Raw genomic sequence first — 72,089 nt, 5'->3', positions numbered from 1 at the left:
TAAGCAGTGTGTAGGGGTAGCAATAGGGTTCAGACGGAGATTGGAGGAAAAGAGCTGACTTTTCAGATGTTTCTTAAGAGCATGGTGTCAAATCCAGATGTTTGTGCTGAACAGATATACATTTCAGTTCAGTGACCCGGGTTGGTAGCATTGCCAGCTTCTATATCAACATCATTTAGACCTTGCCTGGAAGTTGTAATTCCCAGTCTGGTCAATAATTTGATTTTCAAATAATTGTTGAAACAGGTAGCGGCCAGGACCACTGCGGTAAATAAGAACAGGAAGATGATGACAGCAATGCAGATGATGACAGTGCATTGGAAACGCTGTTCTTTCATTTCTTCTTTCAGATCCTCAAATTTTTCCCTCAGGCTGGCTTTAGACATGGGCTCTTTCTCCTGAGGTTCCCAGTCTGATGGAGCTGGATCTAACTCGCTCCTGTATGTTTCAGGCTCCTCAGTAAATGCCATGTGCCTTTCACGCATGATATTTTTCTCCTGAGTGTCCCAGTCTGATGGAGCTGGATCTAACTCGCTCCTGTATGTTTCAGGTTCCTCAGTAAATGCCATGTGCTCTTCAGGCATGATATTTTTCTCCTGAGTGTCCCAGTCTGATGGAGCTGGATCTAACTCGCTCCTGTATGTTTCAGGTTCCTCAGTAAATGCCATGTGCTTTTCAGGCATGATATTATTCTCCTGAGTGTCCCAGTCTGAAGGAACTGCATCTGACTCAATCATATCTGTGTTGGACTCCGAAGTACCAGCCATGCCCACCCTAGGCAAAAGATCTGACTTCCAATTTTCCAATTGTGAAGTAGCTGAATCTGACTTTACCACGTCTATGTCGGGCTCCTCAGTGTCAGGCATGCGGCTTTCAGGCATTACCTCTTTCTCCAGTATGTTTCTGTGAGTTTGCGCTGGAAATAATTCTCTCATCTCCATGTTAGTCTTCTTGGTAGCTTTCCCCTTGTCGGTCAGGTTCAAGATGTCTTCTATACGCCTTTCAGCCTCGTCACTCAGTGGACTAACTGATGTTTCCCGTCCATCTGAGATTTTCATAAGTGTTCCTGCTAAAACTAGCAGGAGGAAAATAAATCCGATCATCATTATCGCTCTCTATGCAGAGAAATGAAAGAATCCTTGCTGTTGGGCCCTTTTATGACATTCCTGCTTGCTGTTAGGCCTATTTTGACATCACTGCTTTATGATGTCATAAGGTCACATAGTACTGGGTAGGGGGGCACCAAGACATAACCTTGCTCCAGGCACCATGGAGCCTAGCTACACCTCTGTGTCTAACTAACGTATTCGCTATTTGTCATTAATTAAACTTCAAAAACCTCTAGAGTACAGCAGACATAACTGCCTGTATCCCATACACCAAACAAATAAATTAAATTGTTTAGAACACAAAAGCACCATCAGTGACAGTGGGGTATTCACACACAGCTAATCACAAGCGGCACGCTATTACCAGCGACCATTATCATCTGTTGTTATTATTATTATTATTATCATTATTATTATTATATATTTATAAGGTGCTGCAAGGTTTCTTTATTGCCGTTATCTGCACCTGCCCCTGACCACCCATAAATAATGCTCTCTTTTCAACTGTAGGTGTATATGTTTCTATGTCTCCATCTGCACAAATACAACATAGCATATAATGGTTACTGCCTACAGTCCCTAATACTGACACATTGGGTGAGATTCAAATGTCATATCACGCCCAATTTCCTTTTTAAAATGATCTCCGTTATTGCGCATATTGCACCCATAGTGATCAGGTTTAGCTGTGTAAAGGGCTGGGTGCCTCCCTACTCCGGGGGTAGCAAGCTGAAATAATGATAACACGCCCCTGAGGGCAGAAACAGAACGGGTGTGGAAAGGGGTGAAAAGAATTGAATACCGCCCATTATATACATTTACTAGCTGAAGTACCTGGCGTTGCTCAGGTTTAAATTTTCAAGTTATTAAGTTATCAATGCGTTGGATGTAACTGTTAACATTTTAAAAATACTTACCAGCTTAGCAGCTCTTCCAACACACCCGTGAGGTGGCTGCCCAGTGTCGTTTTTTTTTTTACATGGGGTGTCGCCAGTAAACCTAATCCCCAGATTTTTGAGGCTGATGGTTAAGCACTGACCGTAAGCAGTGTGTATGGGTAGCAATAGGGTTCAGACGGAGATTGGAGGAAAAGAGCTGACTTTTCAGATGTTTCTTAAGAGCATGGTGTCAAATCCAGATGTTTGTGCTGAACAGATATACATTTCAGTTCAGTGACCCGGGTTGGTAGCATTGCCAGCTTCTATATCAACATCATTTAGACCTTGCCTGGAAGTTGTAATTCCCAGTCTGGTCAATAATTTGATTTTCAAATAATTGTTGAAACAGGTAGCGGCCAGGACCACTGCGGTAAATAATAAGAATTTACTTACCAATAATTCTACTTCTCATAGTCCGTAGTGGATGCTGGGGATTCCGAAAGGACCATGGGGAATAGCGGCTCCGCAGGAGACTGGGCACAAAAGTAAAAAGCTTTAGGACTACCTGGTGTGCACTGGCTCCTCCCCCTATGACCCTCCTCCAAGCCTCAGTTAGGATACTGTGCCCGGACGAGCGTACACAATAAGGAAGGATTTTGAATCCCGGGTAAGACTCATACCAGCCACACCAATCACACCGTACAACTTGTGATCTGAACCCAGTTAACAGCATGATAACAGAAGGAGCCTCTGAAAAGATGGCTCACAACAACAATAACCCGATTTTTGTAACAATAACTATGTACAAGTAATGCAGACAATCCGCACTTGTGATGGGCGCCCAGCATCCACTACGGACTATGAGAAATAGAATTATCGGTAAGTAAATTCTTATTTTCTCTAACGTCCTAGTGGATGCTGGGGACTCCGAAAGGACCATGGGGATTATACCAAAGCTCCCAAACGGGCGGGAGAGTGCGGATGACTCTGCAGCACCGAATGAGAGAACTCCAGGTCCTCCTCAGCCAGGGTATCAAATTTGTAGAATTTAGCAAACGTGTTTGCCCCTGACCAAGTAGCTGCTCGGCAAAGTTGTAAAGCCGAGACCCCTCGGGCAGCCGCCCAAGATGAGCCCACTTTCCGTGTGGAATGGGCTTTTACAGATTTTGGCTGTGGCAGGCCTGCCACAGAATGTGCAAGCTGAATTGTACTACAAATCCAACGAGCAATCGTCTGCTTAGAAGCAAGAGCACCCAGCTTGTTGGGTGCATACAGGATAAACAGCGAGTCAGATTTTCTGACTCCAGCCGTCCTGGAAACATATATTTTCAGGGCCCTGACTACGTCCAGCAACTTGGAATCCTCCAAGTCCCTAGTAGCCGCAGGCACCACAATAGGCTGGTTTAAGTGAAATGCTGAAACCACCTTAGGGAGAAATTGAGGACGAGTCCTCAATTCTGCCCTGTCTGTATGAAAAATTAGGTAAGGGCTTTTATAGGATAAAGCCGCCAATTCTGAGACACGCCTGGCTGAAGCCAGGGCTAACAGCATTACCACTTTCCATGTGAGATATTTTAAGTCCACAGTGGTGAGTGGTTCAAACCAATGTGATTTTAGGAAACCCAAAACTACATTGAGATCCCAAGGTGCCACTGGAGGCACAAAAGGAGGCTGTATATGCAGTACTCCCTTGACAAACGTCTGAACTTCAGGAACAGAAGCTAGTTCTTTTTGGAAGAATATTGACAGGGCCGAAATTTGAACCTTAATGGACCCTAATTTGAGGCCCATAGACAGTCCTGTTTGCAGGAAATGCAGGAATCGACCCAGTTGAAATTCCTCCGTAGGGGCCTTCCTGGCCTCGCACCACGCAACATATTTACGCCAAATACAGTGATAATGTTGCACGGTTACATCCTTCCTGGCTTTGATCAGGGTAGGGATGACTTCATCCGGAATGCCTTTTTCCTTCAGGATCCGGCGTTCAACCGCCATGCCGTCAAACGCAGCCGCGGTAAGTCTTGGAACAGACATGGTCCCTGCAGGAGCAGGTCCTTTCTTAGAGGTAGAGGCCACTGGTCTTCCGTGAGCATCTCTTGAATTTCCGGGTACCAAGTCCTTCTTGGCCAATCCGGAGCCACGAGTATAGTCTTTACTCCTCTCCTTCTTATGATTCTCAGTACTTTTGGTATGAGAGGAAGAGGAGGGAACACCTACACTGACTGGTACACCCACGGTGTTACCAGAGCGTCCACAGCTATTGCCTGAGGGTCCCTTGACCTGGCGCAATATCTGTCCAGTTTTTTGTTGAGGCGGGACGCCATCATGTCCACCTTTGGTTTTTCCCAACGGTTCACAATCATGTGGAAGACTTCTGGGTGAAGTCCCCACTCCCCCGGGTGAAGATCGTGTCTGCTGAGGAAGTCTGCTTCCCAGTTGTCCACTCCCGGAATGAACACTGCTGACAGTGCTATCACATGATTTTCCGCCCAGCGAAGAATCTTTGCAACTTCCGTCATTGCCCTCCTGCTTCTTGTGCCGCCCTGTCTGTTTACGTGGGCGACTGCCGTGATGTTGTCCGACTGGATCAACACCGGCTGACCCTGAAGCAGAGGTCTTGCCTGACTTAGGGCATTGTAAATGGCCCTTAGTTCCAGGATATTTATGTGAAGTGACGTTTCCATGCTTGACCGCAAGCCCTGGAAATTTTTTCCCTGTGTGACTGCTCCCCAGCCTCTCAGGCTGGCATCCGTGGTCACCAGGACCCAATCCTGAATGCCGAATCTGCGGCCCTCTAGGAGATGAGCACTCTGTAACCACCACAGGAGAGACACCCTTGTCCTTGGAGACAGGGTTATCCGCTGATGCATTTGAAGATGCGATCCGGACCATTTGTCCAGCAGATCCCACTGAAAAGTTCTTGCATGGAATCTGCCGAATGGAATCGCTTCGTAAGAAGCCACCATCTTTCCCAGGACCCTTGTGCATTGATGTACTGACACTTGGCCTGGTCTTAGGAGGTTCCTGACTAGGTCGGATAACTCCCTGGCTTTCTCTTCCGGGAGAAACACCTTTTTCTGTACTGTGTCCAGAATCATTCCTAGGAACAGCAGACGTGTCGTCGGAATCAGCTGCGATTTTGGAATATTTAGAATCCATCCGTGCTGTCGTAGTACTACTTGAGATAGTGCTACTCCGACCTCTAACTGTTCTCTGGACCTTGCCCTTATCAGGAGATCGTCCAAGTAAGGGATAATTAAGACGCCTTTTCTTCGAAGAAGAATCATCACTTCGGCCATTACCTTGGTAAAGACCCGGGGTGCCGTGGACAATCCAAACGGCAGCGTCTGAAACTGATAGTGACAGTTCTGTACCACAAACCTGAGGTACCCTTGGTGAGAAGGGCAAATTGGGACATGGAGGTAAGCATCCTTGATGTCCAGAGACACCATATAGTCCCCTTCTTCCAGGTTCGCTATCACTGCTCTGAGTGACTCCATCTTGAACTTGAACCTTTTTATGTAAGTGTTCAAGGATTTCAGATTTAAAATGGGTCTCACCGAGCCGTCCGGCTTCGGTACCACAAACAGCGTGGAATAATACCCCTTTCCCTGTTGTAGGAGGGGTACCTTGATTATCACTTGCTGGGAATACAGCTTGTGAATGGCTTCCAATACAGCCTCCCTGTCGGGGGGAGACGTTGGTAAAGCAGACTTCAGGAACCGGCGAGGGGGAGACATCTCGAATTCCAATTTGTACCCCTGAGATACTACCTGCAGGATCCAGGGGTCCACTTGCGAGTGAGCCCACTGCGCGCTGAAATTCTTGAGACGGGCCCCCACCGTGCCTGAGTCCGCTTGTAAGGCCCCAGCGTCATGCTGAGGACTTGGCAGAAGCGGGGGAGGGCTTCTGTTCGTGGGAAGAGGCTGTCTGCTGCAGTCTTTTTCCCCTTCCTCTGCCCCGGGGCAGATATGAGTGGCCTTTTGCCCGCTTGCCCTTATGGGGACGAAAGGACTGAGCCTGAAAAGACGGTATCTTTTTCTGCTGCGAGGTGACTTGGGGTAAAAAGGTGGATTTCCCAGCCGTTGCCGTGGCCACCAGGTCCGATAGACCGACCCCAAATAACTCCTCCCCTTTATACGGCAATACTTCCATATGTCGTTTGGAATCCGCATCCCCTGACCACTGTCGCGTCCATAATCCTCTTCTGGCAGAAATGGACATCGCACTTACTCTTGATGCCAGAGTGCAAATATCCCTCTGTGCATCTCGCATATATAGAAATGCATCCTTTAAATGCTCTATAGTCAATAATATATTGTCCCTGTCCAGGGTATCAATATTTTCAGTCAGGGAATCCGACCAAGCCACCCCAGCACTGCACATCCAGGCTGAGGCGATTGCTGGTCGCAGTATAATACCAGTATGTGTGTATATACTTTTTAGGATATTTTCCAGCTTCCTATCAGCTGGTTCCTTGAGGGCGGCCGTATCAGGAGACGGTAACGCCACTTGTTTTGATAAGCGTGTGAGCGCCTTATCTACCCTAGGGGGTGTTTCCCAACGTGCCCTAACCTCTGGCGGGAAAGGGTATAATGCCAATAATTTTTTAGAAATTAGCAGTTTTTTATCGGGGGAAACCCACGCTTCATCACACACCTCATTTAATTCATCTGATTCGGGAAAAACTACGGGTAGTTTTTTCACACCCCACATAATACCCTTTTTTGTGGTACTTGTAGTATCAGAAATGTTCAAAACCTCCTTCATTGCCGTGATCATGTAACGTGTGGCCCTACTGGAAAATACGTTTGTTTCCTCACCGTCGACACTGGAGTCAGTGTCCGTGTCTGTATCGACCTGAGGTAACGGGCGCTTTAGAGCCCCTGACGGTGTTTGAGACGCCTGTACAGGTATTAACTGATTTGCCGGCTGTCTCATGTCGTCAACAGTCTTTTGTAAAGTGCTGACACTATCACGTAATTCTTTCCATAAGACCATCCAGTCAGGTGTCGACTCCCTAGGGGGTGACATCACTAACACAGGCAATTGCTCCGCCTCCACACCATTTTCCTCCTCATACATGTCGACACAACGTACCGACACACAGCACACACACAGGGAATGCTCTGATAGAGGACAGGACCCCACTAGCCCTTTGGGGAGACAGAGGGAGAGTTTGCCAGCACACACCAGAGCGCTATATATATACAGGGATAACCTTATATAAGTGTTTTTCCCTAATATAGCTGCTGTATATATTTATATGCCAATTTAGTGCCCCCCCTCTCTTGTTTTACCCTGTTTCTGTAGTGCAGGACTGCAGGGGAGAGTCAGGGAGCCTTCCTCCAACGGAGCTGTGAGGAAAAAATGGCGCCAGTGTGCTGAGGAGATAGGCTCCGCCCCCTTCTCGGCGGCCTTTCTCCCGCTTTCTTATGGAAAAATTGGCAGGGGTTAAATGCATCCATATAGCCCAGGAGCTATATGTGATGTATTTTTTGCCAAAAAGGTGTTTTATTGCGTCTCAGGGCGCCCCTCCCAGCGCCCTGCACCCTCAGTGACCGGAGTGTGAAGTGTGCTGAGAGCAATGGCGCACAGCTGCGGTGCTGTGCGCTACCTTATTGAAGACAGGAACGTCTTCTGCCGCCGATTTTTCTGGACCTCTTCACTCTTCTGGCTCTGTAAGGGGGCCGGCGGCGCGGCTCTGGGACCCATCCATGGCTGGGCCTGTGATCGTCCCTCTGGAGCTAATGTCCAGTAGCCTAAGAAGCCCAATCCACTCTGCACGCAGGTGAGTTCGCTTCTTCTCCCCTTAGTCCCTCGGTGCAGTGAGCCTGTTGCCGGCAGGTCTCACTGAAAATAAAAAACCTACTTTAAACTTTTACACTAAGCAGCTCAGGAGAGCCCCTTAGCCTGCACCCGTCTCGTTCGGGCACAAAAATCTAACTGAGGCTTGGAGGAGGGTCATAGGGGGAGGAGCCAGTGCACACCATGTAGTCCTAAAGCTTTTTACTTTTGTGCCCAGTCTCCTGCGGAGCCGCTATTCCCCATGGTCCTTTCGGAGTCCCCAGCATCCACTGGGACGTTAGAGAAAAGAACAGGAAGATGATGACAGCAATGCAGATGATGACAGTGCATTGGAAACGCTGTTCTTTCATTTCTTCTTTCAGATCCTCAAATTTTTCCCTCAGGCTGCCTTTAGACATGGGCTCTTTCTCCTGAGGTTCCCAGTCTGATGGAGCTGGATCTAACTCGCTCCTGTATGTTTCAGGCTCCTCAGTAAATGCCATGTACCTTTCACGCATGATATTTTTCTCCTGAGTGTCCCAGTCTGATGGAGCTGGATCTAATATTATTATTATCATTATTATTATATATTTATAAGGTGCTGCAAGGTTTCTTTATTGCCGTTATCTGCACCTGCCCCTGACCACCCATAAATAATGCTCTCTTTTCAACTGTAGGTGTATATGTTTCTATGTCTCCATCTGCACAAATACAACATAGCATATAATGGTTACTGCCTACAGTCCCTAATACTGACACATTGGGTGAGATTCAAATGTCATATCACGCCCAATTTCCTTTTTAAAATGATCTCCGTTATTGCGCATATTGCACCCATAGTGATCAGGTTTAGCTGTGTAAAGGGCTGGGTGCCTCCCTACTCCGGGGGTAGCAAGCTGAAATAATGATAACACGCCCCTGAGGGCAGAAACAGAACGGGTGTGGAAAGGGGTGAAAAGAATTGAATACCGCCCATTATATACATTTACTAGCTGAAGTACCTGGCGTTGCTCAGGTTTAAATATTCAAGTTATTAAAATATCAATGCGTTGGATGTAACTGTTAACATTTTAAAAATACTTACCAGCTTAGCAGCTCTTCCAACACACCCGTGAAGTGGCTGCCCAGTGTCGTTTTTTTTTTACATGGGGTGTCGCCAGTAAACCTAATCCCCAGATTTTTGAGGCTGATGGTTAAGCACTGACCGTAAGCAGTGTGTAGGGGTAGCAATAGGGTTCAGACGGAGATTGGAGGAAAAGAGCCGACTTTTCAGATGTTTCTTAAGAGCATGGTGTCAAATCCAGATGTTTGTGCTGAACAGCTATACATTTCAGTTCAGTGACCCGGGTTGGTAGCATTGCCAGCTTCTATATCAACATCATTTAGACCTTGCCTGGAAGTTGTAATTCCCAGTCTGGTCAATAATTTGATTTTCAAATAATTGTTGAAACAGGTAGCGGCCAGGACCACTGCGGTAAATAAGAACAGGAAGATGATGACAGCAATGCAGATGATGACAGTGCATTGGAAACGCTGTTCTTTCATTTCTTCTTTCAGATCCTCAAATTTTTCCCTCAGGCTGGCTTTAGACATGGGCACTTTCTCCTGAGGTTCCCAGTCTGATGGAGCTGGATCTAACTCGCTCCTGTATGTTTCAGGCTCCTCAGTAAATGCCATGTGCCTTTCACGCATGATATTTTTCTCCTGATGTCCCAGTCTGATGGAGCTGGATCTAACTCGCTCCTGTATGTTTCAGGTTCCTCAGTAAATGCCATGTGCTCTTCAGGCATGATATTTTTCTCCTGAGTGTCCCAGTCTGATGGAGCTGGATCTAACTCGCTCCTGTATGTTTCAGGTTCCTCAGTAAATGCCATGTGCTCTTCAGGCATGATATTATTCTCCTGAGTGTCCCAGTCTGAAGGAACTGCATCTGACTCAATCATATCTGTGTTGGACTCCGAAGTACCAGCCATGCCCATCCTAGGCAAAAGATCTGACTTCCAATTTTCCAATTGTGAAGTAGCTGAATCTGACTTTACCACGTCTATGTCGGGCTCCTCAGTGTCAGGCATGCGGCTTTCAGGCATTACCTCTTTCTCCAGTATGTTTCTGTGAGTTTGCGCTGGAAATAATTCTCTCATCTCCATGTTAGTCTTCTTGGTAGCTTTCCCCTTGTCGGTCAGGTTCAAGATGTCTTCTATACGCCTTTCAGCCTCGTCACTCAGTGGACTAACTGATGTTTCCCGTCCATCTGAGATTTTCATAAGTGTTCCTGCTAAAACTAGCAGGAGGAAAATAAATCCGATCATCATTATCGCTCTCTATGCAGAGAAATGAAAGAATCCTTGCTGTTGGGCCCTTTTATGACATTCCTGCTTGCTGTTAGGCCTATTTTGACATCACTGCTTTATGGTGTCATAAGGTCACATAGTACTGGGTAGGGGGGCACCAAGACATAACCTTGCTCCAGGCACCATGGAGCCTAGCTACACCTCTGTGTCTAACTAACGTATTCGCTATTTGTCATTAATTAAACTTCAAAAACCTCTAGAGTACAGCAGACATAACTGCCTGTATCCCATACACCAAACAAATAAATTAAATTGTTTAGAACACAAAAGCACCATCAGTGACAGTGGGGTATTCACACACAGCTAATCACAAGCGGCACGCTATTACCAGCGACCATTATCATCTGTTATTATTATTATTATCATTATTATTATATATTTATAAGGTGCTGCAAGGTTTCTTTATTGCCGTTATCTGCACCTGCCCCTGACCACCCATAAATAATGCTCTCTTTTCAACTGTAGGTGTATATGTTTCTATGTCTCCATCTGCACAAATACAACATAGCATATAATGGTTACTGCCTACAGTCCCTAATACTGACACATTGGGTGAGATTCAAATGTCATATCACGCCCAATTTCCTTTTTAAAATGATCTCCGCTATTGCGCATATTGCACTTATAGTGATCAGGTTGAGCTGTGTAAAGGGCTGGGTGCCTCCCTACTCCGGGGGTAGCAAGCTGAAATAATGATAACACGCCCCTGAGGGCAGAAACAGAACGGGTGTGGAAAGGGGTGAAAAGAATTGAATACCGCCCATTATATACATTTACTAGCTGAAGTACCTGGCGTTGCTCAGGTTTAAATTTTCAAGTTATTAAGTTATCAATGCGTTGGATGTAACTGTTAACATTTTAAAAATACTTACCAGCTTAGCAGCTCTTCCAACACACCCGTGAGGTGGCTGCCCAGTGTCGTTTTTTTTTTACATGGGGTGTCGCCAGTAAACCTAATCCCCAGATTTTTGAGGCTGATGGTTAAGCACTGACCGTAAGCAGTGTGTAGGGGTAGCAATAGGGTTCAGACGGAGATTGGAGGAAAAGAGCCGACTTTTCAGATGTTTCTTAAGAGCATGGTGTCAAATCCAGATGTTTGTGCTGAACAGATATACATTTCAGTTCAGTGACCCGGGTTGGTAGCATTGCCAGCTTCTATATCAACATCATTTAGACCTTGCCTGGAAGTTGTAATTCCCAGTCTGGTCAATAATTTGATTTTCAAATAATTGTTGAAACAGGTAGCGGCCAGGACCACTGCGGTAAATAAGAACAGGAAGATGATGACAGCAATGCAGATGATGACAGTGCATTGGAAACGCTGTTCTTTCATTTCTTCTTTCAGATCCTCAAATTTTTCCCTCAGGCTGGCTTTAGACATGGGCTCTTTCTCCTGAGGTTCCCAGTCTGATGGAGCTGGATCTAACTCGCTCCTGTATGTTTCAGGCTCCTCAGTAAATGCCATGTGCCTTTCACGCATGATATTTTTCTCCTGAGTGTCCCAGTCTGATGGAGCTGGATCTAACTCGCTCCTGTATGTTTCAGGTTCCTCAGTAAATGCCATGTGCTCTTCAGGCATGATATTTTTCTCCTGAGTGTCCCAGTCTGAAGGAACTGCATCTGACTCAATCATATCTGTGTTGGACTCCGAAGTACCAGCCATGCCCATCCTAGGCAAAAGATCTGACTTCCAATTGTCCAATTGTGAAGTAGCTGAATCTGACTTTACCACGTCTATGTCGGGCTCCTCAGTGTCAGGCATGCGGCTTTCAGGCATTACCTCTTTCTCCAGTATGTTTCTGTGAGTTTGCGCTGGAAATAATTCTCTCATCTCCATGTTAGTCTTCTTGGTAACTTTCCCCTTGTCGGTCAGGTTCAAGATGTCTTCTATACGCCTTTCAGCCTCGTCACTCAGTGGACTAACTGACGTTTCCCGTCCATCTGAGATTTTCATAAGTGTTCCTGCTAAAACTAGCAGGAGGAAAATAAATCCGATCATCATTATCGCTCTCTATGCAGAGAAATGAAAGAATCCTTGCTGTTGGGCCCTTTTATGACATTCCTGCTTGCTGTTAGGCCTATTTTGACATCACTGCTTTATGATGTCATAAGGTCACATAGTACTGGGTAGGGGGGCACCAAGACATAACCTTGCTCCAGGCACCATGGAGCCTAGCTACACCTCTGTGTCTAACTAACGTATTCGCTATTTGTCATTAATTAAACTTCAAAAACCTCTAGAGTACAGCAGACATAACTGCCTGTATCCCATACACCAAACAAATAAATTAAATTGTTTAGAACACAAAAGCACCATCAGTGACAGTGGGGTATTCACACACAGCTAATCACAAGCGGCACGCTATTACCAGCGACCATTATCATCTGTTATTATTATTATTATCATTATTATTATATATTTATAAGGTGCTGCAAGGTTTCTTTATTGCCGTTATCTGCACCTGCCCCTGACCACCCATAAATAATGCTCTCTTTTCAACTGTAGGTGTATATGTTTCTATGTCTCCATCTGCACAAATACAACATAGCATATAATGGTTACTGCCTACAGTCCCTAATACTGACACATTGGGTGAGATTCAAATGTCATATCACGCCCAATTTCCTTTTTAAAATGATCTCCGTTATTGCGCATATTGTACCCATAGTGATCAGGTTTAGCTGTGTAAAGGGCTGGGTGCCTCCCTACTCCGGGGGTAGCAAGCTGAAATAATGATAACACGCCCCTGAGGGCAGAAACAGAACGGGTGTGGAAAAGGGTGAAAAGAATTGAATACCGCCCATTATATACATTTACTAGCTGAAGTACCTGGCGTTGCTCAGGTTTAAATTTTCAAGTTATTAAGTTATCAATGCGTTGGATGTAACTGTTAACATTTTAAAAATACTTACCAGCTTAGCAGCTCTTCCAACACACCCGTGAGGTGGCTGCCCAGTGTCGTTTTTTTTTTTACATGGGGTGTCGCCAGTAAACCTAATCCCCAGATTTTTGAGGCTGATGGTTAAGCACTGACCGTAAGCAGTGTGTAGGGGTAGCAATAGGGTTCAGACGGAGATTGGAGGAAAAGAGCTGACTTTTCAGATGTTTCTTAAGAGCATGGTGTCAAATCCAGATGTTTGTGCTGAACAGATATACATTTCAGTTCAGTGACCCGGGTTGGTAGCATTGCCAGCTTCTATATCAACATCATTTAGACCTTGCCTGGAAGTTGTAATTCCCAGTCTAGTCAATAATTTGATTTTCAAATAATTGTTGAAACAGGTAGCGGCCAGGACCATTGCGGTAAATAAGAACAGGAAGATGATGACAGCAATGCAGATGATGACAGTGCATTGGAAACGCTGTTCTTTCATTTCTTCTTTCAGATCCTCAAATTTTTCCCTCAGGCTGCCTTTAGACATGGGCTCTTTCTCCTGAGGTTCCCAGTCTGATGGAGCTGGATCTAACTCGCTCCTGTATGTTTCAGGCTCCTCAGTAAATGCCATGTGCCTTTCACGCATGATATTTTTCTCCTGAGTTTCCCAGTCTGATGGAGCTGGATCTAACTCGCTCCAGTATGTTTCAGGTTCCTCAGTAAAAGCCATGTGCTCTTCAGGCATGATATTTTTCTCCTGAGTGTCCCAGTCTGATGGAGCTGGATCTAACTTGCTCCTGTATGTTTCAGGTTCCTCAGTAAATGCCATGTGCTCTTCAGGCATGATATTTTTCTCCTGAGTGTCCCAGTCTGAAGGAACTGCATCTGACTCAATCATATCTGTGTTGGACTCCGAAGTACCAGCCATGCTCATCCTAGGCAAAAGATCTGACTTCCAATTGTCCAATTGTGAAGTAGCTGAATCTGACTTTACCACGTCTATGCCGGGCTCCTCAGTGTCAGGCATGCGGCTTTCAGGCATTACCTCTTTCTCCAGTATGTTTCTGTGAGTTTGCGCTGGAAATAATTCTCTCATCTCCATGTTAGTCTTCTTGGTAACTTTCCCCTTGTCGGTCAGGTTCAAGATGTCTTCTATACGCCTTTCAGCCTCGTCACTCAGTGGACTAACTGATGTTTCCCGTCCATCTGAGATTTTCATAAGTGTTCCTGCTAAAACTAGCAGGAGGAAAATAAATCCGATCATCATTATCGCTATCTATGCAGAGAAATGAAAGAATCCTTGCTGTTGGGCCCTTTTATGACATTCCTGCTTGCTGTTAGGCCTATTTTGACATCACTGCTTTATGATGTCATAAGGTCACATAGTACTGGGTAGGGGGGCACCAAGACATAACCTTGCTCCAGGCACCATGGAGCCTAGCTACACCTCTGTGTCTAACTAACGTATTCGCTATTTGTCATTAATTAAACTTCAAAAACCTCTAGAGTACAGCTGACATAACTGCCTGTATCCCATACACCAAACAAATAAATAAAATTGTTTAGAACACAAAAGCACCATCAGTGACAGTGGGGAATTCACACACAGCTAATCACAAGCGGCACGCTATTACCAGCGACCATTATCATCTGTTATTATTATTATTATCATTATTATTATATATTTATAAGGTGCTGCAAGGTTTCTTTATTGCCGTTATCTGCACCTGCCCCTGACCACCCATAAATAATGCTCTCTTTTCAACTGTAGGTGTATATGTTTCTATGTCTCCATCTGCACAAATACAACATAGCATATAATGGTTACTGCCTACAGTCCCTAATACTGACACATTGGGTGAGATTCAAATGTCATATCACGCCCAATTTCCTTTTTAAAATGATCTCCGTTATTGCGCATATTGCACCCATAGTGATCAGGTTTAGCTGTGTAAAGGGCTGGGTGCCTCCCTACTCCGGGGGTAGCAAGCTGAAATAATGATAACACGCCCCTGAGGGCAGAAACAGAACGGGTGTGGAAAGGGGTGAAAAGAATTGAATACCGCCCATTATATACATTTACTAGCTGAAGTACCTGGCGTTGCTCAGGTTTAAATTTTCAAGTTATTAAGTTATCAATGCGTTGGATGTAACTGTTAACATTTTAAAAATACTTACCAGCTTAGCAGCTCTTCCAACACACCCGTGAAGTGGTGAAGTGGCTGCCCAGTGTCGTTTTTTTTTTTACATGGGGTGTCGCCAGTAAACCTAATCCCCAGATTTTTGAGGCTGATGGTTAAGCACTGACCGTAAGCAGTGTGTAGGGGTAGCAATAGGGTTCAGACGGAGATTGGAGGAAAAGAGCTGACTTTTCAGATGTTTCTTAAGAGCATGGTGTCAAATCCAGATGTTTGTGCTGAACAGATATACATTTCAGTTCAGTGACCCGGGTTGGTAGCATTGCCAGCTTCTATATCAACATCATTTAGACCTTGCCTGGAAGTTGTAATTCCCAGTCTGGTCAATAATTTGATTTTCAAATAATTGTTGAAACAGGTAGCGGCCAGGACCACTGCGGAAAATAAGAACAGGAAGATGATGACAGCAATGCAGATGATGACAGTGCATTGGAAACGCTGTTCTTTCATTTCTTCTTTCAGATCCTCAAATTTTTCCCTCAGGCTGGCTTTAGACATGGGCTCTTTCTCCTGAGGTTCCCAGTCTGATGGAGCTGGATCTAACTCGCTCCTGTATGTTTCAGGCTCCTCAGTAAATGCCATGTGCCTTTCACGCATGATATTTTTCTCCTGAGTGTCCCAGTCTGATGGAGCTGGATCTAACTCGCTCCTGTATGTTTCAGGTTCCTCAGTAAATGCCATGTGCTCTTCAGGCATGATATTTTTCTCCTGAGTGTCCCAGTCTGATGGAGCTGGATCTAACTCGCTCCTGTATGTTTCAGGTTCCTCAGTAAATGCCATGTGCTCTTCAGGCATGATATTTTTCTCCTGAGTGTCCCAGTCTGAAGGAACTGCATCTGACTCAATCATATCTGTGTTGGACTCCGAAGTACCAGCCATGCCCATCCTAGGCAAAAGATCTGACTTCCAATTTTCCAATTGTGAAGTAGCTGAATCTGACTTTACCACGTCTATGTCGGGCTCCTCAGTGTCAGGCATGCGGCTTTCAGGCATTACCTCTTTCTCCAGTATGTTTCTGTGAGTTTGCGCTGGAAATAATTCTCTCATCTCCATGTTAGTCTTCTTGGTAGCTTTCCCCCTGTCGGTCAGGTTCAAGATGTCTTCTATACGCCTTTCAGCCTCGTCACTCAGTGGACTAACTGATGTTTCCCGTCCATCTGAGATTTTCATAAGTGTTCCTGCTAAAACTAGCAGGAGGAAAATAAATCCGATCATCATTATCGCTCTCTATGCAGAGAAATGAAAGAATCCTTGCTGTTGGGCCCTTTTATGACATTCCTGCTTGCTGTTAGGCCTATTTTGACATCACTGCTTTATGATGTCATAAGGTCACATAGTACTGGGTAGGGGGGCACCAAGACATAACCTTGCTCCAGGCACCATGGAGCCTAGCTACACCTCTGTGTCTAACTAACGTATTCGCTATTTGTCATTAATTAAACTTCAAAAACCTCTAGAGTACAGCAGACATAACTGCCTGTATCCCATACACCAAACAAATAAATTAAATTGTTTAGAACACAAAAGCACCATCAGTGACAGTGGGGTATTCACACACAGCTAATCACAAGCGGCACGCTATTACCAGCGACCATTATCATCTGTTGTTATTATTATTATTATTATCATTATTATTATATATTTATAAGGTGCTGCAAGGTTTCTTTATTGCCGTTATCTGCACCTGCCCCTGACCACCCATAAATAATGCTCTCTTTTCAACTGTAGGTGTATATGTTTCTATGTCTCCATCTGCACAAATACAACATAGCATATAATGGTTACTGCCTACAGTCCCTAATACTGACACATTGGGTGAGATTCAAATGTCATATCACGCCCAATTTCCTTTTTAAAATGATCTCCGTTATTGCGCATATTGTACCCATAGTGATCAGGTTTAGCTGTGTAAAGGGCTGGGTGCCTCCCTACTCCGGGGGTAGCAAGCTGAAATAATGATAACACGCCCCTGAGGGCAGAAACAGAACGGGTGTGGAAAGGGGTGAAAAGAATTGAATACCGCCCATTATATACATTTACTAGCTGAAGTACCTGGCGTTGCTCAGGTTTAAATTTTCAAGTTATTAAGTTATCAATGCGTTGGATGTAACTGTTAACATTTTAAAAATACTTACCAGCTTAGCAGCTCTTCCAACACACCCGTGAGGTGGCTGCCCAGTGTCGGTTTTTTTTTTACATGGGGTGTCGCCAGTAAACCTAATCCCCAGATTTTTGAGGCTGATGGTTAAGCACTGACCGTAAGCAGTGTGTAGGGGTAGCAATAGGGTTCAGACGGAGATTGGAGGAAAAGAGCTGACTTTTCAGATGTTTCTTAAGAGCATGGTGTCAAATCCAGATGTTTGTGCTGAACAGATATACATTTCAGTTCAGTGACCCGGGTTGGTAGCATTGCCAGCTTCTATATCAACATCATTTAGACCTTGCCTGGAAGTTGTAATTCCCAGTCTAGTCAATAATTTGATTTTCAAATAATTGTTGAAACAGGTAGCGGCCAGGACCATTGCGGTAAATAAGAACAGGAAGATGATGACAGCAATGCAGATGATGACAGTGCATTGGAAACGCTGTTCTTTCATTTCTTCTTTCAGATCCTCAAATTTTTCCCTCAGGCTGCCTTTAGACATGGGCTCTTTCTCCTGAGGTTCCCAGTCTGATGGAGCTGGATCTAACTCGCTCCTGTATGTTTCAGGCTCCTCAGTAAATGCCATGTGCCTTTCACGCATGATATTTTTCTCCTGAGTGTCCCAGTCTGATGGAGCTGGATCTAACTCGCTCCTGTATGTTTCAGGTTCCTCAGTAAAAGCCATGTGCTCTTCAGGCATGATATTTTTCTCCTGAGTGTCCCAGTCTGATGGAGCTGGATCTAACTTGCTCCTGTATGTTTCAGGTTCCTCAGTAAATGCCATGTGCTCTTCAGGCATGATATTTTTCTCCTGAGTGTCCCAGTCTGAAGGAACTGCATCTGACTCAATCATATCTGTGTTGGACTCCGAAGTACCAGCCATGCTCATCCTAGGCAAAAGATCTGACTTCCAATTGTCCAATTGTGAAGTAGCTGAATCTGACTTTACCACGTCTATGCCGGGCTCCTCAGTGTCAGGCATGCGGCTTTCAGGCATTACCTCTTTCTCCAGTATGTTTCTGTGAGTTTGCGCTGGAAATAATTCTCTCATCTCCATGTTAGTCTTCTTGGTAGCTTTCCCCTTGTCGGTCAGGTTCAAGATGTCTTCTATACGCCTTTCAGCCTCGTCACTCAGTGGACTAACTGATGTTTCCCGTCCATCTGAGATTTTCATAAGTGTTCCTGCTAAAACTAGCAGGAGGAAATTAAATCCGATCATCATTATCGCTCTCTATGCAGAGAAATGAAAGAATCCTTGCTGTTGGGCCCTTTTATGACATTCCTGCTTGCTGTTAGGCCTATTTTGACATCACTGCTTTATGATGTCATAAGGTCACATAGTACTGGGTAGGGGGGCACCAAGACATAACCTTGCTCCAGGCACCATGGAGCCTAGCTACACCTCTGTGTCTAACTAACGTATTCGCTATTTGTCATTAATTAAACTTCAAAAACCTCTAGAGTACAGCAGACATAACTGCCTGTATCCCATACACCAAACAAATAAATTAAATTGTTTAGAACACAAAAGCACCATCAGTGACAGTGGGGTATTCACACACAGCTAATCACAAGCGACACGCTATTACCAGCGACCATTATCATCTGTTGTTATTATTATTATTATTATTATTATCATTATTATTATATATTTATAAGGTGCTGCAAGGTTTCTTTATTGCCGTTATCTGCACCTGCCCCTGACCACCCATAAATAATGCTCTCTTTTCAACTGTAGGTGTATATGTTTCTATGTCTCCATCTGCACAAATACAACATAGCATATAATGGTTACTGCCTACAGTCCCTAATACTGACACATTGGGTGAGATTCAAATGTCATATCACGCCCAATTTCCTTTTTAAAATGATCTCCGTTATTGCGCATATTGTACCCATAGTGATCAGGTTTAGCTGTGTAAAGGGCTGGGTGCCTCCCTACTCCGGGGGTAGCAAGCTGAAATAATGATAACACGCCCCTGAGGGCAGAAACAGAACGGGTGTGGAAAGGGGTGAAAAGAATTGAATACCGCCCATTATATACATTTACTAGCTGAAGTACCTGGCGTTGCTCAGGTTTAAATTTTCAAGTTATTAAGTTATCAATGCGTTGGATGTAACTGTTAACATTTTAAAAATACTTACCAGCTTAGCAGCTCTTCCAACACACCCGTGAGGTGGCTGCCCAGTGTCGTTTTTTTTTTTACATGGGGTGTCGCCAGTAAACCTAATCCCCAGATTTTTGAGGCTGATGGTTAAGCACTGACCGTAAGCAGTGTGTAGGGGTAGCAATAGGGTTCAGACGGAGATTGGAGGAAAAGAGCTGACTTTTCAGATGTTTCTTAAGAGCATGGTGTCAAATCCAGATGTTTGTGCTGAACAGATATACATTTCAGTTCAGTGACCCGGGTTGGTAGCATTGCCAGGTTCTATATCAACATCATTTAGACCTTGCCTGGAAGTTGTAATTCCCAGTCTAGTCAATAATTTGATTTTCAAATAATTGTTGAAACAGGTAGCGGCCAGGACCATTGCGGTAAATAAGAACAGGAAGATGATGACAGCAATGCAGATGATGACAGTGCATTGGAAACGCTGTTCTTTCATTTCTTCTTTCAGATCCTCAAATTTTTCCCTCAGGCTGCCTTTAGACATGGGCTCTTTCTCCTGAGGTTCCCAGTCTGATGGAGCTGGATCTAACTCGCTCCTGTATGTTTCAGGCTCCTCAGTAAATGCCATGTGCCTTTCACGCATGATATTTTTCTCCTGAGTGTCCCAGTCTGATGGAGCTGGATCTAACTCGCTCCTGTATGTTTCAGGTTCCTCAGTAAAAGCCATGTGCTCTTCAGGCATGATATTTTTCTCCTGAGTGTCCCAGTCTGATGGAGCTGGATCTAACTTGCTCCTGTATGTTTCAGGTTCCTCAGTAAATGCCATGTGCTCTTCAGGCATGATATTTTTCTCCTGAGTGTCCCAGTCTGAAGGAACTGCATCTGACTCAATCATATCTGTGTTGGACTCCGAAGTACCAGCCATGCTCATCCTAGGCAAAAGATCTGACTTCCAATTGTCCAATTGTGAAGTAGCTGAATCTGACTTTACCACGTCTATGCCGGGCTCCTCAGTGTCAGGCATGCGGCTTTCAGGCATTACCTCTTTCTCCAGTATGTTTCTGTGAGTTTGCGCTGGAAATAATTCTCTCATCTCCATGTTAGTCTTCTTGGTAGCTTTCCCCTTGTCGGTCAGGTTCAAGATGTCTTCTATACGCCTTTCAGCCTCGTCACTCAGTGGACTAACTGATGTTTCCCGTCCATCTGAGATTTTCATAAGTGTTCCTGCTAAAACTAGCAGGAGGAAAATAAATCCGATCATCATTATCGCTCTCTATGCAGAGAAATGAAAGAATCCTTGCTGTTGGGCCCTTTTATGACATTCCTGCTTGCTGTTAGGCCTATTTTGACATCACTGCTTTATGATGTCATAAGGTCACATAGTACTGGGTAGGGGGGCACCAAGACATAACCTTGCTCCAGGCACCATGGAGCCTAGCTACACCTCTGTGTCTAACTAACGTATTCGCTATTTGTCATTAATTAAACTTCAAAAACCTCTAGAGTACAGCAGACATAACTGCCTGTATCCCATACACCAAACAAATAAATTAAATTGTTTAGAACACAAAAGCACCATCAGTGACAGTGGGGAATTCACACACAGCTAATCACAAGCGGCACGCTATTACCAGCGACCATTATCATCTGTTATTATTATTATTATCATTATTATTATATATTTATAAGGTGCTGCAAGGTTTCTTTATTGCCGTTATCTGCACCTGCCCCTGACCACCCATAAATAATGCTCTCTTTTCAACTGTAGGTGTATATGTTTCTATGTCTCCATCTGCACAAATACAACATAGCATATAATGGTTACTGCCTACAGTCCCTAATACTGACACATTGGGTGAGATTCAAATGTCATATCACGCCCAATTTCCTTTTTAAAATGATCTCCGTTATTGCGCATATTGCACCCATAGTGATCAGGTTTAGCTGTGTAAAGGGCTGGGTGCCTCCCTACTCCGGGGGTAGCAAGCTGAAATAATGATAACACGCCGCTGAGGGCAGAAACAGAACGGGTGTGGAAAGGGGTGAAAAGAATTGAATACCGCCCATTATATACATTTACTAGCTGAAGTACCTGGCGTTGCTCAGGTTTAAATTTTCAAGTTATTAAGTTATCAATGCGTTGGATGTAACTGTTAACATTTTAAAAATACTTACCAGCTTAGCAGCTCTTCCAACACACCCGTGAAGTGGCTGCCCAGTGTCGTTTTTTTTTTTACATGGGGTGTCGCCAGTAAACCTAATCCCCAGATTTTTGAGGCTGATGGTTAAGCACTGACCGTAAGCAGTGTGTAGGGGTAGCAATAGGGTTCAGACGGAGATTGGAGGAAAAGAGCTGACTTTTCAGATGTTTCTTAAGAGCATGGTGTCAAATCCAGATGTTTGTGCTGAACAGATATACATTTCAGTTCAGTGACCCGGGTTGGTAGCATTGCCAGCTTCTATATCAACATCATTTAGACCTTGCCTGGAAGTTGTAATTCCCAGTCTGGTCAATAATTTGATTTTCAAATAATTGTTGAAACAGGTAGCGGCCAGGACCACTGCGGTAAATAAGAACAGGAAGATGATGACAGCAATGCAGATGATGACAGTGCATTGGAAACGCTGTTCTTTCATTTCTTCTTTCAGATCCTCAAATTTTTCCCTCAGGCTGGCTTTAGACATGGGCTCTTTCTCCTGAGGTTCCCAGTCTGATGGAGCTGGATCTAACTCGCTCCTGTATGTTTCAGGCTCCTCAGTAAATGCCATGTGCCTTTCACGCATGATATTTTTCTCCTGAGTGTCCCAGTCTGATGGAGCTGGATCTAACTCGCTCCTGTATGTTTCAGGTTCCTCAGTAAATGCCATGTGCTCTTCAGGCATGATATTTTTCTCCTGAGTGTCCCAGTCTGATGGAGCTGGATCTAACTCGCTCCTGTATGTTTCAGGTTCCTCAGTAAATGCCATGTGCTCTTCAGGCATGATATTATTCTCCTGAGTGTCCCAGTCTGAAGGAACTGCATCTGACTCAATCATATCTGTGTTGGACTCCGAAGTACCAGCCATACCCACCCTAGGCAAAAGATCTGACTTCCAATTTTCCAATTGTGAAGTAGCTGAATCTGACTTTACCACGTCTATGTCGGGCTCCTCAGTGTCAGGCATGCGGCTTTCAGGCATTACCTCTTTCTCCAGTATGTTTCTGTGAGTTTGCGCTGGAAATAATTCTCTCATCTCCATGTTAGTCTTCTTGGTAGCTTTCCCCTTGTCGGTCAGGTTCAAGATGTCTTCTATACGCCTTTCAGCCTCGTCACTCAGTGGACTAACTGATGTTTCCCGTCCATCTGAGATTTTCATAAGTGTTCCTGCTAAAACTAGCAGGAGGAAAATAAATCCGATCATCATTATCGCTCTCTATGCAGAGAAATGAAAGAATCCTTGCTGTTGGGCCCTTTTATGACATTCCTGCTTGCTGTTAGGCCTATTTTGACATCACTGCTTTATGATGTCATAAGGTCACATAGTACTGGGTAGGGGGGCACCAAGACATAACCTTGCTCCAGGCACCATGGAGCCTAGCTACACCTCTGTGTCTAACTAACGTATTCGCTATTTGTCATTAATTAAACTTCAAAAACCTCTAGAGTACAGCAGACATAACTGCCTGTATCCCATACACCAAACAAATAAATTAAATTGTTTAGAACACAAAAGCACCATCAGTGACAGTGGGGTATTCACACACAGCTAATCACAAGCGGCACGCTATTACCAGCGACCATTATCATCTGTTGTTATTATTATTATTATTATTATCATTATTATTATATATTTATAAGGTGCTGCAAGGTTTCTTTATTGCCGTTATCTGCACCTGCCCCTGACCACCCATAAATAATGCTCTCTTTTCAACTGTAGGTGTATATGTTTCTATGTCTCCATCTGCACAAATACAACATAGCATATAATGGTTACTGCCTACAGTCCCTAATACTGACACATTGGGTGAGATTCAAATGTCATATCACGCCCAATTTCCTTTTTAAAATGATCTCCGTTATTGCGCATATTGCACCCATAGTGATCAGGTTTAGCTGTGTAAAGGGCTGGGTGCCTCCCTACTCCGGGGGTAGCAAGCTGAAATAATGATAACACGCCCCTGAGGGCAGAAACAGAACGGGTGTGGAAAGGGGTGAAAAGAATTGAATACCGCCCATTATATACATTTACTAGCTGAAGTACCTGGCGTTGCTCAGGTTTAAATTTTCAAGTTATTAAGTTATCAATGCGTTGGATGTAACTGTTAACATTTTACAAATACTTACCAGCTTAGCAGCTCTTCCAACACACCCGTGAGGTGGCTGCCCAGTGTCGTTTTTTTTTTTACAAGGGGTGTCGCCAGTAAACCTAATCCCCAGATTTTTGAGGCTGATGGTTAAGCACTGACCGTAAGCAGTGTGTATGGGTAGCAATAGGGTTCAGACGGAGATTGGAGGAAAAGAGCTGACTTTTCAGATGTTTCTTAAGAGCATGGTGTCAAATCCAGATGTTTGTGCTGAACAGATATACATTTCAGTTCAGTGACCCGGGTTGGTAGCATTGCCAGCTTCTATATCAACATCATTTAGACCTTGCCTGGAAGTTGTAATTCCCAGTCTGGTCAATAATTTGATTTTCAAATAATTGTTGAAACAGGTAGCGGCCAGGACCACTGCGGTAAATAATAAGAATTTACTTACCGATAATTCTATTTCTCATAGTCCGTAGTGGATGCTGGGGACTCCGAAAGGACCATGGGGAATAGCGGCTCCGCAGGAGACTGGGCACAAAAGTAAAAAGCTTTAGGACTACCTGGTGTGCACTGGCTCCTCCCCCTATGACCATCCTCCAAGCCTCAGTTAGGATACTGTGCCCGGACGAGCGTACACAATAAGGAAGGATTTTGAATCCCGGGTAAGACTCATACCAGCCACACCAATCACACCGTACAACTTGTGATCTGAACCCAGTTAACAGCATGATAACAGAAGGAGAAAAAAGGTGTGTACCTGCGCTGGCTGAATGTATTAAATTAATACATTAAATGAAAACAATAATAATAATAAATAAGAATGACAATAATAATAATGAAAATGGATGGTTTGTTCTATATCAAAAAGTAACAATTTAATAATAACATATCACATAAAGCAATTATTAAAAATAAGGGAATTCCTCTTGCCACTAGGTGGCAGTAAAAACTTGGATTAGCTTATCTGGACAATAATGAGTAAATTTTATGGTCTCCAATGTTAGAATTGTCCATTCCTATAGGCTAGGACAGCCTCCCTCTAATCTTTAATCTTGAGGAACTGACCTTCCTCCTACCTGCTGCTGTTGGCCGCGCACCTGTATACTCCTTATTGCACTTTATGATAACAGAAGGAGCCTCTGAAAAGATGGCTCACAACAACAATAACCCGATTTTTGTAACAATAACTATGTACAAGTAATGCAGACAATCCGCACTTGGGATGGGCGCCCAGCATCCACTACGGACTATGAGAAATAGAATTATCGGTAAGTAAATTCTTATTTTCTCTAACGTCCTAGTGGATGCTGGGGACTCCGAAAGGACCATGGGGATTATACCAAAGCTCCCAAACGGGCGGGAGAGTGCGGATGACTCTGCAGCACCGAATGAGAGAACTCCAGGTCCTCCTCAGCCAGGGTATCAAATTTGTAGAATTTAGCAAACGTGTTTGCCCCTGACCAAGTAGCTGCTCGGCAAAGTTGTAAAGCCGAGACCCCTCGAGCAGCCGCCCAAGATGAGCCCACTTTCCGTGTGGAATGGGCTTTTACAGATTTTGGCTGTGGCAGGCCTGCCACAGAATGTGCAAGCTGAATTGTACTACAAATCCAACGAGCAATCGTCTGCTTAGAAGCAGGAGCACCCAGCTTGTTGGGTGCATACAGGATAAACAGCGAGTCAGATTTTCTGACTCCAGCCGTCCTGGAAACATATATTTTCAGGGCCCTGACTACGTCCAGCAACTTGGAATCCTCCAAGTCCCTAGTAGCCGCAGGCACCACAATAGGCTGGTTTAAGTGAAATGCTGAAACCACCTTAGGGAGAAATTGAGGACGAGTCCTCAATTCTGCCCTGTCCGTATGAAAAATTAGGTAAGGGCTTTTATAGGATAAAGCCGCCAATTCTGAGACACGCCTGGCTGAAGCCAGGGCTAACAGCATTACCACTTTCCATGTGAGATATTTTAAGTCCACAGTGGTGAGTGGTTCAAACCAATGTGATTTTAGGAAACCCAAAACTACATTGAGATCCCAAGGTGCCACTGGAGGCACAAAAGGAGGCTGTATATGCAGTACTCCCTTGACAAACGTCTGTACTTCAGGAACAGAAGCTAGTTCTTTTTGGAAGAATATTGACAGGGCCGAAATTTGAACCTTAATGGACCCTAATTTGAGGCCCATAGACAGTCCTGTTTGCAGGAAATGCAGGAATCGACCCAGTTGAAATTCCTCCGTCGGGGCCTTCCTGGCCTCGCACCACGCAACATATTTACGCCAAATACGGTGATAATGTTGCACGGTTACATCCTTCCTGGCTTTGATCAGGGTAGGGATGACTTCATCCGGAATGCCTTTTTCCTTCAGGATCCGGCGTTCAACCGCCATGCCGTCAAACGCAGCCGCGGTAAGTCTTGGAACAGACATGGTCCCTGCAGGAGCAGGTCCTTTCTTAGAGGTAGAGGCCACGGGTCTTCCGTGAGCATCTCTTGAATTTCCGGGTACCAAGTCCTTCTTGGCCAATCCGGAGCCACGAGTATAGTCTTTACTCCTCTCCTTCTTATGATTCTCAGTACTTTTGGTATGAGAGGAAGAGGAGGGAACACCTACACTGACTGGTACACCCACGGTGTTACCAGAGCGTCCACAGCTATTGCCTGAGGGTCCCTTGACCTGGCGCAATATCTGTCCAGTTTTTTGTTGAGGCGGGACGCCATCATGTCCACCTTTGGTTTTTCCCAACGGTTCACAATCATGTGGAAGACTTCTGGGTGAAGTCCCCACTCCCCCGGGTGAAGATCGTGTCTGCCGAGGAAGTCTGCTTCCCAGTTGTCCACTCCCGGAATGAACACTGCTGACAGTGCTATCACATGATTTTCCGCCCAGCGAAGAATCTTTGCAACTTCCGTCATTGCCCTCCTGCTTCTTGTGCCGCCCTGTCTGTTTACGTGGGCGACTGCCGTGATGTTGTCCGACTGGATCAACACCGGCTGACCCTGAAGCAGAGGTCTTGCCTGACTTAGGGCATTGTAAATGGCCCTTAGTTCCAGGATATTTATGTGAAGTGACGTTTTCATGCTTGACCACAAGCCCTGGAAATTTTTTCCCTGTGTGACTGCTCCCCAGCCTCTCAGGCTGGCATCCGTGGTCACCAGGACCCAATCCTGAATGCCGAATCTGCGGCCCTCTAGGAGATGAGCACTCTGTAACCACCACAGGAGAGACACCCTTGTCCTTGGAGACAGGGTTATCCGCTGATGCATTTGAAGATGCGATCCGGACCATTTGTCCAGCAGATCCCACTGAAAAGTTCTTGCATGGAATCTGCCGAATGGAATCGCTTCGTAAGAAGCCACCATCTTTCCCAGGACCCTTGTGCATTGATGTACTGACACTTGGCCTGGTCTTAGGAGGTTCCTGACTAGGTCGGATAACTCCCTGGCTTTCTCTTCCGGGAGAAACACCTTTTTCTGTACTGTGTCCAGAATCATTCCTAGGAACAGCAGACGTGTCGTCGGAATCAGCTGCGATTTTGGAATATTTAGAATCCATCCGTGCTGTCGTAGTACTACTTGAGATAGTGCTACTCCGACCTCTAACTGTTCTCTGGACCTTGCCCTTATCAGGAGATCGTCCAAGTAAGGGATAATTAAGACGCCTTTTCTTCGAAGAAGAATCATCACTTCGGCCATTACCTTGGTAAAGACCCGGGGTGCCGTGGACAATCCAAACGGCAGCGTCTGAAACTGATAGTGACAGTTCTGTACCACAAACCTGAGGTACCCTTGGTGAGAAGGGCAAATTGGGACATGGAGGTAAGCATCCTTGATGTCCAGAGACACCATATAGTCCCCTTCTTCCAGGTTCGCTATCACTGCTCTGAGTGACTCCATCTTGAACTTGAACCTTTTTATGTAAGTGTTCAAGGATTTCAGATTTAAAATGGGTCTCACCGAGCCGTCCGGCTTCGGTACCACAAACAGCGTGGAATAATACCCCTTTCCCTGTTGTAGGAGGGGTACCTTGATTATCACTTGCTGGGAATACAGCTTGTGAATGGCTTCCAATACAGCCTCCCTGTCGGGGGGAGACGTTGGTAAAGCAGACTTCAGGAACCGGCGAGGGGGAGACGTCTCGAATTCCAATTTGTACCCCTGAGATACTACCTGCAGGATCCAGGGGTCCACTTGAGAGTGAGCCCACTGCGCGCTGAAATTCTTGAGACGGGCCCCCACCGTGCCTGAGTCCGCTTGTAAGGCCCCAGCGTCATGCTGAGGACTTGGCAGAAGCGGGGGAGGGCTTCTGTTCGTGGGAAGAGGCTGTCTGCTGCAGTCTTTTTCCCCTTCCTCTGCCCCGGGGCAGATATGAGTGGCCTTTTGCCCGCTTGCCCTTATGGGGACGAAAGGACTGAGCCTGAAAAGACGGTATCTTTTTCTGCTGCGAGGTGACTTGGGGTAAAAAGGTGGATTTCCCAGCCGTTGCCGTGGCCACCAGGTCCGATAGACCGACCCCAAATAACTCCTCCCCTTTATACGGCAATACTTCCATATGTCGTTTGGAATCCGCATCCCCTGACCACTGTCGCGTCCATAATCCTCTTCTGGCAGAAATGGACATCGCACTTACTCTTGATGCCAGAGTGCAAATATCCCTCTGTGCATCTCGCATATATAGAAATGCATCCTTTAAATGCTCTATAGTCAATAATATATTGTCCCTGTCCAGGGTATCAATATTTTCAGTCAGGGAATCCGACCAAGCCACCCCAGCACTGCACATCCAGGCTGAGGCGATTGCTGGTCGCAGTATAATACCAGTATGTGTGTATATACTTTTTAGGATATTTTCCAGCTTCCTATCAGCTGGTTCCTTGAGGGCGGCCGTATCAGGAGACGGTAACGCCACTTGTTTTGATAAGCGTGTGAGCGCCTTATCTACCCTAGGGGGTGTTTCCCAACGTGCCCTAACCTCTGGCGGGAAAGGGTATAATGCCAATAATTTTTTAGAAATTAGCAGTTTTTTATCGGGGGAAACCCACGCTTCATCACACACCTCATTTAATTCATCTGATTCGGGAAAAACTACGGGTAGTTTTTTCACACCCCACATAATACCCTTTTTTGTGGTACTTGTAGTATCAGAAATGTTCAAAACCTCCTTCATTGCCGTGATCATGTAACGTGTGGCCCTACTGGAAAATACGTTTGTTTCCTCACCGTCGACACTGGAGTCAGTGTCCGTGTCTGTATCGACCTGAGGTAACGGGCGCTTTAGAGCCCCTGACGGTGTTTGAGACGCCTGTACAGGTATTAACTGATTTGCCGGCTGTCTCATGTCGTCAACAGTCTTTTGTAAAGTGCTGACACTATCACGTAATTCTTTCCATAAGACCATCCAGTCAGGTGTCGACTCCGTAGGGGGTGACATCACTAACACAGGCAATTGCTCCGCCTCCACACCATTTTCCTCCTCATACATGTCGACACAACGTACCGACACACAGCACACACACAGGGAATGCTCTGATAGAGGACAGGACCCCATTAGCCCTTTGGGGAGACAGAGGGAGAGTTTGCCAGCACACACCAGAGCGCTATATATATACAGGGATAACCTTATATAAGTGTTTTTCCCTAATATAGCTGCTGTATATATTTATATGCCAATTTAGTGCCCCCCCTCTCTTGTTTTACCCTGTTTCTGTAGTGCAGGACTGCAGGGGAGAGTCAGGGAGCCTTCCTCCAACGGAGCTGTGAGGAAAAAATGGCGCCAGTGTGCTGAGGAGATAGGCTCCGCCCCCTTCTCGGCGGCCTTTCTCCCGCTTTCTTATGGAAAAATTGGCAGGGGTTAAATGCATCCATATAGCCCAGGAGCTATATGTGATGTATTTTTTGCCAAAAAGGTGTTTTATTGCGTCTCAGGGCGCCCCCCCCAGCGCCCTGCACCCTCAGTGACCGGAGTGTGAAGTGTGCTGAGAGCAATGGCGCACAGCTGCGGTGCTGTGCGCTACCTTATTGAAGACAGGAACGTCTTCTGCCGCCGATTTTTCTGGACCTCTTCACTCTTCTGGCTCTGTAAGGGGGCCGGCGGCGCGGCTCTGGGACCCATCCATGGCTGGGCCTGTGATCGTCCCTCTGGAGCTAATGTCCAGTAGCCTAAGAAGCCCAATCCACTCTGCACGCAGGTGAGTTCGCTTCTTCTCCCCTTAGTCCCTCGGTGCAGTGAGCCTGTTGCCGGCAGGTCTCACTGAAAATAAAAAACCTACTTTAAACTTTTACACTAAGCAGCTCAGGAGAGCCCCTTAGCCTGCACCCGTCTCGTTCGGGCACAAAAATCTAACTGAGGCTTGGAGGAGGGTCATAGGGGGAGGAGCCAGTGCACACCAGGTAGTCCTAAAGCTTTTTACTTTTGTGCCCAGTCTCCTGCGGAGCCGCTATTCCCCATGGTCCTTTCGGAGTCCCCAGCATCCACTAGGACGTTAGAGAAAAGAACAGGAAGATGATGACAGCAATGCAGATGATGACAGTGCATTGGAAACGCTGTTCTTTCATTTCTTCTTTCAGATCCTCAAATTTTTCCCTCAGGCTGCCTTTAGACATGGGCTCTTTCTCCTGAGGTTCCCAGTCTGATGGAGCTGGATCTAACTCGCTCCTGTATGTTTCAGGCTCCTCAGTAAATGCCATGTGCCTTTCACGCATGATATTTTTCTCCTGAGTGTCCCAGTCTGATGGAGCTGGATCTAACTCGCTCCAGTATGTTTCAGGTTCCTCAGTAAAAGCCATGTGCTCTTCAGGCATGATATTTTTCTCCTGAGTGTCCCAGTCTGATGGAGCTGGATCTAACTTGCTCCTGTATGTTTCAGGTTCCTCAGTAAATGCCATGTGCTCTTCAGGCATGATATTTTTCTCCTGAGTGTCCCAGTCTGAAGGAACTGCATCTGACTCAATCATATCTGTGTTGGACTCCGAAGTACCAGCCATGCCCATCCTAGGCAAAAGATCTGACTTCCAATTGTCCAATTGTGAAGTAGCTGAATCTGACTTTACCACATCTATGTCGGGCTCCTCAGTGTCAGGCATGCGGCTTTCAGGCATTACCTCTTTCTCCAGTATGTTTCTGTGAGTTTGCGCTGGAAATAATTCTCTCATCTCCATGTTAGTCTTCTTGGTAGCTTTCCCCTTGTCGGTCAGGTTCAAGATGTCTTCTATACGCCTTTCAGCCTCGTCACTCAGTGGACTAACTGATGTTTCCCGTCCATCTGAGATTTTCATAAGTGTTCCTGCTAAAACTAGCAGGAGGAAAATAAATCCGATCATCATTATCGCTCTCTATGCAGAGAAATGAAAGAATCCTTGCTGTTGGGCCCTTTTATGACATTCCTGCTTGCTGTTAGGCCTATTTTGACATCACTGCTTTATGATGTCATAAGGTCACATAGTACTGGGTAGGGGGGCACCAAGACATAACCTTGCTCCAGGCACCATGGAGCCTAGCTACACCTCTGTGTCTAACTAACGTATTCGCTATTTGTCATTAATTAAACTTCAAAAACCTCTAGAGTACAGCAGACATAACTGCCTGTATCCCATACACCAAACAAATAAATTAAATTGTTTAGAACACAAAAGCACCATCAGTGACAGTGGGGTATTCACACACAGCTAATCACAAGCGACACGCTATTACCAGCGACCATTATCATCTGTTGTTATTATTATTATTATTATTATTATCATTATTATTATATATTTATAAGGTGCTGCAAGGTTTCTTTATTGCCGTTATCTGCACCTGCCCCTGACCACCCATAAATAATGCTCTCTTTTCAACTGTAGGTGTATATGTTTCTATGTCTCCATCTGCACAAATACAACATAGCATATAATGGTTACTGCCTACAGTCCCTAATACTGACACCTTGGGTGAGATTCAAAAGTCATATCACGCCCAATTTCCTTTTTAAAATGATCTCCGCTATTGCGCATATTGCACTTATAGTGATCAGGTTTAGCTGTGTAAAGGGCTGGGTGCCTCCCTACTCCGGGGGTAGCAAGCTGAAATAATGATAACACGCCCCTGAGGGCAGAAACAGAACGGGTGTGGAAAGGGGTGAAAAGAATTGAATACCGCCCATTATATACATTTACTAGCTGAAGTACCTGGCGTTGCTCAGGTTTAAATTTTCAAGTTATTAAGTTATCAATGCGTTGGATGTAACTGTAAACATTTTAAAAATACTTACCAGCTTAGCAGCTCTTCCAACACACCCGTGAGGTGGCTGCCCAGTGTCGTTTTTTTTTTTACATGGGGTGTCGCCAGTAAACCTAATCCCCAGATTTTTAAGGCTGATGGTTAAGCACTGACCGTAAGCAGTGTGTAGGGGTAGCAATAGGGTTCAGACGGAGATTGGAGGAAAAGAGCTGACTTTTCAGATGTTTCTTAAGAGCATGGTGTCAAATCCAGATGTTTGTGCTGAACAGATATACATTTCAGTTCAGTGACCCGGGTTGGTAGCATTGCCAGCTTCTATATCAACATCATTTAGACCTTGCCTGGAAGTTGTAATTCCCAGTCTGGTCAATAATTTGATTTTCAAATAATTGTTGAAACAGGTAGCGGCCAGGACCACTGCAGTAAATACGAACAGGAAGATGATGACAGCAATGCAGATGATGACAGTGCATTGAAAACGCTGTTCTTTCATTTCTTCTTTCAGATCTTTAAATTTTTCCCTCAGGCTGCCTTTAGACATGGGCTCTTTCTCCTGAGGTTCCCAGTCTGATGGAGCTGGATCTAACTCGCTCCTGTATGTTTCAGGCTCCTCAGTAAATGCCATGTGCCTTTCACGCATGATATTTTTCTCCTGAGTGTCCCAGTCTGATGGAGCTGGATCTAACTCGCTCCTGTATGTTTCAGGTTCCTCAGTAAAAGCCATGTGCTCTTCAGGCATGATATTTTTCACCTGAGTGTCCCAGTCTGATGGAGCTGGATCTAACTTGCTCCTGTATGTTTCAGGTTCCTCAGTAAATGCCATGTGCTCTTCAGGCATGATATTTTTCTCCTGAGTGTCCCAGTCTGAAGGAACTGCATCTGACTCAATCATATCTGTGTTGGACTCCGAAGTACCAGCCATGCCCATCCTAGGCAAAAGATCTGACTTCCAATTGTCCAATTGTGAAGTAGCTGAATCTGACTTTACCACGTCTATGTCGGGCTCCTCAGTGTCAGGCATGCAGCTTTCAGGCATTACCTCTTTCTCCAGTATGTTTCTGTGAGTTTGCGCTGGAAATAATTCTCTCATCTCCATGTTAGTCTTCTTGGTAGCTTTCCCCTTGTCGGTCAGGTTCAAGATGTCTTCTATACGCCTTTCAGCCTCGTCACTCAGTGGACTAACTGATGTTTCCCGTCCATCTGAGATTTTCATAAGTGTTCCTGCTAAAACTAGCAGGAGGAAAATAAATCCGATCATCATTATCGCTCTCTATGCAGAGAAATGAAAGAATCCTTGCTGTTGGGCCCTTTTATGACATTCCTGCTTGTTGTTAGGCCTATTTTGACATCACTGCTTTATGATGTCATAAGGTCACATAGTACTGGGTAGGGGGGCACCAAGACATAACCTTGCTCCAGGCACCATGGAGCCTAGCTACACCTCTGTGTCTAACTAACGTATTCGCTATTTGTCATTAATTAAACTTCAAAAACCTCTAGAGTACAGCAGACATAACTGCCTGTATCCCAAACACCAAACAAATAAATTAAATTGTTTAGAACACAAAAGCACCATCAGTGACAGTGGGGAATTCACACACAGCTAATCACAAGCGGCACGCTATTACCAGCGACCATTATCATCTGTTATTATTATTATTATCATTATTATTATTATATATTTATAAGGTGCTGCAAGGTTTCTTTATTGCCGTTATCTGCACCTGCCCCTGACCACCCATAAATAATGCTCTCTTTTCAACTGTAGGTGTATATGTTTCTATGTCTCCATCTGCACAAATACAACATAGCATATAATGGTTACTGCCTACAGTCCCTAATACTGACACATTGGGTGAGATTCAAATGTCATATCACGCCCAATTTCCTTTTTAAAATGATCTCCGTTATTGCGCACATTGCACTTATAGTGATCAGGTTGAGCTGTGTAAAGGGCTGGGTGCCTCCCTACTCCGGGGGTAGCAAGCAGAAACAGAACGGGTGTGGAAAGGGGTGAAAAGAATTGAATACCGCCCATTATATACATTTACTAGCTGAAGTACCTGGCGTTGCTCAGGTTTAAATTTTCAAGTTATTAAGTTATCAATGCGTTGGATGTAACTGTTAACATTTTAAAAATACTTACCAGCTTAGCAGCTCTTCCAACACACCCGTGAGGTGGCTGCCCAGTGTCGTTTTTTTTTTACATGGGGTGTCGCCAGTAAACCTAATCCCCAGATTTTTGAGGCTGATGGTTAAGCACTGACCGTAAGCAGTGTGTAGGGGTAGCAATAGGGTTCAGACGGAGATTGGAGGAAAAGAGCCGACTTTTCAGATGTTTCTTAAGAGCATGGTGTCAAATCCAGATGTTTGTGCTGAACAGATATACATTTCAGTTCAGTGACCCGGGTTGGTAGCATTGCCAGCTTCTATATCAACATCATTTAGACCTTGCCTGGAAGTTGTAATTCCCAGTCTGGTCAATAATTTGATTTTCAAATAATTGTTGAAACAGGTAGCGGCCAGGACCACTGCAGTAAATAAGAACAGGAAGATGATGACAGCAATGCAGATGATGACAGTGCATTGGAAACGCTGTTCTTTCATTTATTCTTTCAGATCCTCAAATTTTTCCCTCAGGCTGGCTTTAGACATGGGCTCTTTCTCCTGAGGTTCCCAGTCTGATGGAGCTGGATCTAACTCGCTCCTGTATGTTTCAGGCTCCTCAGTAAATGCCATGTGCCTTTCACGCATGATATTTTTCTCCTGAGTGTCCCAGTCTGATGGAGCTGGATCTAACTCGCTCCTGTATGTTTCAGGTTCCTCAGTAAATGCCATGTGCTCTTCAGGCATGATATTTTTCTCCTGAGTGTCCCAGTCTGAAGGAACTGCATCTGACTCAATCATATCTGTGTTGGACTCCGAAGTACCAGCCATGCCCATCCTAGGCAAAAGATCTGACTTCCAATTGTCCAATTGTGAAGTAGCTGAATCTGACTTTACCACGTCTATGTCGGGCTCCTCAGTGTCAGGCATGCGGCTTTCAGGCATTACCTATTTCTCCAGTATGTTTCTGTGAGTTTGCGCTGGAAATAATTCTCTCATCTCCATGTTAGTCTTCTTGGTAACTTTCCCCTTGTCGGTCAGGTTCAAGATGTCTTCTATACGCCTTTCAGCCTCGTCACTCAGTGGACTAACTGATGTTTCCCGTCCATCTGAGATTTTCATAAGTGTTCCTGCTAAAACTAGCAGGAGGAAAATAAATCCGATCATCATTATCGCTCTCTATGCAGAGAAATGAAAGAATCCTTGCTGTTGGGCCCTTTTATGACATTCCTGCTTGCTGTTAGGCCTATTTTGACATCACTGCTTTATGATGTCATAAGGTCACATAGTACTGGGTAGGGGGGCACCAAGACATAACCTTGCTCCAGGCACCATGGAGCCTAGCTACACCTTTGTGTCTAACTAACGTATTCGCTATTTGTCATTAATTAAACTTCAAAAACCTCTAGAGTACAGCAGACATAACTGCCTGTATCCCATACACCAAACAAATAAATTAAATTGTTTAGAACACAAAAGCACCATCAGTGACAGTGGGGTATTCACACACAGCTAATCACAAGCGGCACGCTATTACCAGCGACCATTATCATCTGTTATTATTATTATTATCATTATTATTATATATTTATAAGGTGCTGCAAGGTTTCTTTATTGCCGTTATCTGCACCTGCCCCTGACCACCCATAAATAATGCTCTCTTTTCAACTGTAGGTGTATATGTTTCTATGTCTCCATCTGCACAAATACAACATAGCATATAATGGTTACTGCCTACAGTCCCTAATACTGACACATTGGGTGAGATTCAAATGTCATATCACGCCCAATTTCCTTTTTAAAATGATCTCCGTTATTGCGCATATTGCACCCATAGTGATCAGGTTTAGCTGTGTAAAGGGCTGGGTGCCTCCCTACTCCGGGGGTAGCAAGCTGAAATAATGATAACACGCCCCTGAGGGCAGAAACAGAACGGGTGTGGAAAGGGGTGAAAAGAATTGAATACCGCCCATTATATACATTTACTAGCTGAAGTACCTGGCGTTGCTCAGGTTTAAATTTTCAAGTTATTAAGTTATCAATGCGTTGGATGTAACTGTTAACATTTTAAAAATACTTACCAGCTTAGCAGCTCTTCCAACACACCCGTGAGGTGGCTGCCCAGTGTCGTTTTTTTTTTTACATGGGGTGTCGCCAGTAAACCTAATCCCCAGATTTTTGAGGCTGATGGTTAAGCACTGACCGTAAGCAGTGTGTAGGGGTAGCAATAGGGTTCAGACGGAGATTGGAGGAAAAGAGCTGACTTTTCAGATGTTTCTTAAGAGCATGGTGTCAAATCCAGATGTTTGTGCTGAACAGATATACATTTCAGTTCAGTGACCCGGGTTGGTAGCATTGCCAGCTTCTATATCAACATCATTTAGACCTTGCCTGGAAGTTGTAATTCCCAGTCTGGTCAATAATTTGATTTTCAAATAATTGTTGAAACAGGTAGCGGCCAGGACCATTGCGGTAAATAAGAACAGGAAGATGATGACAGCAATGCAGATGATGACAGTGCATTGGAAACGCTGTTCTTTCATTTCTTCTTTCAGATCCTCAAATTTTTCCCTCAGGCTGCCTTTAGACATGGGCTCTTTCTCCTGAGGTTCCCAGTCTGATGGAGCTGGATCTAACTCGCTCCTGTATGTTTCAGGCTCCTCAGTAAATGCCATGTGCCTTTCACGCATGATATTTTTCTCCTGAGTGTCCCAGTCTGATGGAGCTGGATCTAACTCGCTCCTGTATGTTTCAGGATCCTCAGTAAAAGCCATGTGCTCTTCAGGCATGATATTTTTCTCCTGAGTGTCCCAGTCTGATGGAGCTGGATCTAACTTGCTCCTGTATGTTTCAGGTTCCTCAGTAAATGCCATGTGCTCTTCAGGCATGATATTTTTCTCCTGAGTGTCCCAGTCTGAAGGAACTGCATCTGACTCAATCATATCTGTGTTGGACTCCGAAGTACCAGCCATGCTCATCCTAGGCAAAAGATCTGACTTCCAATTGTCCAATTGTGAAGTAGCTGAATCTGCCTTTACCACGTCTATGCCGGGCTCCTCAGTGTCAGGCATGCGGCTTTCAGGCATTACCTCTTTCTCCAGTATGTTTCTGTGAGTTTGCGCTGGAAATAATTCTCTCATCTCCATGTTAGTCTTCTTGGTAGCTTTCCCCTTGTCGGTCAGGTTCAAGATGTCTTCTATACGCCTTTCAGCCTCGTCACTCAGTGGACTAACTGATGTTTCCCGTCCATCTGAGATTTTCATAAGTGTTCCTGCTAAAACTAGCAGGAGGAAAATAAATCCGATCATCATTATCGCTCTCTATGCAGAGAAATGAAAGAATCCTTGCTGTTGGGCCCTTTTATGACATTCCTGCTTGCTGTTAGGCCTATTTTGACATCACTGCTTTATGATGTCATAAGGTCACATAGTACTGGGTAGGGGGGCACCAAGACATAACCTTGCTCCAGGCACCATGGAGCCTAGCTACACCTCTGTGTCTAACTAACATATTCGCTATTTGTCATTAATTAAACTTCAAAAACCTCTAGAGTACAGCAGACATAACTGCCTGTATCCCATACACCAAACAAATAAATTAAATTGTTTAGAACACAAAAGCACCATCAGTGACAGTGGGGTATTCACACACAGCTAATCACAAGCGGCACGCTATTACCAGCGACCATTATCATCTGTTATTATTATTATTATCATTATTATTATATATTTATAAGGTGCTGCAAGGTTTCTTTATTGCCGTTATCGCACCTGCCCCTGACCACCCATAAATAATGCTCTCTTTTCAACTGTAGGTGTATATGTTTCTATGTCTCCATCTGCACAAATACAACATAGCATATAATGGTTACTGCCTACAGTCCCTAATACTGACACATTGGGTGAGATTCAAATGTCATATCACGCCCAATTTCCTTTTTAAAATGATCTCCGTTATTGCGCATATTGCACCCATAGTGATCAGGTTTAGCTGTGTAAAGGGCTGGGTGCCTCCCTACTCCGGGGGTAGCAAGCTGAAATAATGATAACACGCCCCTGAGGGCAGAAACAGAACGGGTGTGGAAAGGGGTGAAAAGAATTGAATACCGCCCATTATATACATTTACTAGCTGAAGTACCTGGCGTTGCTCAGGTTTAAATTTTCAAGTTATTAAGTTATCAATGCGTTGGATGTAACTGTTAACATTTTAAAAATACTTACCAGCTTAGCAGCTCTTCCAACACACCCGTGAGGTGGCTGCCCAGTGTCGTTTTTTTTTTACATGGGGTGTCGCCAGTAAACCTAATCCCCAGATTTTTGAGGCTGATGGTTAAGCACTGACCGTAAGCAGTGTGTAGGGGTAGCAATAGGGTTCAGACGGAGATTGGAGGAAAAGAGTCGACTTTTCAGATGTTTCTTAAGAGCATGGTGTCAAATCCAGATGTTTGTGCTGAACAGATATACATTTCAGTTCAGTGACCCGGGTTGGTAGCATTGCCAGCTTCTATATCAACATCATTTAGACCTTGCCTGGAAGTTGTAATTCCCAGTCTGGTCAATAATGTGATTTTCAAATAATTGTTGAAACAGGAAGCGGCCAGGACCACTGCGGTAAATAAGAACAGGAAGATGATGACAGCAATGCAGATGATGACAGTGCATTGGAAACGCTGTTCTTTCATTTCTTCTTTCAGATCCTCAAATTTTTCCCTCAGGCTGGCTTTAGACATGGGCTCTTTCTCCTGAGGTTCCCAGTCTGATGGAGCTGGATCTAACTCGCTCCTGTATGTTTCAGGCTCCTCAGTAAATGCCATGTGCCTTTCACGCATGATATTTTTCTCCTGAGTGTCCCAGTCTGATGGAGCTGGATCTAACTCGCTCCTGTATGTTTCAGGTTCCTCAGTAAATGCCATGTGCTCTTCAGGCATGATATTTTTCTCCTGAGTGTCCCAGTCTGAAGGAACTGCATCTGACTCAATCATATCTGTGTTGGACTCCGAAGTACCAGCCATGCCCATCCTAGGCAAAAGATCTGACTTCCAATTGTCCAATTGTGAAGTAGCTGAATCTGACTTTACCACGTCTATGTCGGGCTCCTCAGTGTCAGGCATGCGGCTTTCAGGCATTACCTCTTTCTCCAGTATGTTTCTGTGAGTTTGTGCTGGAAATAATTCTCTCATCTCCATGTTAGTCTTCTTGGTAACTTTCCCCTTGCCGGTCAGGTTCAAGATGTTTTCTATACGCCTTTCAGCCTCGTCACTCAGTGGACTAACTGATGTTTCCCGTCCATCTGAGATTTTCATAAGTGTTCCTGCTAAAACAAGCAGGAGGAAAATAAATCCGATCATCATTATCGCTCTCTATGCAGAGAAATGAAAGAATCCTTGCTGTTGGGCCCTTTTCTGACATTCCTGCTTGCTGTTAGGCCTATTTTGACATCACTGCTTTATGATGTCATAAGGTCACATAGTACTGGGTAGGGGGGCACCAAGACATAACCTTGCTCCAGGCACCATGGAGCCTAGCTACACCTCTGTGTCTAACTAACGTATTCGCTATTTGTCATTAATCAAACTTCAAAAACCTCTAGAGAACAGCAGACATAACTGCCTGTATCCCATACACCAAACAAATAAATTAAATTGTTTAGAACACAAAAGCACCATCAGTGACAGTGGGGTATTCACACACAGCTAATCACAAGTGGCACGCTATTACCAGCGACCATTATCATCTGTTATTATTATTATTATCATTATTATTATATATTTATAAGGTGCTGCAAGGTTTCTTTATTGCCGTTATCTGCACCTGCCCCTGACCACCCATAAATAATGCTCTCTTTTCAACTGTAGGTGTATATGTTTCTATGTCTCCATCTGCACAAATACAACATAGCATATAATGGTTACTGCCTACAGTCCCTAATACTGACACATTGGGTGAGATTCAAATGTCATATCACCCCAATTTCCTTTTTAAAATGATCTCCGTTATTGCGCATATTGCACCCATAGTGATCAGGTTTAGCTGTGTAAAGGGCTGGGTGCCTCCCTACTCCGGGGGTAGCAAGCTGAAATAATGATAACACGCCCCTGAGGGCAGAAACAGAACGGGTGTGGAAAGGGGTGAAAAGAATTGAATACCGCCCATTATATACATTTACTAGCTGAAGTACCTGGCGTTGCTCAGGTTTAAATTTTCAAGTTATTAAGTTATCAGTGCGTTGGATGTAACTGTTAACATTTTAAAAATACTTACCAGCTTAGCAGCTCTTCCAACACACCCGTGAAGTGGCTGCCCAGTGTCGTTTTTTTTTTACATGGGGTGTCGCCAGTAAACCTAATCCCCAGATTTTTGAGGCTGATGGTTAAGCACTGACCGTAAGCAGTGTGTAGGGGTAGCAATAGGGTTCAGACGGAGATTGGAGGAAAAGAGCCGACTTTTCAGATGTTTCTTAAGAGCATGGTGTCAAATCCAGATGTTTGTGCTGAACAGATATACATTTCAGTTCAGTGACCCGGGTTGGTAGCATTGCCAGCTTCTATATCAACATCATTTAGACCTTGCCTGGAAGTTGTAATTCCCAGTCTGGTCAATAATTTGATTTTCAAATAATTGTTGAAACAGGTAGCGGCCAGGACCACTGCGGTAAATAAGAACAGGAAGATGATGACAGCAATGCAGATGATGACAGTGCATTGGAAACGCTGTTCTTTCATTTCTTCTTTCAGATCCTCAATTTTTTCCCTCAGGCTGCCTTTAGACATGGGCTCTTTCTTCTGAGGTTCCCAGTCTGATGGAGCTAGATCTAACTCGCTCCTGTATGTTTCAGGCTCCTCAGTAAATGCCATGTGCCTTTCACGCATGATATTTTTCTCCTGAGTGTCCCTGTCTGATGGAGCTGGATCTAACTCACTCCTGTATGTTTCAGGTTCCTCAGTAAAAGCCATGTGCTCTTCAGGCATGATATTTTTCTCCTGAGTGTCCCAGTCTGATGGAGCTGGATCTAACTCGCTCCTGTATGTTTCAGGTTCCTCAGTAAATGCCATGTGCTCTTCAGGCATGATATTTTTCTCCTGAGTGTCCCAGTCTGAAGGAACTGCATCTGACTCAATCATATCTGTGTTGGACTCCAAAGTACCAGCCATGCCCATCCTAGGCAAAAGATCTGACTTCCAATCGTCCAATTGTGAAGTAGCTGAATCTGACTTTACCACGTCTATGTCGGGCTCCTCAGTGTCAGGCATGCGGCTTTCAGGCATTACCTCTTTCTCCAGTATGTTTCTGTGAGTTTGCGCTGGAAATAATTCTCTCATCTCCATGTTAGTCTTCTTGGTAGCTTTCCCCTTGTCGGTCAGGTTCAAGATGTCTTCTATACGCCTTTCAGCCTCGTCACTCAGTGGACTAACTGATGTTTCCCGTCCATCTGAGATTTTCATAAGTGTTCCTGCTAAAACTAGCAGGAGGAAAATAAATCCGATCATCATTATCGCTCTCTATGCAGAGAAATGAAAGAATCCTTGCTGTTGGGCCCTTTTATGACATTCCTGCTTGCTGTTAGGCCTATTTTGACATCACTGCTTTATGATGTCATAAGGTCACATAGTACTGGGTAGGGGGGCACCAAGACATAACCTTGCTCCAGGCACCATGGAGCCTAGCTACACCTCTGTGTCTAACTAACGTATTCGCTATTTGTCATTAATGAAACTTCAAAAACCTCTAGAGTACAGCAGCCATAACTGCCTGTATCCCATACACCAAACAAATAAATTAAATTGTTTAGAACACAAAAGCAACATCAGTGACAGTGGGGTATTCACACACAGCTAATCACAAGCGGCACGCTATTACCAGCGACCATTATCATCTGTTATTATTATTATTATCATTATTATTATATATTTATAAGGTGCTGCAAGGTTTCTTTATTGCCGTTATCTGCACCTGCCCCTGACCACCCATAAATAATGCTCTCTTTTCAACTGTAGGTGTATATGTTTCTATGTCTCCATCTGCACAAATACAACATAGCATATAATGGTTACTGCCTACAGTCCCTAATACTGACACATTGGGTGAGATTCAAATGTCATATCACGCCCAATTTCCTTTTTAAAATGATCTCCGTTTATTGCGCATATTGCACCCATAGTGATCAGGTTTAGCTGTGTAAAGGGCTGGGTGCCTCCCTACTCCGGGGGTAGCAAGCTGAAATAATGATAACACGCCCCTGAGGGCAGAAACAGAACGGGTGTGGAAAGGGGTGAAAAGAATTGAATACCGCCCATTATATACATTTACTAGCTGAAGTACCTGGCGTTGCTCAGGTTTAAATTTTCAAGTTATTAAGTTATCAGTGCGTTGGATGTAACTGTTAACATTTTAAAAATACTTACCAGCTTAGCAGCTCTTCCAACACACCCGTGAGGTGGCTGCCCAGTGTCGTTTTTTTTTTACATGGGTGTCGCCAGTAAACCTAATCCCCAGATTTTTGAGGCTGATGGTTAAGCACTGACCGTAAGCAGTGTGTAGGAGTAGCAATAGGGTTCAGACGGAGATTGGAGGAAAAGAGCCGACTTTTCAGATGTTTCTTAAGAGCATGGTGTCAAATCCAGATGTTTGTGCTGAACAGATATACATTTCAGTTCAGTGACCCGGGTTGGTAGCATTGCCAGCTTCTATATCAACATCATTTAGACCTTGCCTGGAAGTTGTAATTCCCAGTCTAGTCAATAATTTGATTTTCAAATAATTGTTGAAACAGGTAGCGGCCAGGACCATTGCAGTAAATAAGAACAGGAAGATGATGACAGCAATGCAGATGATGACAGTGCATTGGAAACGCTGTTCTTTCATTTCTTCTTTCAGATCCTCAAATTTTTCCCTCAGGCTGCCTTTAGACATGGGCTCTTTCTCCTGAGGTTCCCAGTCTGATGGAGCTGGATCTAACTCGCTCCTGTATGTTTCAGGCTCCTCAGTAAATGCCATGTGCCTTTCACGCATGATATTTTTCTCCTGAGTGTCCCAGTCTGATGGACCTGGATCTAACTCGCTCCTGTATGTTTCAGGTTCCTCAGTAAAAGCCATGTGCTCTTCAGGCATGATATTTTTCTCCTGAGTGTCCCAGTCTGATGGAGCTGGATCTAACTTGCTCCTGTATGTTTCAGGTTCCTCAGTAAATGCCATGTGCTCTTCAGGCATGATATTTTTCTCCTGAGTGTCCCAGTCTGAAGGAACTGCATCTGACTCAATCATATCTGTGTTGGACTCCGAAGTACCAGCCATGCCCATCCTAGGCAAAAGATCTGACTTCCAATTGTCCAATTGTGAAGTAGCTGAATCTGACTTTACCACGTCTATGTCGGGCTCCTCAGTGTCAGGCATGCGGCTTTCAGGCATTACCTCTTTCTCCAGTATGTTTCTGTGAGTTTGCGCTGGAAATAATTCTCTCATCTCTATGTTAGTCTTCTTGATAGCTTTCCCCTTGTCGGTCAGGTTCAAGATGTCTTCTATACGCCTTTCAGCCTCGTCACTCAGTGGACTAACTGATGTTTCCCGTCCATCTGAGATTTTCATAAGTGTTCCTGCTAAAACTAGCAGGAGGAAAATAAATCCGATCATCATTATCGCTCTCTATGCAGAGAAATGAAAGAATCCTTGCTGTTGGGCCCTTTTTTGACATTCCTGCTTGCTGTTAGGCCTATTTTGACATCACTGCTTTATGATGTCATAAGGTCACATAGTACTGGGTAGGGGGGCACCAAGACATAACCTTGCTCCATTCACCATGGAGCCTAGCTACACCTCTGTGTCTAACTAACGTATTCGCTATTTGTCATTAATTAAACTTCAAAAACCTCTAGAGTACAGCAGACATAACTGCCTGTATCCCATACACCAAACAAATAAATTAAATTGTTTAGAACACAAAAGCACCATCAGTGACAGTGGGGTATTCACACACAGCTAATCACAAGCGGCACGCTATTACCAGCGACCATTATCATCTGTTGTTATTATTATTATTATCATTATTATTATATATTTATAAGGTGCTGCAAGGTTTCTTTATTGCCGTTATCTGCACCTGCCCCTGACCACCCATAAATAATGCTCTCTTTTCAACTGTAGGTGTATATGTTTCTATGTCTCCATCTGCACAAATACAACATAGCATATAATGGTTACTGCCTACAGTCCCTAATACTGACACATTGGGTGAGATTCAAATGTCATATCACGCCCAATTTCCTTTTTAAAATGATCTCCATTTATTGCGCATATTGCACCCATAGTGATCAGGTTTAGCTGTGTAAAGGGCTGGGTGCCTCCCTACTCCGGGGGTAGCAAGCTGAAATAATGATAACACGCCCCTGAGGGCAGAAACAGAACGGGTGTGGAAAGGGGTGAAAAGAATTGAATACCGCCCATTATATACATTTACTAGCTGAAGTACCTGGCGTTGCTCAGGTTTAAATTTTCAAGTTATTAAGTTATCAGTGCGTTGGATGTAACTGTTAACATTTTAAAAATACTTACCAGCTTAGCAGCTCTTCCAACACACCCGTGAGGTGGCTGCCCAGTGTCGTTTTTTTTTTACATGGGTGTCGCCAGTAAACCTAATCCCCAGATTTTTGAGGCTGATGGTTAAGCACTGACCGTAAGCAGTGTGTAGGAGTAGCAATAGGGTTCAGACGGAGATTGGAGGAAAAGAGCCGACTTTTCAGATGTTTCTTAAGAGCATGGTGTCAAATCCAGATGTTTGTGCTGAACAGATATACATTTCAGTTCAGTGACCCGGGTTGGTAGCATTGCCAGCTTCTATATCAACATCATTTAGACCTTGCCTGGAAGTTGTAATTCCCAGTCTGGTCAATAATTTGATTTTCAAATAATTGTTGAAACAGGTAGCGGCCAGGACCACTGCGGTAAATAAGAACAGGAAGATGATGACAGCAATGCAGATGATGACAGTGCATTGGAAACGCTGTTCTTTCATTTCTTCTTTCAGATCCTCAAATTTTTCCCTCAGGCTGCCTTTAGACATGGGCTCTTTCTTCTGAGGTTCCCAGTCTGATGGAGCTGGATCTAACTCGCTCCTGTATGTTTCAGGCTCCTCAGTAAATGCCATGTGCCTTTCACGCATGATATTTTTCTCCTGAGTGTCCCAGTCTGATGGAGCTGGATCTAACTCGCTCCTGTATGTTTCAGGTTCCTCAGTAAAAGCCATGTGCTCTTCAGGCATGATATTTTTCTCCTGAGTGTCCCAGTCTGATGGAGCTGGATCTAACTTGCTCCTGTATGTTTCAGGTTCCTCAGTAAATGCCATGTGCTCTTCAGGCATGATATTTTTCTCCTGAGTGTCCCAGTCTGAAGGAACTGCATCTGACTCAATCATATCTGTGTTGGACTCCGAAGTACCAGCCATGCCCATCCTAGGCAAAAGATCTGACTTCCAATTGTCCAATTGTGAAGTAGCTGAATCTGACTTTACCACGTCTATGTCGGGCTCCTCAGTGTCAGGCATGCGGCTTTCAGGCATTACCTCTTTCTCCAGTATGTTTCTGTGAGTTTGCGCTGGAAATAATTCTCTCATCTCTATGTTAGTCTTCTTGGTAGCTTTCCCCTTGTCGGTCAGGTTCAAGATGTCTTCTATACGCCTTTCAGCCTCGTCACTCAGTGGACTAACTGATGTTTCCCGTCCATCTGAGATTTTCATAAGTGTTCCTGCTAAAACTAGCAGGAGGAAAATAAATCCGATCATCATTATCGCTCTCTATGCAGAGAAATGAAAGAATCCTTGCTGTTGGGCCCTTTTTTGACATTCCTGCTTGCTGTTAGGCCTATTTTGACATTACTGCTTTATGATGTCATAAGGTCACATAGTACTGGGTAGGGGGGCACCAAGACATAACCTTGCTCCAGGCACCATGGAGCCTAGCTACACCTCTGTGTCTAACTAACGTATTCGCTATTTGTCATTAATTAAACTTCAAAAACCTCTAGAGTACAGCAGACATAACTGCCTGTATCCCATACACCAAACAAATAAATTAAATTGTTTAGAACACAAAAGCACCATCAGTGACAGTGGGGTATTCACACACAGCTAATCACAAGCGGCACGCTATTACCAGCGACCATTATCATCTGTTATTATTATTATTATCATTATTATTATTATATATTTATAAGGTGCTGCAAGGTTTCTTTATTGCCGTTATCTGCACCTGCCCCTGACCACCCATAAATAATGCTCTCTTTTCAACTGTAGGTGTATATGTTTCTATGTCTCCATCTGCACAAATACAACATAGCATATAATGGTTACTGCCTACAGTCCCTAATACTGACACATTGGGTGAGATTTAAATGTCATATCACGCCCAATTTCCTTTTTAAAATGATCTCCGTTATTGCGCATATTGCACCCATAGTGATCAGGTTTAGCTGTGTAAAGGGCTGGGTGCCTCCCTACTCCGGGGGTAGCAAGCTGAAATAATGATAACACGCCCCTGAGGGCAGAAACAGAACGGGTGTGGAAAGGGGTGAAAAGAATTGAATACCGCCCATTATATACATTTACTAGCTGAAGTACCTGGCGTTGCTCAGGTTTAAATTTTCAAGTTATTAAGTTATCAATGCGTTGGATGTAACTGTTAACATTTTAAAAATACTTACCAGCTTAGCAGCTCTTCCAACACACCCGTGAGGTGGCTGCCCAGTGTCGTTTTTTTTTTTACATGGGTGTCGCAAGTAAACCTAATCCCCAGATTTTTGAGGCTGATGGTTAAGCACTGACCGTAAGCAGTGTGTAGGAGTAGCAATAGGGTTCAGACGGAGATTGGAGGAAAAGAGCCGACTTTTCAGATGTTTCTTAAGAGCATGGTGTCAAATCCAGATGTTTGTGCTGAACAGATATACATTTCAGTTCAGTGACTCGGGTTGGTAGCATTGCCAGCTTCTATATCAACATCATTTAGACCTTGCCTGGAAGTTGTAATTCCCAGTCTGGTCAATAATTTGATTTTCAAATAATTGTTGAAACAGGTAGCGGCCAGGACCACTGCGGTAAATAAGAACAGGAAGATGATGACAGCAATGCAGATGATGACAGTGCATTGGAAACGCTGTTCTTTCATTTCTTCTTTCAGATCCTCAAATTTTTCCCTCAGGCTGCCTTTAGACATGGGCTCTTTCTTCTGAGGTTCCCAGTCTGATGGAGCTGGATCTAACTCGCTCCTGTATGTTTCAGGCTCCTCAGTAAATGCCATGTGCCTTTCACGCATGATATTTTTCTCCTGAGTGTCCCAGTCTGATGGAGCTGGATCTATCTCGCTCCTGTATGTTTCAGGTTCCTCAGTAAAAGCCATGTGCTCTTCAGGCATGATATTTTTCTCCTGAGTGTCCCAGTCTGATGGAGCTGGATCTAACTCGCTCCTGTATGTTTCAGGTTCCTCAGTAAATGCCATGTGCTCTTCAGGCATGATATTTTTCTCCTGAGTGTCCCAGTCTGAAGGAACTGCATCTGACTCAATCATATCTGTGTTGGACTCCGAAGTACCAGCCATGCCCATCCTAGGCAAAAGATCTGACTTCCAATTGTCCAATTGTGAAGTAGCTGAATCTGACTTTACCATGTCTATGTCGGGCTCCTCAGTGTCAGGCATGCGGCTTTCAGGCATTACCTCTTTCTCCAGTATGTTTCTGTGAGTTTGTGCTGGAAATAATTCTCTCATCTCTATGTTAGTCTTCTTGGTAGCTTTCCCCTTGTCGGTCAGGTTCAAGATGTCTTCTATACGCCTTTCAGCCTCGTCACTCAGTGGACTAACTGATGTTTCCCGTCCATCTGAGATTTTCATAAGTGTTCCTGCTAAAACTAGCAGGAGGAAAATAAATCCGATCATCATTATCGCTCTCTATGCAGAGAAATGAAAGAATCCTTGCTGTTGGGCCCTTTTTTGACATTCCTGCTTGCTGTTAGGCCTATTTTGACATCACTGCTTTATGATGTCATAAGGTCACATAGTACTGGGTAGGGGGGCACCAAGACATAACCTTGCTCCAGGCACCATGGAGCCTAGCTACACCTCTGTGTCTAACTAACGTATTCGCTATTTGTCATTAATTAAACTTCAAAAACCTCTAGAGTACAGCAGACATAACTGCCTGTATCCCATACACCAAACAAATAAATTAAATTGTTTAGAACACAAAAGCACCATCAGTGACAGTGGGGTATTCACACACAGCTAATCACAAGCGGCACGCTATTACCAGCGACCATTATCATCTGTTATTATTATTATTATCATTATTATTATATATTTATAAGGTGCTGCAAGGTTTCTTTATTGCCGTTATCTGCACCTGCCCCTGACCACCCATAAATAATGCTCTCTTTTCAACTGTAGGTGTATATGTTTCTATGTCTCCATCTGCACAAATACAACATAGCATATAATGGTTACTGCCTACAGTCCCTAATACTGACACATTGGATGAGATTCAAATGTCATATCACGCCCAATTTCCTTTTTAAAATGATCTCCGTTATTGCGCATATTGCACCCATAGTGATCAGGTTTAGCTGTGTAAAGGGCTGGGTGCCTCCCTACTCCGGGGGTAGCAAGCTGAAATAATGATAACACGCCCCTGAGGGCAGAAACAGAACGGGTGTGGAAAGGGGTGAAAAGAATTGAATACCACCCATTATATACATTTACTAGCTGAAGTACCTGGCGTTGCTCAGGTTTAAATTTTCAAGTTATTAAGTTATCAATGCGTTGGATGTAACTGTTAACATTTTAAAAATACTTACCAGCTTAGCAGCTCTTCCAACACACCCATGAGGTGGCTGCCCAGTGTCGTTTTTTTTTTACATGGGGTGTCGCCAGTAAACCTAATCCCCTGATTTTTGAGGCTGATGGTTAAGCACTGACCGTAAGCAGTGTGTAGGGGTAGCAATAGGGTTCAGACGGAGATTGGAGGAAAAGAGCCGACTTTTCAGATGTTTCTTAAGAGCATGGTGTCAAATCCAGATGTTTGTGCTGAACAGATATACATTTCAGTTCAGTGACCCGGGTTGGTAGCATTGCCAGCTTCTATATCAACATCATTTAGACCTTGCCTGGAAGTTGTAATTCCCAGTCTGGTCAATAATTTGATTTTCAAATAATTGTTGAAACAGGTAGCGGCCAGGACCACTGCGGTAAATAAGAACAGGAAGATGATGACAGCAATGCAGATGATGACAGTGCATTGGAAACGCTGTTCTTTCATTTCTTCTTTCAGATCCTCAAATTTTTCCCTCAGGCTGCCTTTAGACATGGGCTCTTTCTCCTGAGGTTCCCAGTCTGATGGAGCTGGATCTAACTCGCTCCTGTATGTTTCAGGCTCCTCAGTAAATGCCATGTGCCTTTCACGCATGATATTTTTCTCCTGAGTGTCCCAGTCTGATGGAGCTGGATCTAACTCGCTCCTGTATGTTTCAGGTTCCTCAGTAAAAGCCATGTGCTCTTCAGGCATGATATTTTTCTCCTGAGTGTCCCAGTCTGATGGAGCTGGATCTAACTCGCTCCTGTATGTTTCAGGTTCCTCAGTAAATGCCATGTGCTCTTCAGGCATGATATTTTTCTCCTGAGTGTCCCAGTCTGAAGGAACTGCATCTGACTCAATCATATCTGTGTTGGACACCGAAGTACCAGCCATGCCCATCCTAGGCAAAAGATCTGACTTCCAATTGTCCAATTGTGAAGTAGCTGAATCTGACTTTACCACGTCTATGTCGGGCTCCTCAGTGTCAGGCATGTGGCTTTCAGGCATTACCTCTTTCTCCAGTATGTTTCTGTGAGTTTGCGCTGGAAATAATTCTCTCATCTCCATGTTAGTCTTCTTGGTAGCTTTCCCCTTGTCGGTCAGGTTCAAGATGTCTTCTATACGCCTTTCAGCCTCGTCACTCAGTGGACTAACTGATGTTTCCCGTCCATCTGAGATTTTCATAAGTGTTCCTGCTAAAACTAGCAGGAGGAAAATAAATCCGATCATCATTATCGCTCTCTATGCAGAGAAATGAAAGAATCCTTGCTGTTGGGCCCTTTTATGACATTCCTGCTTGCTGTTAGGCCTATTTTGACATCACTGCTTTATGATGTCATAAGGTCACATAGTACTGGGTAAGGGGGCACCAAGACATAACCTTGCTCCAGGCACCATGGAGCCTAGCTACACCTCTGTGTCTAACTAACGTATTCGCTATTTGTCATTAATTAAACTTCAAAAACCTCTAGAGTACAGCAGACATAACTGCCTGTATCCCATACACCAAACAAATAAATTAAATTGTTTAGAACACAAAAGCACCATCAGTGACAGTGGGGTATTCACACACAGCTAATCACAAGCGGCACGCTATTACCAGCGACCATTATCATCTGTTATTATTATTATTATTATCATTATTATTATATATTTATAAGGTGCTGCAAGGTTTCTTTATTGCCGTTATCTGCACCTGCCCCTGACCACCCATAAATAATGCTCTCTTTTCAACTGTAGGTGTATATGTTTCTATGTCTCCATCTGCACAAATACAACATAGCATATAATGGTTACTGCCTACAGTCCCTAATACTGACACATTGGGTGAGATTCAAATGTCATATCACGCCCAATTTCCTTTTTAAAATGATCTCTGTTTATTGCGCATATTGCACCCATAGTGATCAGGTTTAGCTGTGTAAAGGGCTGGGTGCCTCCCTACTCCGGGGGTAGCAAGCTGAAATAATGATAACACACCCCTGAGGGCAGAAACAGAACGGGTGTGGAAAGGGGTGAAAAGAATTGAATACCGCCCATTATATACATTTACTAGCTGAAGTACCTGGCGTTGCTCAGGTTTAAATTTTCAAGTTATTAAGTTATCAATGCGTTGGATGTAACTGTTAACATTTTAAAAATACTTACCAGCTTAGCAGCTCTTCCAACACACCCGTGAGGTGGCTGCCCAGTGTCGTTTTTTTTTTACATGGGGTGTCGCCAGTAAACCTAATCCCCAGATTTTTGAGGCTGATGGTTAAGCACTGACCGTAAGCAGTGTGTAGGGGTAGCAATAGGGTTCAGACGGAGATTGGAGGAAAAGAGCCGACTTTTCAGATGTTTCCTAAGAGCATGGTGTCAAATCCAGATGTTTGTGCTGAACAGATATACATTTCAGTTCAGTGACCCGGGTTGGTAGCATTGCCAGCTTCTATATCAACATCATTTAGACCTTGCCTGGAAGTTGTAATTCCCAGTCTGGTCAATAATTTGATTTTCAAATAATTGTTGAAACAGGTAGCGGCCAGGACCACTGCGGTAAATAAGAACAGGAAGATGATGACAGCAATGCAGATGATGACAGTGCATTGGAAACGCTGTTCTTTCATTTCTTCTTTCAGATCCTCAAATTTTTCCCTCAGGCTGCCTTTAGACATGGGCTCTTTCTCCTGAGGTTCCCAGTCTGATGGAGCTGGATCTAACTCGCTCCTGTATGTTTCAGGCTCCTCAGTAAATGCCATGTGCCTTTCACGCATGATATTTTTCTCCTGAGTGTCCCAGTCTGATGGAGCTGGATCTAACTCGCTCCTGTATGTTTCAGGTTCCTCAGTAAATGCCATGTGCTCTTCAGGCATGATATTTTTCTCCTGAGTGTCCCAGTCTGAAGGAACTGCATCTGACTCAATCATATCTGTGTTGGACTCCGAAGTACCAGCCATGCCCATCCTAGGCAAAAGATCTGACTTCCAATTGTCCAATTGTGAAGTAGCTGAATCTGACTTTACCACGTCTATGTCGGGCTCCTCAGTGTCAGGCATGCGGCTTTCAGGCATTACCTCTTTCTCCAGTATGTTTCTGTGAGTTTGCGCTGGAAATAATTCTCTCATCTCCATGTTAGTCTTCTTGGTAGCTTTCCCCTTGTCGGTCAGGTTCAAGATGTCTTCTATACGCCTTTCAGCCTCGTCACTCAGTGGACTAACTGATGTTTCCCGTCCATCTGAGATTTTCATAAGTGTTCCTGCTAAAACTAGCAGGAGGAAAATAAATCCGATCATCATTATCGCTCTCTATGCAGAGAAATGAAAGAATCCTTGCTGTTGGGCCCTTTTATGACATTCCTGCTTGCTGTTAGGCCTATTTTGACATCACTGCTTTATGATGTCATAAGGTCACATAGTACTGGGTAGGGGGGCACCAAGACATAACCTTGCTCCAGGCACCATGGAGCCTAGCTACACCTCTGTGTCTAACTAACGTATTCGCTATTTGTCATTAATTAAACTTCAAAAACCTCTAGAGTACAGCAGACATAACTGCCTGTATCCCATACACCAAACAAATAAATTAAATTGTTTAGAACACAAAAGCACCATCAGTGACAGTGGGGTATTCACACACAGCTAATCACAAGCGGCACGCTATTACCAGCGACCATTATCATCTGTTATTATTATTATTATCATTATTATTATATATTTATAAGGTGCTGCAAGGTTTCTTTATTGCCGTTATCTGCACCTGCCCCTGACCACCCATAAATAATGCTCTCTTTTCAACTGTAGGTGTATATGTTTCTATGTCTCCATCTGCACAAATACAACATAGCATATAATGGTTACTGCCTACAGTCCCTAATACTGACACATTGGGTGAGATTCAAATGTCATATCACGCCCAATTTCCTTTTTAAAATGATCTCCGTTTATTGCGCATATTGCACCCATAGTGATCAGGTTTAGCTGTGTAAAGGGCTGGGTGCCTCCCTACTCCGGGGGTAGCAAGCTGAAATAATGATAACACGCCCCTGAGGGCAGAAACAGAACGGGTGTGGAAAGGGGTGAAAAGAATTGAATACCGCCCATTATATACATTTACTAGCTGAAGTACCTGGCGTTGCTCAGATTTAAATTTTCAAGTTATTAAGTTATCAATGCGTTGGATGTAACTGTTAACATTTTAAAAATACTTACCAGCTTAGCAGCTCTTCCAACACACCCGTGAGGTGGCTGCCCAGTGTCGTTTTTTTTTTACATGGGGTGTCGCCAGTAAACCTAATCCCCAGATTTTTGAGGCTGATGGTTAAGCACTGACCGCAAGCAGTGTGTAGGGGTAGCAATAGGGTTCAGACGGAGATTGGAGGAAAAGAGCCGACTTTTCAGATGTTTCCTAAGAGCATGGTGTCAAATCCAGATGTTTGTGCTGAACAGATATACATTTCAGTTCAGTGACCCGGGTTGGTAGCATTGCCAGCTTCTATATCAACATCATTTAGACCTTGCCTGGAAGTTGTAATTCCCAGTCTGGTCAATAATTTGATTTTCAAATAATTGTTGAAACAGGTAGCGGCCAGGACCACTGCGGTAAATAAGAACAGGAAGATGATGACAGCAATGCAGATGATGACAGTGCATTGGAATCGCTGTTCTTTCATTTCTTCTTTCAGATCCTCAAATTTTTCCCTCAGGCTGCCTTTAGACATGGGCTCTTTCTCCTGAGGTTCCCAGTCTGATGGAGCTGGATCTAACTCGCTCCTGTATGTTTCAGGCTCCTCAGTAAATGCCATGTGCCTTTCACGCATGATATTTTTCTCCTGAGTGTCCCAGTCTGATGGAGCTGGATCTAACTCGCTCCTGTATGTTTCAGGTTCCTCAGTAAAAGCCATGTGCTCTTCAGGCATGATATTTTTCTCCTGAGTGTCCCAGTCTGATGGAGCTGGATCTAACTCGCTCCTGTATGTTTCAGGTTCCTCAGTAAATGCCATGTGCTCTTCAGGCATGATATTTTTCTCCTGAGTGTCCCAGTCTGAAGGAACTGCATCTGACTCAATCATATCTGTGTTGGACTCCGAAGTACCAGCCATGCCCATCCTAGGCAAAAGATCTGACTTCCAATTGTCCAATTGTGAAGTAGCTGAATCTGACTTTACCATGTCTATGTCGGGCTCCTCAGTGTCAGGCATGCGGCTTTCAGGCATTACCTCTTTCTCCAGTATGTTTCTGTGAGTTTGTGCTGGAAATAATTCTCTCATCTCTATGTTAGTCTTCTTGGTAGCTTTCCCCTTGTCGGTCAGGTTCAAGATGTCTTCTATACGCCTTTCAGCCTCGTCACTCAGTGGACTAACTGATGTTTCCCGTCCATCTGAGATTTTCATAAGTGTTCCTGCTAAAACTAGCAGGAGGAAAATAAATCCGATCATCATTATCGCTCTCTATGCAGAGAAATGAAAGAATCCTTGCTGTTGGGCCCTTTTTTGACATTCCTGCTTGCTGTTAGGCCTATTTTGACATCACTGCTTTATGATGTCATAAGGTCACATAGTACTGGGTAGGGGGGCACCAAGACATAACCTTGCTCCAGGCACCATGGAGCCTAGCTACACCTCTGTGTCTAACTAACGTATTCGCTATTTGTCATTAATTAAACTTCAAAAACCTCTAGAGTACAGCAGACATAACTGCCTGTATCCCATACACCAAACAAATAAATTAAATTGTTTAGAACACAAAAGCACCATCAGTGACAGTGGGGTATTCACACACAGCTAATCACAAGCGGCACGCTATTACCAGCGACCATTATCATCTGTTATTATTATTATTATCATTATTATTATATATTTATAAGGTGCTGCAAGGTTTCTTTATTGCCGTTATCTGCACCTGCCCCTGACCACCCATAAATAATGCTCTCTTTTCAACTGTAGGTGTATATGTTTCTATGTCTCCATCTGCACAAATACAACATAGCATATAATGGTTACTGCCTACAGTCCCTAATACTGACACATTGGATGAGATTCAAATGTCATATCACGCCCAATTTCCTTTTTAAAATGATCTCCGTTATTGCGCATATTGCACCCATAGTGATCAGGTTTAGCTGTGTAAAGGGCTGGGTGCCTCCCTACTCCGGGGGTAGCAAGCTGAAATAATGATAACACGCCCCTGAGGGCAGAAACAGAACGGGTGTGGAAAGGGGTGAAAAGAATTGAATACCACCCATTATATACATTTACTAGCTGAAGTACCTGGCGTTGCTCAGGTTTAAATTTTCAAGTTATTAAGTTATCAATGCGTTGGATGTAACTGTTAACATTTTAAAAATACTTACCAGCTTAGCAGCTCTTCCAACACACCCATGAGGTGGCTGCCCAGTGTCGTTTTTTTTTTACATGGGGTGTCGCCAGTAAACCTAATCCCCTGATTTTTGAGGCTGATGGTTAAGCACTGACCGTAAGCAGTGTGTAGGGGTAGCAATAGGGTTCAGACGGAGATTGGAGGAAAAGAGCCGACTTTTCAGATGTTTCTTAAGAGCATGGTGTCAAATCCAGATGTTTGTGCTGAACAGATATACATTTCAGTTCAGTGACCCGGGTTGGTAGCATTGCCAGCTTCTATATCAACATCATTTAGACCTTGCCTGGAAGTTGTAATTCCCAGTCTGGTCAATAATTTGATTTTCAAATAATTGTTGAAACAGGTAGCGGCCAGGACCACTGCGGTAAATAAGAACAGGAAGATGATGACAGCAATGCAGATGATGACAGTGCATTGGAAACGCTGTTCTTTCATTTCTTCTTTCAGATCCTCAAATTTTTCCCTCAGGCTGCCTTTAGACATGGGCTCTTTCTCCTGAGGTTCCCAGTCTGATGGAGCTGGATCTAACTCGCTCCTGTATGTTTCAGGCTCCTCAGTAAATGCCATGTGCCTTTCACGCATGATATTTTTCTCCTGAGTGTCCCAGTCTGATGGAGCTGGATCTAACTCGCTCCTGTATGTTTCAGGTTCCTCAGTAAAAGCCATGTGCTCTTCAGGCATGATATTTTTCTCCTGAGTGTCCCAGTCTGATGGAGCTGGATCTAACTCGCTCCTGTATGTTTCAGGTTCCTCAGTAAATGCCATGTGCTCTTCAGGCATGATATTTTTCTCCTGAGTGTCCCAGTCTGAAGGAACTGCATCTGACTCAATCATATCTGTGTTGGACACCGAAGTACCAGCCATGCCCATCCTAGGCAAAAGATCTGACTTCCAATTGTCCAATTGTGAAGTAGCTGAATCTGACTTTACCACGTCTATGTCGGGCTCCTCAGTGTCAGGCATGTGGCTTTCAGGCATTACCTCTTTCTCCAGTATGTTTCTGTGAGTTTGCGCTGGAAATAATTCTCTCATCTCCATGTTAGTCTTCTTGGTAGCTTTCCCCTTGTCGGTCAGGTTCAAGATGTCTTCTATACGCCTTTCAGCCTCGTCACTCAGTGGACTAACTGATGTTTCCCGTCCATCTGAGATTTTCATAAGTGTTCCTGCTAAAACTAGCAGGAGGAAAATAAATCCGATCATCATTATCGCTCTCTATGCAGAGAAATGAAAGAATCCTTGCTGTTGGGCCCTTTTATGACATTCCTGCTTGCTGTTAGGCCTATTTTGACATCACTGCTTTATGATGTCATAAGGTCACATAGTACTGGGTAAGGGGGCACCAAGACATAACCTTGCTCCAGGCACCATGGAGCCTAGCTACACCTCTGTGTCTAACTAACGTATTCGCTATTTGTCATTAATTAAACTTCAAAAACCTCTAGAGTACAGCAGACATAACTGCCTGTATCCCATACACCAAACAAATAAATTAAATTGTTTAGAACACAAAAGCACCATCAGTGACAGTGGGGTATTCACACACAGCTAATCACAAGCGGCACGCTATTACCAGCGACCATTATCATCTGTTATTATTATTATTATTATCATTATTATTATATATTTATAAGGTGCTGCAAGGTTTCTTTATTGCCGTTATCTGCACCTGCCCCTGACCACCCATAAATAATGCTCTCTTTTCAACTGTAGGTGTATATGTTTCTATGTCTCCATCTGCACAAATACAACATAGCATATAATGGTTACTGCCTACAGTCCCTAATACTGACACATTGGGTGAGATTCAAATGTCATATCACGCCCAATTTCCTTTTTAAAATGATCTCTGTTTATTGCGCATATTGCACCCATAGTGATCAGGTTTAGCTGTGTAAAGGGCTGGGTGCCTCCCTACTCCGGGGGTAGCAAGCTGAAATAATGATAACACACCCCTGAGGGCAGAAACAGAACGGGTGTGGAAAGGGGTGAAAAGAATTGAATACCGCCCATTATATACATTTACTAGCTGAAGTACCTGGCGTTGCTCAGGTTTAAATTTTCAAGTTATTAAGTTATCAATGCGTTGGATGTAACTGTTAACATTTTAAAAATACTTACCAGCTTAGCAGCTCTTCCAACACACCCGTGAGGTGGCTGCCCAGTGTCGTTTTTTTTTTACATGGGGTGTCGCCAGTAAACCTAATCCCCAGATTTTTGAGGCTGATGGTTAAGCACTGACCGTAAGCAGTGTGTAGGGGTAGCAATAGGGTTCAGACGGAGATTGGAGGAAAAGAGCCGACTTTTCAGATGTTTCCTAAGAGCATGGTGTCAAATCCAGATGTTTGTGCTGAACAGATATACATTTCAGTTCAGTGACCCGGGTTGGTAGCATTGCCAGCTTCTATATCAACATCATTTAGACCTTGCCTGGAAGTTGTAATTCCCAGTCTGGTCAATAATTTGATTTTCAAATAATTGTTGAAACAGGTAGCGGCCAGGACCACTGCGGTAAATAAGAACAGGAAGATGATGACAGCAATGCAGATGATGACAGTGCATTGGAAACGCTGTTCTTTCATTTCTTCTTTCAGATCCTCAAATTTTTCCCTCAGGCTGCCTTTAGACATGGGCTCTTTCTCCTGAGGTTCCCAGTCTGATGGAGCTGGATCTAACTCGCTCCTGTATGTTTCAGGCTCCTCAGTAAATGCCATGTGCCTTTCACGCATGATATTTTTCTCCTGAGTGTCCCAGTCTGATGGAGCTGGATCTAACTCGCTCCTGTATGTTTCAGGTTCCTCAGTAAATGCCATGTGCTCTTCAGGCATGATATTTTTCTCCTGAGTGTCCCAGTCTGAAGGAACTGCATCTGACTCAATCATATCTGTGTTGGACTCCGAAGTACCAGCCATGCCCATCCTAGGCAAAAGATCTGACTTCCAATTGTCCAATTGTGAAGTAGCTGAATCTGACTTTACCACGTCTATGTCGGGCTCCTCAGTGTCAGGCATGCGGCTTTCAGGCATTACCTCTTTCTCCAGTATGTTTCTGTGAGTTTGCGCTGGAAATAATTCTCTCATCTCCATGTTAGTCTTCTTGGTAGCTTTCCCCTTGTCGGTCAGGTTCAAGATGTCTTCTATACGCCTTTCAGCCTCGTCACTCAGTGGACTAACTGATGTTTCCCGTCCATCTGAGATTTTCATAAGTGTTCCTGCTAAAACTAGCAGGAGGAAAATAAATCCGATCATCATTATCGCTCTCTATGCAGAGAAATGAAAGAATCCTTGCTGTTGGGCCCTTTTATGACATTCCTGCTTGCTGTTAGGCCTATTTTGACATCACTGCTTTATGATGTCATAAGGTCACATAGTACTGGGTAGGGGGGCACCAAGACATAACCTTGCTCCAGGCACCATGGAGCCTAGCTACACCTCTGTGTCTAACTAACGTATTCGCTATTTGTCATTAATTAAACTTCAAAAACCTCTAGAGTACAGCAGACATAACTGCCTGTATCCCATACACCAAACAAATAAATTAAATTGTTTAGAACACAAAAGCACCATCAGTGACAGTGGGGTATTCACACACAGCTAATCACAAGCGGCACGCTATTACCAGCGACCATTATCATCTGTTATTATTATTATTATCATTATTATTATATATTTATAAGGTGCTGCAAGGTTTCTTTATTGCCGTTATCTGCACCTGCCCCTGACCACCCATAAATAATGCTCTCTTTTCAACTGTAGGTGTATATGTTTCTATGTCTCCATCTGCACAAATACAACATAGCATATAATGGTTACTGCCTACAGTCCCTAATACTGACACATTGGGTGAGATTCAAATGTCATATCACGCCCAATTTCCTTTTTAAAATGATCTCCGTTTATTGCGCATATTGCACCCATAGTGATCAGGTTTAGCTGTGTAAAGGGCTGGGTGCCTCCCTACTCCGGGGGTAGCAAGCTGAAATAATGATAACACGCCCCTGAGGGCAGAAACAGAACGGGTGTGGAAAGGGGTGAAAAGAATTGAATACCGCCCATTATATACATTTACTAGCTGAAGTACCTGGCGTTGCTCAGATTTAAATTTTCAAGTTATTAAGTTATCAATGCGTTGGATGTAACTGTTAACATTTTAAAAATACTTACCAGCTTAGCAGCTCTTCCAACACACCCGTGAGGTGGCTGCCCAGTGTCGTTTTTTTTTTACATGGGGTGTCGCCAGTAAACCTAATCCCCAGATTTTTGAGGCTGATGGTTAAGCACTGACCGCAAGCAGTGTGTAGGGGTAGCAATAGGGTTCAGACGGAGATTGGAGGAAAAGAGCCGACTTTTCAGATGTTTCCTAAGAGCATGGTGTCAAATCCAGATGTTTGTGCTGAACAGATATACATTTCAGTTCAGTGACCCGGGTTGGTAGCATTGCCAGCTTCTATATCAACATCATTTAGACCTTGCCTGGAAGTTGTAATTCCCAGTCTGGTCAATAATTTGATTTTCAAATAATTGTTGAAACAGGTAGCGGCCAGGACCACTGCGGTAAATAAGAACAGGAAGATGATGACAGCAATGCAGATGATGACAGTGCATTGGAATCGCTGTTCTTTCATTTCTTCTTTCAGATCCTCAAATTTTTCCCTCAGGCTGCCTTTAGACATGGGCTCTTTCTCCTGAGGTTCCCAGTCTGATGGAGCTGGATCTAACTCGCTCCTGTATGTTTCAGGCTCCTCAGTAAATGCCATGTGCCTTTCACGCATGATATTTTTCTCCTGAGTGTCCCAGTCTGATGGAGCTGGATCTAACTCGCTCCTGTATGTTTCAGGTTCCTCAGTAAAAGCCATGTGCTCTTCAGGCATGATATTTTTCTCCTGAGTGTCCCAGTCTGATGGAGCTGGATCTAACTCGCTCCTGTATGTTTCAGGTTCCTCAGTAAATGCCATGTGCTCTTCAGGCATGATATTTTTCTCCTGAGTGTCCCAGTCTGAAGGAACTGCATCTGACTCAATCATATCTGTGTTGGACTCCGAAGTACCAGCCATGCCCATCCTAGGCAAAAGATCTGACTTCCAATTGTCCAATTGTGAAGTAGCCGAATCTGACTTTACCACGTCTATGTCGGGCTCCTCAGTGTCAGGCATGCGGCTTTCAGGCATTACCTCTTTCTCCAGTATGTTTCTGTGAGTTTGCGCTGGAAATAATTCTCTCATCTCCATGTTAGTCTTCTTGGTAGCTTTCCCCTTGTCGGTCAGGTTCAAGATGTCTTCTATACGCCTTTCAGCCTCGTCACTCAGTGGACTAACTGATGTTTCCCGTCCATCTGAGATTTTCATAAGTGTTCCTGCTAAAACTAGCAGTAGGAAAATAAATCCGATCATCATTATCGCTCTCTATGCAGAGAAATGTCACAACTGAGGGCCTGAGCTGACGGGAGGCAGCCTCAGTTGTAGGGGCTGAGATGTACCGGAACCTGGGAGGTTGTATCAGACCCCTGGACATGTAAGTAACATGAATAATAACTGCCCGAAGGCGTGACCACGACAACTTGGATAAAAGTCAATGATGTTTATTATGACAACTCCGCAACACAGCAGCAGTAAAAGAAAACGTAAAAGTCAGCAAATAATAAATACAGTTCCTGGGTACTACAGGATGGCAGGAGCCACAGGGCACTGGTAGTGTGAGATAGTTCTTATGATCTTCTAGATGGAAAGTCCTTACCAGGCCCGACTGTAGCAATGGAGATAACCCAGGATTGTGCCAGCTGGTGTTCCAGGAAAAGCTGGGTTGCTGAAGGTAAAACAGCTGCTGTGGATACTGGCTGGAACCAGACTGTTGTTAGCACGGAGTGGATACTGGCTGGAACCAGTTAAATAATAAATGAACTTGGGAGCGATGAAATATGAACTGAAATGTAGAACTTGAGAGCGGAGAAATAATAATACCGGTGGAGAGTGGTAAAGTGTAGAAAGGACACCGGCCCTTTAAGGGAAGCTGTACTCTGCTGGAAGCTGAGCTGGAAGCAGGTAATGTTGTAGCTGGAAACAGATGAATCCACAATGGATTGGAGAGTCAGGCTACACCGCAGGTGGAATGCTGGTGCGGGTCTCTATGGTGGAAGTCTTGAGACAGGAGCTGGAACCTGGAAGACAATCACAGGAGAGAGACAAACAGGAACTAGGTTTGACAACCAAAGCACTGACGCCTTCCTTGCTCAGGCACAGTGTATTTATACCTGCAGCAAGGAAGGGATTGGCTAGGCAATTATGCAGATTAACAATACTGACAACAGATTGGAGGAAATGATCAGCTGACAGAATCCAAGATGGCTGCGCCCATGCAGACACTTGGAGGGAAGTTTGGTTTGTAATCCATGTGGTAATGAAAACAGTAATCACGGCGCCGGCCACTGGAGACAGGAGACGCCAGGCAGACAAGTGCACATCCAACCACGCGGACACAGCGGAGGCCGCGGCTGACGTAATCGCCACTCTGACACTCTGCATGCAGAAGCTCAGGGACGGCGGCGGAGGCCGCGGGAGACGCCATGCCAGATGTAATAAGGCGTTACTGTGACAGCGTCTCAGAGAGACAGGAGAGGATGCAGGAATGTGAACATTAGGATAACAGATGGGATCCGGTCCTGGAGCGCTGAGCCAGCCTTAGGAGGCATCTGATGGGTAAGAAATGGCGTCCAGATACCCGGATCGTGACAGCACCCCCCCCTTTAGGAGTGGCCCCAGGACACTTCTTTGGCTTTTGAGGAAACTTGGAATGGAATCTCCGGACCAAGGCAGGAGCATGGACATCAGAAGCATTGGTCCATGAACGTTCCTCAGGACCATAACCCTTCCAGTCAATAAGATATTGTAGTTGACCGTAACGGTGACGTGAGTCCAGGATCTTGGCCACTTCATACTCAACGCCTCGTTGAGTTTGGACTTTCGGAGTTGGAGGAAGTGAGGAATGAAACCGATTCAAGATCAGCGGTTTCAACAGGGAAACATGGAATGTCCTGGGTATTTTTAAGAAGGGAGGCAACTGGAGTCTGTAAGCAACAGGATTGATGACTTGTTCAATCTTGAAAGGACCGATATAGCGAGGTGCAAACTTCATACTGGGAACTCTTAACCTCAAATTCTTCGTGGATAACCATACCCGATCACCCACCTTGAGAGCAGGAACTGCTCGACGCTTCTTATCCGCAAACTTCTTGTACCTGAACGATGCCTTGAGCAGAGCTGATCGTACGCTCTTCCAGATATTGGCAAACTGATGCAAGGTGATATCCACTGCGGGAACAGAAGTTGCTGGAAGCGGTTGGAACTCAGGAACTTTAGGGTGGAATCCAAAGTTAGTGAAGAATGGTGTTGAAGCAGATGAAGAATGATACTGGTTGTTATGACAGAACTCGGCCCGGGGAAGTAATTGAACCCAGTCATCTTGAGAGGAGGACACATAGATGCGGAGGAAGGCCTCCAAGTCCTGATTCACCCTCTCGGTTTGACCATTGGTCTGAGGATGGTAAGCCGTGGAAAACTTTAGCTTGACTTGGAGGACTTGACATAAACTTCGCCAGAATTTGGCTGTGAATTGAACTCCTCGATCTGAGATAATTTCTTCAGGAAGACCGTGGAGTCGGAAGATCTCTTGTATGAATACTTGAGCCAACTTGGAAGCTGACGGAAGACCGGTGAGAGGAATGAAGTGTGCCATCTTGGTGAACCGGTCAACTACCACCCAGATGGTATTGAACTTGTTGCACATGGGTAAGTCTGTAATGAAATCCATCGACAAGTGGGTCCATGGTCGACGGGGAACGGATAGTGGAACCAGTTGCCCCGCAGGCGACTGGCGGGATACTTTATGTTGGGCACACTTTGGGCAAGATGCAATAAACTCCAAGACGTCCTTTTTCAGAGTTGGCCACCAATAGGACCTAGAGATAAACTCCAGGGTTTTTTGGATACCTGTATGTCCGGCAAAACGGGAAGCATGGGCCCAATGCATGAGCTTCTTCCTTAGCATCGGCTTCACAAAACTTTTCCCTGATGGGGGCGTAGAGTCCATCCCTACCGTGGAGAATGCCAACGGATTTATAATAGGATGCTTGTCTGAAGACTCTGACTCATTTTCTTGCTCCCATGAGCGGGAAAGGGCATCGGCCTTGCGATTCTGAGAGCCCGGACAGAACTGGAGTTTAAAGTCGAACCTGGAAAAGAAAAGTGCCCATCTGGCCTGACGAGGGTTGAGACATTGTGCGCCCTTCAGGTATAAAAGGTTCTTGTGGTCTGTAAGTATGGTGATTAAATGAGAAGCTCCCTCCAACAGATACCTCCACTCTTCTAGAGCGAGCTTGATGGCTAGCAACTCCTGGTCGCCAATGGCATAGTTGCGCTCAGCTGGGGAGAACTTCCGGGAGAAGAAACTGCAAGGATGTAAATGGCCATCTTTAGCCCTCTGAGATAACACCGCTCCTACTCCAACGGAGGAGGCATCCACCTCTAGGATGAAAGGAGAGTCGATGTCAGGCTGTTTCAGGACAGGCGCAGAGATGAACCTCTGTTTTAAAAGATGAAAAGCTTGCATGGCTTCTTCAGACCACTTGGACGGGTTAGCACCCTTCTTGGTGAAAGCAGTAATAGGCGCCACAATGGTGGAAAAGTCTCGTATAAACTTTCGGTAATAATTGGCGAACCCTAAGAACCTCTGGACCCCTTTGAGGGTTAAGGGTACCGGCCAATTCTGAATTGCTTGTAGTTTCTCAGGATCCATCTCTAGTCCGGAACCGGACACAATGTACCCTAGAAACGGAATGGACTTGACTTCAAAGACGCATTTTTCTAATTTGCAATAGAGATGATTGACACGGAGACGGGACAGAACCTCTTTAACCCAAAAACGATGTTCCTCTAAATCGTTGGCAAAAATGAGGATATCGTCTAGATAGACCACGACATGACGGTATAGAATGTCTCTGAAAATCTCATTGACAAAATGCTGGAAGACAGCTGGAGCATTGCTCAATCCGAAGGGCATGACGAGGTACTCATAATGTCCGTCACGGGTGTTAAAGGCGGTCTTCCACTCGTCACCCTCACGGATCCGGATGAGATTGTATGCACCTCGCAAGTCCAGCTTTGTAAAGATGGTAGCTCCGCTAACTCTGTCAAAGAGCTCAGTAATCAGGGGTAAAGGATAACGGTTCTTGATGGTAATGTCGTTCAAACCTCTGTAGTCGATGCACGGCCGCAGACCACCATCTTTCTTTTTTACAAAAAAGAAGCCTGCGCCGGCTGGGGAAGAAGAAGGTCGAATGAACCCCTTTGCTAGGTTCTCTTTAATGTATTCCTCCATAGAATGCGTCTCAGGCAGAGACAACGGATAAGTTCGGCCTCGAGGTGGAACCTTCCCTGGAACGAGATCAATCGGGCAGTCCCATTCTCTATGAGGAGGAAGGATATCAGCAGAAGCTTTACTGAACACATCCGTGAAATCTTGATATGGAGGAGGTGGAACATCAGACGACCTGGGGGAGGAAGAACAGACAGGCAATACTTTAAACAAACATGTCTCTGCACAGGAGGAACCCCATGCCAGGATTTGCGTAGTCGTCCAATCAATTGTAGGATTGTGAAGACGGAGCCATGGAAGGCCCAGGACCACAGGATGTGTGGCTCTTGGAATCACTAAAAGTGAAATAAGTTCGGAATGAAGAACTCCCACTCTCAGACGAACTGGTAGAGTCCTTAGAGCAATAACAGTATCAAAAATTTTACTGCCATCCACGGCAGTTAAGGAAAAGGAGGAAGGAAGTCTCTCGGTGGGTAGGGACCACCGTTTAACATAGGCTTCAGTAATAAAGTTCCCAGCTGCTCCGGAATCAAGGAGAGCAATGACGTTCCGATAACGTTGAGCAACTTGAAGCGAGACTGGGAGATTACAATCATGAGGAGATGGAGAGGAGATCATTACTCCTAGCCGGCCCTCTCCTGGGCGAGCTAGGGTTTGGAGTTTTCCCGGACGTTCGGGACAGGCATTGATGGTGTGAGACGGAGCTGCACAGTAAAGACAAAGAGACTCAGAGAGACGTCTTCGGCGCTCAGCAGGAGTTAAACGGGAACGGCCAATTTGCATGGGCTCATCTTTAGATGGTGACAGTTGACGAGGAGGAGGAGCAGAAGATTTTGGAGCAGATGATCTTCCACGCTCAGTTGCTCTCTCTCTGAAACGTAAATCAACTTTCGTGCAGAGTGAGATTAGCTCATCTAACTTAGAAGGTAAGTCTCTGGTAGCTAACTCATCTTTAATAAGCTCAGATAAGCCATGCCAGAATGCAGCATACAGGGCCTCGTCGTTCCATGCCAGTTCGGATGCCAGGATCTGGAACTGTATCAGATATTGTCCTACAGTACGTGACCCCTGGCGTAAACGGAGAATCTCGGATGAAGCTGAGGTTACCCGGCCTGGCTCGTCGAAGATGCGCCTGAATGTTGACACGAATGCAGTGTAAGAAGATAGCAGGGTGTCGGACCTCTCCCATAACGGTGATGCCCAGTCAAGGGCGGAGCCACTGAGAAGAGAGATAATGTAGGCAATTTTTGTACGGTCACTGGGAAAATTGCCAGGTTGTAGCTCAAACTGAATCTCACACTGGTTGAGAAATCCCCTGCAGAATCTTGGAGATCCGTCAAATTTTGCTGGTGTTGGAAGATGAAGACGTGGAGCAGAAATGGGTAAGGTGGGTGGGGTTATAGCTGGAGTCACTGTGGTTGACGCACCAGATGCGCCTGATCCACGGAGAGTTGTCTGAATCCCATCCAGCCGAGTAGAGAGATCCTGGAGACAGCGGATGATGTGGCCCTGTGCAGCCTCCTGATGTTCTAGTCGGGCTGCCAGTTCTTGCATCGGCCTGGCCGCTTGATCCTGGTCTCCGGCTGGATTCATTAGGTCAGTGCTTACTGTCACAACTGAGGGCCTGAGCTGACGGGAGGCAGCCTCAGTTGTAGGGGCTGAGATGTACCGGAACCTGGGAGGTTGTATCAGACCCCTGGACATGTAAGTAACATGAATAATAACTGCCCGAAGGCGTGACCACGACAACTTGGATAAAAGTCAATGATGTTTATTATGACAACTCCGCAACACAGCAGCAGTAAAAGAAAACGTAAAAGTCAGCAAATAATAAATACAGTTCCTGGGTACTACAGGATGGCAGGAGCCACAGGGCACTGGTAGTGTGAGATAGTTCTTATGATCTTCTAGATGGAAAGTCCTTACCAGGCCCGACTGTAGCAATGGAGATAACCCAGGATTGTGCCAGCTGGTGTTCCAGGAAAAGCTGGGTTGCTGAAGGTAAAACAGCTGCTGTGGATACTGGCTGGAACCAGACTGTTGTTAGCACGGAGTGGATACTGGCTGGAACCAGTTAAATAATAAATGAACTTGGGAGCGATGAAATATGAACTGAAATGTAGAACTTGAGAGCGGAGAAATAATAATACCGGTGGAGAGTGGTAAAGTGTAGAAAGGACACCGGCCCTTTAAGGGAAGCTGTACTCTGCTGGAAGCTGAGCTGGAAGCAGGTAATGTTGTAGCTGGAAACAGATGAATCCACAATGGATTGGAGAGTCAGGCTACACCGCAGGTGGAATGCTAGTGCGGGTCTCTATGGTGGAAGTCTTGAGACAGGAGCTGGAACCTGGAAGACAATCACAGGAGAGAGACAAACAGGAACTAGGTTTGACAACCAAAGCACTGACGCCTTCCTTGCTCAGGCACAGTGTATTTATACCTGCAGCAAGGAAGGGATTGGCTAGGCAATTATGCAGATTAACAATACTGACAACAGATTGGAGGAAATGATCAGCTGACAGAATCCAAGATGGCTGCGCCCATGCAGACACTTGGAGGGAAGTTTGGTTTGTAATCCATGTGGTAATGAAAACAGTAATGGCGGCGCCGGCCACTGGAGACAGGAGACGCCAGGCTGACAAGTGTACATCCAACCACGCGGACACAGCGGAGGCCGCGGCTGACGTAATCGCCACTCTGACACTCTGCATGCAGAAGCTCAGGGACGGCGGCGGAGGCCGCGGGAGACGCCATGCCAGATGTAATAAGGCGTTACTGTGACAGCGTCTCAGAGAGACAGGAGAGGATGCAGGAATGTGAACATTAGGATAACAGATGGGATCCGGTCCTGGAGCGCTGAGCCAGCCTTAGGAGGCATCTGATGGGTAAGAAATGGCGTCCAGATACCCGGATCGTGACAAGAAATGAAAGAATCCTTGCTGTTGGGCCCTTTTATGACATTCCTGCTTGCTGTTAGGCCTATTTTGACATCACTGCTTTATGATGTCATAAGGTCACATAGTACTGGGTAGGGGGGCACCAAGACATAACCTTGATCCAGGCACCATGGAGCCTAGCTACACCTCTGTGTCTAACTAACGTATTCGCTATTTGTCAATAATTAAACTTCAAAAACCTCTAGAGTACAGCAGACATAACTGCCTGTATCCCATACACCAAACAAATAAATTAAATTGTTTAGAACACAAAAGCACCATCAGTGACAGTGGGGTATTCACACACAGCTAATCACAAGCGGCACGCTATTACCAGCGACCATTATCATCTGTTATTATTATTATTATCATTATTATTATATATTTATAAGGTGCTGCAAGGTTTCTTTATTGCCGTTATCTGCACCTGCCCCTGACCACCCATAAATAATGCTCTCTTTTCAACTGTAGGTGTATATGTTTCTATGTCTCCATCTGCACAAATACAACATAGCATATAATGGTAACTGCCTACAGTCCCTAATACTGACACATTGGGTGAGATTCAAATGTCATATCACGCCCAATTTCCTTTTTAAAATGATCTCCGTTTATTGCGCATATTGCACCCATAGTGATCAGGTTTAGCTGTGTAAAGGGCTGGGTGCCTCCCTACTCCGGGGGTAGCAAGCTGAAATAATGATAACACGCCCCTGAGGGCAGAAACAGAACGGGTGTGGAAAGGGGTGAAAAGAACTGAATACCGCCCATTATATACATTTACTAGCTGAAGTACCTGGCGTTGCTCAGGTTTAAATTTTCAAGTTATTAAGTTATCAATGCGTTGGATGTAACTGTTAACATTTTAAAAATACTTACCAGCTTAGCAGCTCTTCCAACACACCCGTGAGGTGGCTGCCCAGTGTCGTTTTTTTTTTACATGGGGTGTCGCCAGTAAACCTAATCCCCAGATTTTTGAGGCTGATGGTTAAGCACTGACCGCAAGCAGTGTGTAGGGGTAGCAATAGGGTTCAGACGGAGATTGGAGGAAAAGAGCCGACTTTTCAGATGTTTCCTAAGAGCATGGTGTCAAATCCACATGTTTGTGCTGAACAGATATACATTTCAGTTCAGTGACCCGGGTTGGTAGCATTGCCAGCTTCTATATCAACATCATTTAGACCTTGCCTGGAAGTTGTAATTCCCAGTCTGGTCAATAATTTGATTTTTAAATAATTGTTGAAACAGGTAGCGGCCAGGACCACTGCGGTAAATAAGAACAGGAAGATGATGACAGCAATGCAGATGATGACAGTGCATTGGAATCGCTGTTCTTTCATTTCTTCTTTCAGATCCTCAAATTTTTCCCTCAGGCTGCCTTTAGACATGGGCTCTTTCTCCTGAGGTTCCCAGTCTGATGGAGCTGGATCTAACTCGCTCCTGTATGTTTCAGGCTCCTCAGTAAATGCCATGTGCCTTTCACGCATGATATTTTTCTCCTGAGTGTCCCAGTCTGATGGAGCTGGATCTAACTCGCTCCTGTATGTTTCAGGTTCCTCAGTAAAAGCCATGTGCTCTTCAGGCATGATATTTTTCTCCTGAGTGTCCCAGTCTGATGGAGCTGGATCTAACTCGCTCCTGTATGTTTCAGGTTCCTCAGTAAATGCCATGTGCTCTTCAGGCATGATATTTTTCTCCTGAGTGTCCCAGTCTGAAGGAACTGCATCTGACTCAATCATATCTGTGTTGGACTCCGAAGTACCAGCCATGCCCATCCTAGGCAAAAGATCTGACTTCCAATTGTCCAATTGTGAAGTAGCTGAATCTGACTTTACCACGTCTATGTCGGGCTCCTCAGTGTCAGGCATGCGGCTTTCAGGCATTACCTCTTTCTCCAGTATGTTTCTGTGAGTTTGCGCTGGAAATAATTCTCTCATTTCCATGTTAGTCTTCTTGGTAGCTTTCCCCTTGTCGGTCAGGTTCAAGATGTCTTCTATACGCCTTTCAGCCTCGTCACTCAGTGGACTAACTGATGTTTCCCGTCCATCAGAGATTTTCATAAGTGTTCCTGCTAAAACTAGCAGGAGGAAAATAAATCCGATCATCATTATCGCTCTCTATGCAGAGAAATGAAAGAATCCTTGCTGTTGGGCCCTTTTATGACATTCCTGCTTGCTGTTAGGCCTATTTTGACATCACTGCTTTATGATGTCATAAGGTCACATAGTACTGGGTAGGGGGGCACCAAGACATAACCTTGCTCCAGGCACCATGGAGCCTAGCTACACCTCTGTGTCTAACTAACGTATTCGCTATTTGTCATTAATTAAACTTCAAAAACCTCTAGAGTACAGCAGACATAACTGCCTGTATCCCATACACCAAACAAATAAATTAAATTGTTTAGAACACAAAAGCACCATCAGTGACAGTGGGGTATTCACACACAGCTAATCACAAGCGGCACGCTATTACCAGCGACCATTATCATCTGTTATTATTATTATTATCATTATTATTATATATTTATAAGGTGCTGCAAGGTTTCTTTATTGCCGTTATCTGCACCTGCCCCTGACCACCCATAAATAATGCTCTCTTTTCAACTGTAGGTGTATATGTTTCTATGTCTCCATCTGCACAAATACAACATAGCATATAATGGTTACTGCCTACAGTCCCTAATACAGGTTGAGTATCCCTTATTCAAAATGCTTGGGACCAGAGGTATTTTGGATATCGGATTTTTCCGTATTTTGGAATAATTGCATACCATAATGAGATATCATGGTGATGGGACCTAAATCTAAGCACAGAATGCATTTATGTTACATATACACCTTATACACACAGCCGGAAGGTAATTTTAGCAAATATTTTTTGTAAGTTTGTGCATTGAACAAAGTGTGTGTACATTTGCACAATTAATTTATGTTTCATATACACCTTATACACACAGCCTGAAGGTCCATTAATACAATATTTTGAATAACTGTGTGTATTAAACAAAGTTTGTGTACATTGAGCCATCAGAAAACAAAGGTTTCACTATCTCACTCTCACGCAAAAAAGTCCGTATTTCGGAATATTCCGTATTTCGGAATATTTGGATATGGGATACTCAACCTGTACTGACACATTGGGTGAGATTCAAATGTCATATCACGCCCAATTTCCTTTTTAAAATGATCTCCGTTATTGCGCATATTGCACCCATAGTGATCAGGTTTAGCTGTGTAAAGGGCTGGGTGCCTCCCTACTCCGGGGGTAGCAAGCTGAAATAATGATAACACGCCCCTGAGGGCAGAAACAGAACGGGTGTGGAAAGGGGTGAAAAGAATTGAATACCGCCCATTATATACATTTACTAGCTGAAGTACCTGGCGTTGCTCAGGTTTAAATTTTCAAGTTATTAAGTTATCAATGCGTTGGATGTAACTGTTAACATTTTAAAAATACTTACCAGCTTAGCAGCTCTTCCAACACACCCGTGAGGTGGCTGCCCAGTGTCGTTTTTTTTTTACATGGGGTGTCGCCAGTAAACCTAATCCCCAGATTTTTTAGGCTGATGGTTAAGCACTGACCGTAAGCAGTGTGTAGGGGTAGCAATAGGGTTCAGACGGAGATTGGAGGAAAAGAGCCGACTTTTCAGATGTTTCTTAAGAGCATGGTGTCAAATCCAGATGTTTGTGCTGAACAGATATACATTTCAGTTCAGTGACCCGGGTTGGTAGCATTGCCAGCTTCTATATCAACATCATTTAGACCTTGCCTGGAAGTTGTAATTCCCAGTCTGGTCAATAATTTGATTTTCAAATAATTGTTGAAACAGGTAGCGGCCAGGACCACTGCGGTAAATAAGAACAGGAAGATGATGACAGCAATGCAGATGATGACAGTGCATTGGAAATGCTGTTCTTTCATTTCTTCTTTCAGATCCTCAAATTTTTCCCTCAGGCTGCCTTTAGACATGGGCTCTTTCTCCTGAGGTTCCCAGTCTGATGGAGCTGGATCTAACTCGCTCCTGTATGTTTCAGGCTCCTCAGTAAATGCCATGTGCCTTTCATGCATGATATTTTTCTCCTGAGTGTCCCAGTCTGATGGAGCTGGATCTAACTCGCTCCTGTATGTTTCAGGTTCCTCAGTAAATGCCATGTGCTCTTCAGGCATGATATTTTTCTCCTGAGTGTCCCAGTCTGAAGGAACTGCATCTGACTCAATCATATCTGTGTTGGACTCCGAAGTACCAGCCATGCCCATCCTAGGCAAAAGATCTGACTTCCAATTGTCCAATTGTGAAGTAGCTGAATCTGACTTTACCACGTCTATGTCGGGCTCCTTAGTGTCAGGCATGCGGCTTTCAGGCATTACCTCTTTCTCCAGTATGTTTCTGTGAGTTTGCGCTGGAAATAATTCTCTCATCTCCATGTTAGTCTTCTTGGTAGCTTTCCCCTTGTCGGTCAGGTTCAAGATGTCTTCTATACGCCTTTCAGCCTCGTCACTCAGTGGACTAACTGATGTTTCCCGTCCATCTGAAATTTTCATAAGTGTTCCT

Source organism: Pseudophryne corroboree, chromosome 8 (assembly GCF_028390025.1).
Source record: "Pseudophryne corroboree isolate aPseCor3 chromosome 8, aPseCor3.hap2, whole genome shotgun sequence".
Classification (NCBI taxonomy): Eukaryota; Metazoa; Chordata; class Amphibia; order Anura; family Myobatrachidae; genus Pseudophryne; species Pseudophryne corroboree.
The sequence above is the reverse complement of the archived record's forward strand: the minus strand, read 5'-3'. Positions refer to the sequence as shown.